At 46.2% G+C, this 72,089-nt stretch overlaps 1 long non-coding RNA gene across 1 annotated transcript; it reads right to left on the bottom strand.

Annotated features, from left to right (window-relative positions):
- Nucleotides 1–51,177: 51,177 nt before the first annotated feature.
- Nucleotides 51,178–54,309, bottom strand: LOC142817281 (uncharacterized). The gene is made up of 3 exons (XR_012895145.1): nucleotides 53,998–54,309; nucleotides 52,599–52,684; nucleotides 51,178–52,234 (listed from the first exon to the last, which is right to left on the bottom strand). It is a non-coding gene; the product is annotated as an uncharacterized LOC142817281 (long non-coding RNA).
- Between the last annotated feature and the right edge of the window lie 17,780 nt (nucleotides 54,310–72,089).

The following is a 72,089-nucleotide window of genomic DNA, read 5'->3' as shown; positions in this document are numbered from 1 at the left end:
CGTGACAAAGGAGGAGAACAAGAGGATTTCCACCTGAGGGGTGAAGACTCGAGTTACAGGCAAGAGTGTGTGTCTACCGCTATCTAGCGAAGACGCGTGGCAACAGCTGCGTGTGGGAAACCGACGTGTTTCCGGCGAAGAAGTTTGAAGCTTAAAGAGCGGCCAATTGAGGACGCGAGGTTTCCTGGAAGAGATACTTCGGGGGCAGCGGAACAACAACAACGCTGGACTTTGAGTGAGTGATTCTCGGAAGAGTATCATTCAGACTTTTGTTCCAAGAACTTTGGACTGAATAAGTTTTCTAACTATTTAGTCTTTAAGTGTCTTGGTTATTCGAGGCAAGAGACTGCATTGTAGTGCGTATTGTTGTCTGTGTCCGTTGTTTCAAGTGTGGCTGATTGTACTGTGTAGTACGTTGTTTGATTGGTATCATATCCCATTCAACTATTGTCGAGTGTGCATATTTGTGTATCGTTTTTATCTGCCATTATTGAGAATATAATTTTGTTTTGTTTATCAACTCTCGGCTCTGACTTGTTCTTTGGGCCACAGCCGGCGTCCGCTGGCGCGCCAAATAGGACCACTTCTAAATTGTCCACGCTTTCGTGGGGCGGTTCGGGGGGCCGATACTTCGGCCCTTGGAATTAGCCCGGCGATTTCCTCTCGAATTAACGGAACCTGTGACAGCATGTCATGATTTACATGTTATGGTCTGCCGTTCGTGTTCGCCATGCAGTTATGGTATACCATATCAGTTTTGCAACATGTAATGTGAACGAAACCACCGCAAGAGTAATGAGATTCATGACATACATTTCATAATTTTCATACTACTACTAGTCACTTATGCTCGTCATACAGTCATGTAAGGCCATACCAATTTTCGCATCGATAGCATTATCAAAACTGCTAAGAGAGCTAAAAGTCACAGGTGGCTAGATAGATAGATAGATAGATAGATAGATAGATAGATAGATAGATAGATAGATAGATAGATAGATAGATAGATAAATAGATAGATAGATAGATAGATAGATAGATAGATAGATAGATAGATAGATAGATAGATAGATAGATAGATAGATAGATAGATAGATAGATAGATAGATAGATAGATAGATAGATACATACGCTAAGGGTCGCCGAAGTTCACCTAGAAATGCTTCTTATTTGAAACTTTCCGGCACGCCATTAGAGCTAAGCCATACCCATTCTATGTGCATATACCGATGGCATGCGCAGATGACTTGGCATGCGCAGATGAGGCGCATGCCAAGCCTATACGATCATTATGGTCAGCGTTGCTAAAAACCGTAAACACAAAATAACAGCCGTCCTATATTATGGAATGCAGTACACGAATGTGAAATGCTTGGGTGTAGGCTTACCAAACAGCATAGTGTAATCTTACTAATATTCACTGCTGCGCACCCGCAACCAACACATGGACTTCCACCCTACCAGATCGAGATATATGGTCGGGAGAGGTGGCTGTCACGTCCATGCTATGAGCAACAGCACTGAGGCGCACGTATAGAAAATATAGGAGGCAGGAGTTCTGCCATTTCGTTTTGTTTTGTCTTACTGCGCGACTGGCCATGTAGACCGAAACGGTGGAGAAATAGAAGAACTCAATGGAGGAAAAAAAAAAGAGTCGTATCTCTATGGCGTCGATGGCGCGTGGACTGATGCCTCAGGCGATCAATGGTTGCAGGATAGTCAACGAGGGCGAGGGCGAGTAATAGTAGTTGGCCCTTGCCCGCAGGTGTTGGCGACAGTGCCACCATCATTATCGATTACCTCATCGGCCTGAGACCTCCTGGGAGGGCTCTGATGACGTGCACCACTGGCTGTATTAAGTGAGAGCTAGAAGGAAGTTGATGATGATGGAAGTGAATGGGCCGAAAGGGGGAAAATGCGGCGATCGGAAGCCAAATATTTTGGATTCCTGTCTTGTTGTTTTAGGGTGTTCATGGCTGAAAGTGGGGGCAGGGCCGATTGGGGCAACTTCAATACGTTGACTGCTTCAATTTTTCGCTACTGGTTTGATGTCTCTTCTTTCACGGTGCATACTTTTGCATTGGCAAGAACATGTAGAAAGTGCAAGAAATAAGTAACGCTAATAATCGGATGCACATTCCAACGATTGGAAAAAAATTGCAGCATATCCACGGAGTTAATGACGGAGAGTGGGGCGAAGCATCCGTCCGTCCATTTGTTCTTGCTTCCGTCCATGCATGCGTCCGTCTATGTGACCATCCGTGCGTCCATTCGCCCGTCCGTGCGTGCGTCTGTTCGTGCGTCCGTCCCTGCGTTCGTCCATGCATCCACCCCTGCGTCCGTCCATGCGTCCATCCGTCGGTGCAGCCATCCGTGAGTCCGTCCATGCATCTGTCTGTGTGTCCGTTCGTCCATATATTCAGCACTCCAAGTACCACCATGTCGCATCTTTTCATCATATATTCCCCATATAGAAGCACCGCCATCCAGCGAACATTCCAAGGTCTAAATGAGAGGTGGCACACGCACACTTTCTTACAGCTTGCGCTTCGTACCTACTTCCCACCTTCAACCACCTTGAGTTCGTGGCATATACTATACTTCACTGTATTCATGGCACTGCGGCTCAACGCTCGCTAAACCTTTCTAAAACCAAGGAGGTTACGCCCAGTGATTCATCATCATCATCAGCCTGACTACGTCCACTGCAGGACAAAGGCCTCTTCCATGTTCCGCCAGTTAATCTGGTCCGGTGCTTGATGCTGCCAATTTATACCCACAAACGTCTTAATCCCATCTGCCCATCTAACCTTCTGTCTCGCCCTAACCCGCCTGCCTTCTCTGGTAATCCAGTTAGTTAACCTTAATGACTAGGGGTTATCCTGTCTACGCACTACATGCCCAGCCCATGTCCATTTCCTCTTCTTGATTTCAATTATGATATCCTTAACCCTCGTTTGTTCCCTAATCCACTCTGCTCTCTTCTTGTCTCTCGAGGTTACACTTACCATTTTTCTTTCCATTGCTCGCAGCGTCGTCCTAAATTTAAGCTAAACCCTCTTTTTAAGTCTCCAGGTTTCTGCTCCGTAGCTAAGTACCGGCAAGATACAGCTCTTATATACCTTCCTCTCCTACGTTATACTCGCCCAGCGAGTATAACGCAGCAACCCTTTTTTGTCAGATAGTGCTCAATGTACATGCCAATGGCTGCTAATGGGGAATGAGAAACAGGAGAATTTGGCTTTTAGTTAACGCGCACGCAACGAAATTTTTGTTGTTCAACAACGCACAAGAGAAATTTCCCACTGGCACCACCTTGCAGGTCAAAACGTAAAACTGGTTACACATTACAACTACGACTACGAGGGACGAAAGGGTGCCGCTATAAGGAGCTTCGCCCCTAAAACTAAATGAGGAAGGCTAACGGCATGTATGGATGCACGGATGCTTTCAGTGCCTTATTTATTACGGGAAATCGACCTCTGCGACTTCGAGGGGCTTCACAAAAAGATTTTTATGTTTTGTGATCGCTTGCCATTGCGCAGCGCTGTATTCGGTAGCGACGTCTAATATCACAATTTTTATGTTTTAGTTCAGCCTAGTACCTTTTCTACGTATACTGGAGGCAATTTATGGGGTTTGATGTCATAAAACTATATATGAACTTGGCAGACGCTGTCAGTAAGGGCTTCAGAAATTTGGATCGTCTATGCTTCTTAAACGTACACATAAATCTAAGCACAGAAGCATTCAGCATCAGGTGAACATTGATTGTGGCATAAGCAACCAGGATTCAATAATGCGACCTCCAAGAAAGCAGTCAAGTGCCATATTCACTGACCCTCAGCAATTAATTTTTTTGTTATAAAAAGTTTTGAGACCTACGTTCTCTCTTTTATGGCATAATAACCTTCCTGTTTGCACAATTTATTTTTTTTGTATTTTCTGCCTCTCCCTGGTTCGACACGACTAATTCTTCAAACATCTATTACTTATTACTATTGTGGACGTGTTTGTTTTTCTAGTGCTCTCCCTACGATCAACGAAGTCATGTTAGCTCGTGTTGAAGAAAGCGAGTACTGTTTGCGCACACGTACAATAAAAAAAAAGCCTCGTTGTTTCACCAGCAACAAAAGCGGGTCGCGGCGTCGGTGGCGCATAACTCTTTCTGGGACTACATTTTGTTGAGTAGCAAGTCCTGCATAGCCAAATGCCCGTTATTTAACCGTGATTGTTGCTTCTCTCCTAGAAAATCGCCGTTTATTATTTCCAGTATCATTATATCTTGGGCGCAAGCTGAACAGTAGGGATAATCCGCGGCGTGATCCCCACCAGACAGGCAACATCGCTCATCTTGTGCCATGCAGTCTATATGGGCATCGTCTTCCCCATATTCCAAGCAGAGTCGTCTTTATTTACATCCACCCACACTGTGACAAAATCACCAGCAATCATGACACGAAAGTGAACGCGATCCTAGCTGATCTACTCAAATTGCGAGTCGCCATATCTTAATTGCTGAAGGGCATGTGCGCCCCAAAAGTGGCAATAAGCGACTCAGTAGGCACCCTGGTATTGCGGTAGACTGCAACAACGCCAACTACTGATAACTTCTCTAGTGTATGCTAAGGAGTTAGACTTGCATCGACGCATCTTACAATTCCCTTGTTGCGGTGGGACAACGAAACGTCATCTTTTATTCCCCTGCCTCCTCGAGAAACTTTCATCATCTTCACTACATTTTGTTTCCCTCCGGAAAAGAGCCACCCTGGCGGCTGAGGGGCAGGTGACGACAGAGAGGTCGTTATGAGATTTCATACGATCTATGCGAACAGTCTCACGTCCACGACGTCGTTGATTAGAGTATTGCACAAGCGGCTCCACGGTGTAATCCATAGGTTATGTTTGTTTGACCACATGGTAGGGTCCGTGATGTTTGGATAGAAGCTTAGTTGATAGAACAAGGCTGGTTGAAGGAATCCAAAGCCAGACAAGGTCATTAGGAGCGAAAGTCGTAAAAGGTGTCGAGCAGTCAAGGTAACGCGATAGTGTTTTTACCGTTCCTGATCAGCGCTAGTAAGGGTGAAAGCCAGATGGCGACACTCTTCCGCGTATTTAGCAGGTTGCGACACTGTCGTCGACACTGTAACATCAGGGTGGTACGGAAGGATGGTGTCTAGTATGCAATAGGGTTGGCGTCTGTAAAGGAGGAAATATGACCAGAATGCAGTTGTCCGTACAGTGGTATTGTGCGCTTACGTCACAAAAGTGAGAAGACGCATCCCAACTGGAGTGGTTGGAAGTGACGTGTTCTCACAGCATATCCCCTGAAGTTGTGTTCAATCTTTCTGTAATGCTGTTTGTTTAGGGTGGTACGCGGTGGTGGTCCGAAGAGCAACTTCGCATTCCTTGAAAAGCGATTCGATTGCGTCCGAAAGAAACACACTCCCTCGGTCGCTGAGCAGCTCACGCGAAGCCCCATGACGTAGGATGATGCGATGTAATATGAAATAACCAACGTCACTAGCTGATGCCGATGGTAATGGCGAAGTTTTGGGATAGTGCGTAAGATATGATCGATGGTGACGTTGCATAAGGGAAACAGACCGTCGCTCACGTGAAGGCGACCGGTGTCTGTTGTAGTTATGGCGAGCTGAAAATGTAGCCAGGACGGCAGGTGGGATAGATCAAGCAAGTTCAGGTCTGGGTGCAAAATCGCAAGCGTTAGGGAAGACGTCGTCACGAAGCAGAAACTCACGCCGACACAAAAGTCCACGCTACGTGACGAGCAAAACCACAGACAAAGCATGAAAAAAAAAGGGGGGGGGGGGTGTCTGAAGTTCGCCATGGGTTCTGAGAGTGTCGCGTTGGTCGGGAAAACGGGCGGGCAGTCTGATGCACAGCTTCAGGTGGTGCAGCATAGGGGTGCCTGGAGACGTTGTTTGCGACAGGCAAACGTCGTGGTGTGGTCAGTGCTTCGGCATGGGTCAGCGGAGCAGTCACAGCTGGTGCATTGGCTGCGGGTAAAACCTCGTACACTTGCTCCCGGACGACTCGCTGTATTGGTGTTGGCAAAGTAGACAGTGCACCGTCAATGGTATACGGCAGAAGACACGGCTGGCGTGCGACCTCATCGCGTACAAACTTCTGGATATCAAAAAGCAAGGTATTATGGTCTTCAGATGTTAAACTTGAAATCGTAGCGCACGACACGCGGGCGCAACGAGTAGACTCACGCTGCTTCCAGAGCTCATCGTAACTATGACGAAATTGATTGACGTTTGAAACCGTTTGCGGCTTCTTTGCGAAGAACGTCGGAACTGCGTCGTCAGCGACACTTTTCACGATGTACTTCAACTCTCGGCTTTTGCCATGGCCGGGTTGACGCGCCGGCAAACGTCGATCACATCTTCGATTTAGGTGGCATATTTCTCGCCACATGGCTGGGCGCGAGGGCGCAAGCGTGTTTCAGCACATAGTTTGCGAAGCGCTGGACTACCGAACAAATCTGCAAACGACGTTCTGAATGCTGACCAGGTGAGAAGATCCCTCTGGTGATAGTGATACCACAGACTGTTGATATCGGTTCAATAACCTCGCCCTGGTGGTCTAGTGACTAAGGTACTCGGCTGCTGACCCGCAGGTCGCGAGATTGAGTCCTCGCAGCGGCAGCTGCATTACCGATGGAGGCGGAAATGTTGTAGGCCCGTGTGCTCAGATTTGGGCGCACGTTAAAGAACCCCAGGTGGTCAAAATTTCCGGAGCCCTCCACTACGGCGTCTCTCATAATCATGTGGAGGTTTTGGGACGTAAAACCCCAAATAGCAATCATCAACATAGGTTCAATAAAACTAGCCGTTGTTGAGCTTGTGCGTACATTCCATTTGTTGTGCTTGCTCATCCGATCGTATTCGTAGAGGCAGTCTTCCCCGTCCTTGTCATCAGTGACACTAAGGTAGGGGGTCGCGTAGCCTAACGGGGCCAGGATAAACAGGAGCCGGAGTAGTCGGAGACGAGGCGGCAGCCTGCTGATCTCCATCCATGGGCATCGTAGCAACCGGATGCAACGTACGGTTTCGAAGTTCCCGGATTGTGGAAGACCCAGCACGTCCACCAATTAAAATAAGGTGTTTGGAAGCAGCACCTGTTTAACAAACAGAATAGCAGTCTTGACAACTGGGATCGTAAAGGCAGATCCAGCCTAAGCGCTAATTGTTTATTTGTAACCTGAAAACCATGGTACTTACCCACTCTGGGAGATTGGCCAAAAAACATATAGTGTCTTAAGGACGGTAACTGCACTACTGCGTACCAAAAAAGCCCCGTCACGTTGGTTTAGTGGCTAAGGTACACGGCTGCTGACCCGCAGGCCGCGGGATCGAATCTCAGCTGCGGCGGCTGCATTTTCGATGGAGGCGAAAATGCTGTAGGCCCGTGTGATCATATTTAGGTGCGCGTTAAGGAACCCCTGGTGGTCGAAATTTCTGGAGCCCTTAACTACGGCTTCTCTCATAATCATATGATGGTTTTGAGAAGTTGATTGATTTGATTGATATGTGGCGTTTAACGTCCCAAAACCACCATATTATTATTATAGGCGCCGTAAAGGAGGGCTCTGGAAATTTCGACCACCTGGGGATCTTTAACGTGCACCCAAATCTGGGCACACGGGCCAACAGCATTGTGGGTGGTGCTTTAAACAATTAGGTAGCCTCAAAGCCGAAGTTGTGGTCGAGAGGACGAAGGTTGACAGGGGTCGGCAGAACTTAGTGGTGCTTCCTAAAGACGAGCTCTTCAACTGGCCGACTACGGCGGGGAAGGTACTCTAGGGAGGAAAAGAAGTGGGAGAACAGGTATGACTGGTAACTAAGGTGGCATCGCTGCAGAAGAAGGAAAACCTTCGTGGTTTCAGGGGCATGGGGATCAGCGTTGCGAAACAGCCTGAATTGCTTGAACACATCCTCGCCTGGATGCTGTATTTGTGTTAGCAGCAACTTGTAGGTTCGGACGAGGCAGTTCATGATGCCAATAACTAGAATTAGTGGGATGAGAATTAGTGGGATGGGTGGAGAAATAGAAGAACTCAACGGAAAAAAAAAAGAGTCGAATCTCTATGGCGTCGATGGCGCATGGTCTGATGGCTCAGGTGATGCCTCAGGTGCTGTATTTGTGTTAGCAGCAACTTGTAGGTTCGGACGAGGCAGTTCATGATGCCAATAACTAGAATTAGTGGGATGGGTGGAGAAATAGAAGAACTCAACGGAGAAAAAAAAGAGTCGAATCTCTATGGCGTCGATGGCGCATGGTCTGATGCCTCAGGTGATCAATGGTTGCAGGATAGTCAATGAGAACGAGGGCGAGGGCGAGCAATAGTAGTTGGCTCTTGCCCGTAGGTGTTGGCGACAGTGCCACCATCATGGGATGGGACAGTGCCACCATCATGGGATGGGTGGAGAAATAGAAGAACTCAACGGAGAAAAAAAGAGTCGAATCTCTATGGCGTCGATGGCGCATGGTCTGATGCCTCAGGTGATGCCTCAGGTGCTGTATTTGTGTTAGCAGCAACTTGTAGGTTCGGACGAGGCAGTTCGTGATGCCAATAACTAGAATTAGTGGGATGAGACGACGACTTGATTCTATGGCAATACGCATGTCCGCTAATCTTTGATCACTTCTGGCGTTTTTTGGGACAAGGCATTTTCGGTGACAGCTATTAGCGGCGAATTTTAGATGCACATTTACTTGGCAGTATAGCACTAGTCCTGCGGTGTATGTTTGATCTTAGTCGCAGTTTTTTCGTGTTGCTTCCCATTATTCGCTGTGTTCGGGCATTCATCTCGTGTGTTATATGGTAATTGTAGTCCACAGGCGAAAACTTCGCTCAAAGCGCCGCCATGAAGGTGTTACAGGACAAGACGGGAAGCTGGACGTGTAGCCGCTGCGCGATGGCGTCTCCCCAGGTGTCGGACAGGACCCACTTGAGCACGACGAGGTTTGAGAAGACGCAAAAAACTGCCGTCGAAATCGGCGTCTCGTTTCCTTGTGTATTGGTAAGAAAATCTTTGAAGGTACAGTGGCGTCTTTAAGGGCAAAGGTTCCATGCACGCGTGGGCTCCACACGTGGGGGTGTGTTAGTAAAGTTGCGGTAACGTACCACCGGTCACACATTACCGGGTCACCTTGGAGGCCAAGACGCAGGGGTATACAATGTCTTCCTCGTTGGCCGCCCGGCAGTTATGGCCTAGAGTCACTAGTCCTCTGGCCCTTGTTTTGGCGTCACTGGCCCTGGGCCCACACCACATAGTGGTAATTACCACTACATTCATTATACTGCTGAAGTACCACAACAAGCTATTGCCACACGAGCGGATGGCTTCGGCTTCGAGTTGCGTCATAAGTATTGTCCGACCCTGCATTCTTTTTGTTAGAGTGCTTGCTCAATACAAGCTTTTGCCCAACGAGCTGATGGCTTCGGCTTCGAGTTACGTCATAACTATTGTCCGACCCTGCATTCTTTCTGTTGGGCTGCTTGCTCAACATCGGTACCCCATCTATCTTTGTTGCTCTTTTGTATCCCAGTGTCCTGGTACTTAGTGTTAAAGCAGGGTGCACGTGTCCTCGTAGCATATTAAAAAAAATGCGACTGTTGTGATACGAGTTTCAACAAGTGCAGTATTTTATCATCAATAACCTTTGAAGCCATCATAATGTCCGTCTGTTTTTCCTAAAATTGTTTTTTTGATTCCATCAGTATAGTGTTTTATTCATTTTTTCCCTTTAACTGCAATTCCCCTAAACAAGGAGGCTTGCAAATTCAGAGACATGCGCACGTACTTCATATTACCGGCAGCTCCTGTCTAGCCAGGTTCCAGAAGGGCGCTCAGGCGCGAACGCATAAACTAGGCGATGTGGTCTTGGTGGAAACCGCGTTGAAAAAGCTTGGAAGCAGCGATACTTCAAGGGAAGAAAAGGAAGAGAGCGTGGCGAAGGAGTTCGACGTGGCGATAAGGAAGCCATGACCAAATGCTCGTTCCGGTCGCGTCCCGGCCTATCAGTGAGGACATCGCGGAGCCAGTGCATTTGCCTGAAAAGCCGTGGAGCTTTGAAGAGGTACGTGTCTTTGTACCTCACTATGAAGTAAAAAAAATCAACATCGTTTCGTGGCCTCGGTAGGTGCGGCGATGGCGTCGTCTGGAATGGAAGTGAGATTATTGAGAAAGCTGAATGTAGTGGCAATGGCGGCTATTGAAAAAAGCGGGGCGACTGCCACGTTTTTGAGACAAGGGAAGTGCCTTTACTTCTCGGCGTTCTCGCGCTATTTGTTGGTTCTTTTTTTCATGTGTATTTTTCTCATTTCTTCTTTTCTTTCTTTTTTCATACATCTCTCATTATGAAGGAGCTGCTGTGAATTCAAAAGAATTAGTTATACAGCTCTTTTTATATCGCTCTGCTCTCGTTTCGTCTCACGTCCACTCGACGTTTTATATTTTTCTTGTCTTTAATGAATGCCGTGCCAGGGAAGCTGCTGTAGGAGTAAGTGCGAAAGACCCGCGCGTTGACAGTGAACTGTCATGGTTTCTAGCTTTAAGTATAGTGCACCATGCAGCAATATGGGTGCGAGAGCGGCGATGAGCTTCGATGTAGCCTGCCAAAGGAAGTTTGATAACACTGGAGTCGTCATAACTGTTATTTTCAGGACAACTTTTGTAGAAGCAGAAGAGGAAAAAAAATAGATGTGTAGGTTCCCTTGTCTGCAGACAGCAATACCCACGGAGATAATAAAGGAGACCACCCTGACACGTCCATTATGTTGGGCTATAATATTGGTCTTTCTATGTGTAACTTGTGGGAGACAACAATCTGTGTGTAGCGACACTCCGAAAAGCGAGACGTGACAAAAGTATATAGATGAAGTGTTGCCAACGATAGCGGTAACAACCGCGTACGCTCATTCAATTTATCACGAACGTTGAATGCGGTTCCGTAGAGATAACGTCGTAGAGATCGCCTCACGTGGCAGCAGGTTAAAAGGGTACTACACAAATGGATATTTATAATCAGCACAAGGCACAGCACGCGCGGCGTGCTGTATGCAGTATAACAGCATAAAACTTGCCTTTACTTCAAAGCAATCTTACTTCATAGCGTGGAAGCTTTATCGGCGCGAAAAAAGCACAGATAACACACACACACACACACACACACACACACACACGCACACGCACGCACACACATGCACACAGGCGCGCGCGTGCACGCACACATACCATTTACGAAAGTTAATGCTGCTGCTGCCTAATGCGAATTCCGAGCGCGCATCTTCGTGTCGGGGCAATGCCATCCTCGTTTCAAGTTTTGGCTATTTGCAGTGGTATCAATGTGACCTTCGTTACACATCACTACAAAAACTGTCGGCATTCGAGTGCTACACACGCCAATCTGTGCATGGTCGCTAACCAAGCGAAACGCCGACCACCTCGGGCGTAGGCTTAATTTTTTTTTTCAGGAGGGGGTGCACTTTTTGGGGGGAGTCAGGTAGTTGTGTTTGAGTATCGTTCTGTGCTCTGCATGCCATGGCGAAAAATTGAGGAGGGGGGGGGAGGGCGGAGGGAGCATGGGCTACTATGCCACCTCCCAACTCCGCCTTTGACGAAAGCGCTCGAGTGTCACGCAAACCCTTCTGGGTACTGCAGGCGTCGTGAACAAAGCAAAACACCGACAGCTCTATTACGTCAAGCGAGGCCAGCCGCAGTGCATGTGCCATCTCTGTATGAGCATGAGCTCCGACAGAGAGGCCACTGTGCGTGACTGCGTGCTGAGGCGGCGAGCTGGCGCGCACGTGAAGGCTCCGTGTACACAGATGAAGCAAACGGTCTTAGAGGCCAGTGGCTCACGGTACAGACAGACTCCACGTCCGCTCTCTTTCGCACTCAATCACTCTATCGACAAAGCCACTCCGACAATGGCAGTTCCAACGGTGACCCCTTCCAAAGCAGGGATGGGCGCCTAAAAGATGCGCTTCAGAAACAGAAATGATAATATCTAGGACATTTTGCTAAGTTATGAACCAGTACCAACCCGCTCAAACGGGAATTCTTTTAGTGGAACTCCCTCTGAAGAGAAGTTGCTTATGCATTGCTTTCTAAGTAATAAATGAATATAGAAGGAACGCGCCACTAAGGACAAATAACTGGCCATGACGGAAAAAACCGGGTATTTTCCAGCTTGAGCAAGCTTATAAGGAGGTGCCAGAATGGCGCTTTAGTCACCCAGCTTGCTTCCCTTCAAAGAATTTCTTATAAAAGTATGCTGCTGGGTGTACACCTACTTTTCGTTGCATTTCGTTTTGTGTCTTGCGCATGCCTTATTTCGAAATGAGCACGTATTGTGAACAGGTGACTCCTCTTTGTAAACAAAGACACTTACTTCGGTATCGCAACCAATAATGCTTCTGCTTGGTGTTAACCTACGTTTATCGAAAATTGATAATACGCTCCACCACTGGCGTAGGCAGAAAATTTTCTTTTTCAGGGTTGGTGCCTGCTCGATCTGAAATGGGGGCCATGCAGGCACTTTGAGAAATGACGCTTTGTATGCCATGGCAAAAAAAAATCTGAGGAGAGGGGGGGGGGGGCGCACGAGTCTGCTGAGACACCTCCTGGTGATGGCACTGCAAAACACTAAATTTAGTACTTTTTAACACGATTTTTATATCTTTTTGGTATGAGACTGCTACGACGAATGGGAAATATTCTTGAGTGACTTATTGAAAATGAGCACAAAAATGCACAGTCGTCCTTCGAACTCTGCAATAATCTTACCCCTTCTGTGCAGCCAGACTCGTGCCTTGGTAAACTCACACCACCGTAAATCTCTCGAGGCGTCAATCACGCATTCATTGATTGGTGAAAACAGAGCCCTCGAAGCTCTGCACTTTCCAGCAAGTTGAAGAGTTCAAGGTTGAGCTATGGTGGTACATTCACTTTTAGTGTTTTTTAAAATAATACTTCACCATTGCTCTCGCTCATATTCGTGATTGTTTTGCTGGCATGCATTATCTTCGAAACAGCAGCTACGTTACGGCTCAGAACGGACCATATTGGTGTTTGGATGCGAAAGGGTGCGCGTCCGAATACGACAAAGTGGTGTAGTCTAGAACTAGTGCTTACAATAAACCTTACGAGTAAGGTAACAAAAATAAATTGTCACGGATTTTTTTAATGAAAAAAAATAAGAGTGACGAGTGCAATGGTAGCATACAGTGCAAAGGTTTGTCATTGTAAGTGATCCGGGAAAGAAAATGCGTATGGGTGGCATCACTTCAAAGACGACTTTTTGGAACCGATCGCGCTCAAAGCATGACTTTACAAAATGGTCACTGCAAAATCTGCTTTCTGGAGACGGTGTTTTCGTTACGAAGAAGAGGAAAGACCTAGCTCTGTCATCAGGCGACTGTTCATAGTGGTGGCTTCTGGGACACCAACGGCGGCTTTCGGTGGCTTCAACCACGCGCTCTCGATGCGCCATCTAGCCTCCCCTAGTAAAAACCAGTGCGCTGGACGACCCACAGTTGAGCTATCAGGTTCGAACTGAGCAGTTCAGTCTTCCAGTGCGAGTGGAGGCTCGAAAAAATTCCTGCAGATTTTGCAGAAATACTTGAGATTCACTCTGTGGGCCCTCACGCAGTCAAAAGGAGCCCAGTCCTTGGACTAAACGCATTGAATCTAGACAGAGCGCGGTGTTGTGTTGCTTTGAAACTCGTTGCAGAACAGACACTACCAGTATTTCTTTGTGTTATAGTGTTGTCTTTTGGGGAACGCTTGCACCTCATTGGATTATTCTATAATTGAATGCTAGAAATATTTTGACGTATATTCTTCACATTTTTTTGCTGTTTTGATGCAGCACTGCTCAGGCGATTCATGGCTTTGAACTTCGTCCACCGGCATTTGTTGAGCAATGAATTTAAAACTGAGCTAGATTCAAATTTTCTAGCGCTTGTTTTTCTTTAATTAGGGTATTGGAGAAGCGCTGTTACAACTCCATTCCAAACATGTTTGTGAACGACTTGACTTGAAGAATCCGCTTTTTTTTATGCGTCTGTTGAGAGCATCCTTGCGAACAGGGGAAACTCTTGATGCACCGCGAATGAACGGAGTCATGTCTTGAACGGCAATCAGTGCTTTTTCATGTTGTTTTCCTTCCAGAAAGCTCTATATGATATTCCTTGTATGCCGGAGCCCTCATAAGCAAAGAAATATAATACATAATGATTGTAAGTTCCTGATTACAACAAAAAGACACTCTCTTAGGCAATACGATGCCTTGTTTTTGCGTTTTCCCCTATCACATGCCAGAATTCAAAAAAAAAAAATCAGCATTGTCCTAGGGTACCAAATGAAGTAAACCTTTGGTGTGGCATTGCTTGTAGTCTAAAGTAACAAAGTAATATTTACATTGCTCTACTGACGCAGGAGTAGCTTCCTGCACTGATTCAAAAATTTGGCTGAACAGAATTACGGTCCTTTATGACCGTTCATGAACACACTGACACAAGCCGCGTAATTTTTCTCGCGTGAACGCCATGAGAGATCACCAACTTTTGCACGTGAAATGTACAGAAGCACCAGCGCTTATCGCTGGAGAAAAGAAACAAAAAAGTAGTTTTATAATTAGCTACAGAAATCCGCAAAGATAAGATGTGTTTTCCCCCGTGTCTCTTATTACTCCACCCTACCGTACAATGAAAAAACAGTCTTGCTGCAACGGGTGAAGTAGTGGATGCGATAGCAACATGTTGGAATTTCATAAAAAGTAAGGCTAGCATCTATATATGTTTGGATCCAATCAAGCATAACGTTATATTTAATCTGACGTGATGTTAGAAATGGCTCGCGCGAGGGTTTAGGGTCACTCCAGGGAGCGAAGTGGTTTTTGGCCTGTCCATCGCCTCGATGGTAAGTTGTCGTCTGAATGATAACACCGGTATTCACGAACGCTCCTCAGTTCGAATTTAGTCCTTCACTCGACATAATTTAGCATTACGCCGCTGCTCAACTGAAAGTAACGCCGCGCTTCCAAGGATCGCTGCAGATGATCTCTGACATGCGGTGACTTGCTCTGCTAAGAGACAGCGCTCCTATCGGCTTTTTCAAGTCAAGGTGAAACGTTGAGCGAAGGGAGGAGGAACGATTAAGCGGAGGGACAGGGAGGTTTTCAGCGAAGGTACCTTGTATAGTCGGTTACAGTCTTAGAATAAATGCAAGCTCTATCTACAGCGGTCACCGTCCTACCCAGGAAAATCTTGCATATAAGTCTTACTGAATGGCAGTTGGTTATTTACATGTCAGGCAGATTACAGATATTTCAGGAATCTCACTTGCCCATAAAAAAGCATGTTAACTTGCAAATTTTATGTCAAAATGTTATTTATTGCACAATTTTATTAAAATTTTGTCTTGACTGCTCCGCAAAACGTAACGTTTTAACAAGCAACGATCAACTTTCAATTTATATTATGCGTATTATCTGCATTACCAGCACAAATGTACTTGTGAATAGAACATAAATCGTCATTGTTCTCTTTCACAGATGAATGACAGGCGTTCTGCAGTACTGGCGGTGGAACATCTATTTAGTCCCAGCTTGTAAGGACCCTTTCGTTGTTTACACGCACAAGCCTTTGATGACATCTGGTTTCATCCACCGATGTGCCCTAATAGCATCGGTGAGCTTGTAAGAAAAGCTTTAGAAAATAGCCCGCTCATTTCCTATCCTTTGCTTTCATTATTCGGCAAAATAGATTGAAATAAGTCTACTTGTGAGCTGCATAAAAACTATGACAGGGATTTTCCTCGAACTTTGCGCACGTTTCTTTCACCTGAAAAGCCAAAGAGAGTCTTTACTTACCGCCCCCCCCCCCAAAAAAAAACGCTTAAAAATTTTCTTTCAGTTTCGACATTAGGAGCTGGTAAGTGAGGTGACCAGAAGCTTTTCGGGGTCGAACGCTTGCAATCGTGAAACCGTCTAGGCCTGTTTCAGACACGTTCATTGTCAACTATCGCGAGCTTATACTCACGCGTAGATTGTATGATAAGGGTATAACATATGTTCTTATCAATTTTAACTTCGTTTGGAACATGATGGCGATGACTTCACGTTCTCACACTGTTAAATCTCGATGGTGCTCACCAAGACAAGTAGACAGGAATGAATATCACAGAAGTGAAAAAAATTGGGAGATTCCACGTACAGTGGGAGTCGATGATATGCGAAACACGAATGAGAAACGCTGATATGTCACTTTAAAATCAGCACAACGTTACGAGGTGGAGGTAAATGAGGCCGTACATGACTTCCGTGTCATGATTATCAAGTTTGGATGTATCATTAACTTTCGTCATCTATTCACGTCACGTGATACCAAATTTAGCATATGTGGAGCTATCGAAACGGCTGCGAGCACGCTATGAGCGTGGTAAGTTGTCATGTTCTTACATGACACGCATATCAGGATTAACATGTTTGCACCAGTCATATATTTTGTCACCATTGACGCCACTTAACACCAAATTTGGTATATGTGGAGCTAGAAAAACGGCCGCGAGTGCATCATGAAGGGCCCAATATACCCCAATGTAGCGTTGACGCGCGCGCATGCTGGGCACAGCGACGTTACGTTAGCAAAACGCGAGCGCTCATATAGTCTGATGCCAGGCGCGACTGACGGGACCACCGTCCGTCAGCGTGGCCCGACGGCAACTGGCGCGAATTGCGACATGCTGCATTTCACGCCGATGCGTTACCCAGACAACACTGCGTCTCCCTCTTTTCGTCACGGAGGGACGCTGGAAGCGCTGAAACGCGCACGCGTCGAAGCAACGCAGGGCGGGGCGTGCCTGCGAGTATATGGCAGGACCGGCGCCTAGCATGACAACGCCGGCGTGACGCGAAGAAATGAATGCCGGTGACCACGTGCACCACGTCACGTCAAATGTATTGGCACCTTAACTGTGGCGTGTAGTCATGTTCTCACATGACACGCATCTCATGGTTATCATGTTTGCACCAGTCGCATACCTTCTAAGGTGCGAATTTTTTGATATTGTGGTGGACACGTGTTATTTGCCTGCCATGATATATATTTGTTCGCATTTCCTAATAAAGATCAGTTGTAAGTCAGCGCTCTGTCCTGTCTCTTCCTTTCTTCCTGCCGTTGTTTGCGCTGTGTTTTTTAATCACGCATACCTTCGTCATTCATTGGCGTCACGTAATGCCAAAATCGACATATGTTCAGCTATCGAAACGGCCGTGAGCGCATCATGAGGGTAGCATGTAGTCATGTTATTACATGACATCCATCTCATGTTTATCATGTTTGCACGAGTATCGTACCTTCGTCATCAATTCACGTCCCGTAATACCAAATTTGGTATAAGTGAAGCTAGCGAAACGACCGCCAGCGCATCATGAACGTGGCATGTAGTCATGTTCTTTCATGACACGCATCTCATGATTGTCATGTTTGCACCAGTCACATACCTTCGTCATCCATTCACGTACAGTAATACCAAATTGGGTATACGTGACGCTACCGAAACGCCCGCGAGCGCGTCATGAGCATGACATGTAGTCATGTTGTTACATGACTACATGCCACGCTCATGGCATAACATACTTTTTTGTTAGGGTCTGTCACTTGTGTTCGCCATGCAATCATGCCATACCATACCAGTTTTGCAACATGCCATCTGAACGAAACCACCACAAGAGCTGCATGACCATGAAATGTAAATCATGACAATCATGACATATATTTCATAATTTTCATGTTATGACTAGTCGAATATGTTTCTCATACAGTTATTTTATGCCATACCAAGTTTGGTATCGATACGGTTATCGAAATGGCCAGAAGAGCTAAAACTTGTAGGTGGCTAGATAGATAGATAGATATGCTCAAAGTCCCTGAATTTCGCTAACAAATGCTTCGCATTTAAAAAAGTAAATGTATATCTTGACGACCGCTTCAAGTCGTTCTGGGCACTGGATATCCCTTCTAAATGGTCATAAATTCATAAAAAATTGCCCGCAGCTTCCCTCGGGGGAACACTGAGGAGGATGCGGACCATATAATTGGTTAACGGGGTGTTAAAGTGCGACTTACTTGGGTCGATGGCTAAATTGGTTAACGTGGTTGTGAAATGGGGTGTTAAATTGCGACTTACTTGGGTCGATGGCTAAATTGCTTAACGTGGTTGTAGGAGGGGGTGTTAAATGAGTGAACACGTACACACGTATGCGAAAGGGCGGCGCTGGTCGAAGGGACGTCGATCATTGTGTTTGTGGATTCGTTGGAATTCATTTCACCGCGACCTTGTACGTCGACGCGCCGTACAAACCCAACCGACGAGCGGCAACTGAGCGAGCGAGCGCCAACCTTGAGTATATATACAGCGCGACGGCACATGCACTGTCAGCTGTTGAATGTTCTCGAAGCGCGACGCCACATGCGCGTCCACTGGAGAATCAGGAGAATTGTAGATGTCGAACGCGGTGTGTAGAGGAGGAAGGGTGCACAGATGGTGGAGGAGTTAAGCGCGCGCGGTGTGTAGAGGAGGAAGGGATGCACAGATGGTGGAAGAGTGGGCGACGGCGCGACGGCGCATGCGCGCGCGTCAGCTGTCGAATGTTCGAGAAGCGGTGCGGACGGCGTGGACGGCGCGGACGGCGCACTACAAGGCGCGAGTATAAGATGCTCCGCATCTAAAATACAAGGGTAAGCATCTCACTGGCTTAAGAAGACAACTATTAAGGAACTAAAATGTGTATAGAGACATTATGTGTAGAGAGACTTGTCTTAGGAGACATATCATTATGTCAGCCGCATTAATGTGCCGTTATAGTTTACCTAGTCCACTTGCCGAAATCATCTGATTTTCCTCATTGTGTTGTATAATTAAAAAAACTGCCCGTCAATAAAAGTAATAGTGTATATAATGGGAGAGATGTGTTGCTGCTGTTGCAAAGCCACGCGCGTAGTATAGAAGGCTAAATAAACCTCATGAACGCCCAAACCAGGTAGACACGATGCCGCTTAATGCTTGGATGGATCCCTTTAGGCACTTCCGGCAGAGTGAGAGCTGTTTGTTACGAAACTCTATTGCGTTGCACTTGCGAAGGACATGCACGTACTTGGATGCCGAAGATAAAACCAAAGCACCCGGCTTTATTACATCGATTGCAGCCACAAAAAAAAGAAAAAAAAAGAAAACCATCAATGTTGTCCTTTGTGAGATATTTATAAATCGCCTTCCCGACCAGTCTCAGCCTCCCTTTTCTTGACCATCGTGACCATTAGCGTACGGCTACCAAATAGCAGCCTTAGTTTCCAGAAATGCGAGGGTTTTTCAATGTTGAAGGAGAAACGAAGCCATACGCCACACGTTTCACTATTTGCCTCACCCAGCTGGTGCCCACTATCTATATTAACTACGGTTCAGCCTTCCAGCCCACGCATCTATCCGTTCACAAAAAAGCCAACAATAGTGTTGCTCAGTAACTTCTTCTTGATGCTAAAATGATACTCGTGGCTACATTATGACTGAGGTGTAATGAAAACACAACTGCTTCCTTAAAATTTGGGGTGTGATAGAGTTCATCAGTGGTTCAAGTGAAATTAGGAGTTATATTTACGGTGTTAAGATTTGATAGGTAATCATCTTACGTGCAAGATTAAAAAAATTGTACTTGCTGTTTTTCGCCTAACAATGTGCACACTGTAGTTGTCGATACACTAATGATGAGCTGTTTGCGTGATCATCCAGCGAGTCACCATGCTTGATGCTGAACTGATTATAACTAGGCACAAGACATCAGCCCCAAGTGAATCATGCAAAGACTCTCTTTAATTCGGCGGATATGGCGAAATCTGTCCACTCTAGTGTTAAACCACATTCTCGCACTAAACTTCGTCTTAAAACGTCATAATCTAACTACAAAACAATCAACTAGTGGAGTGTTGGCAATAGCTAGCCTGGTTAAGAACAAAGGGTTGATCATGTACCATACACGGACATTGACACCTACAGTATTTGTGCCTAAATCAGGCAATCGATAACAAATGCGTTTATATTCGACTGCTTGACGTATCAAGACGCTATTTCAGAATTGGACTTCCAGGTGACGGACTCTGATCGGTTAATTTACAGCATTCTCTTGTACTTTGATGCGGAAGCAGAAAACACACACGACAAGCAACAGGAAGGCAAACGCAGGAACCAACTTCACGGTCGCATAGAGGCAGAAATGAAGGAGAGAGCTGTTGCTTATACTCGATGCTCTATTAAGGTCTCCTAATGAATGTTTTCTTATGAAGTCAAGCTCCAAGGACATCAAACTGTCGCACTAGGGACCTGCACCACTATCATAATTGATGGAGGGTGCGACGGGGCAACGCTGAAGTTTTACATCTCCTTGCCTCGTCCCGAAGGACAACTGTCGAATCATCGTTCAACATTTTATTTTTCTCCCCTTCGAACGAAATAATTTTCATATGCAAGCCAAGTCCATAATGCATAAAGCGAGCACATTTCTGTTCAAGTATAATATCATCTTAAAAAATAGTAAGACAGAGCAATAAGGTGAATAGCATTAAGTAAGGTGGACCAATTTACAGAGCAGTTAATTGTATCTGGCGGTCATGATACACAAACGCATAAGAAGGGCGCAAGAAACCACTTTTACCTGACAGGGCTGACTACAACTTTTTGTGTGACCAATGAAACCTGTTGAGATAGGTTGTTTACAGACCGTTGTGGTGTATGGTTTAGGTAAAAGCGGATCATACAAGACTAAGCAAGAAGTAAGCAATATTCAAAATTATCTCGTCTGAAACACTTGCGAAGCAGAAAACTAGCAATGGCAACGTGGAATTTGTCAGACAAAGCAAAACAAAATCAAGATGTCTGCTTTGAAAGATCTTTTATTTATTTGGCCCGTATGTACCACGCAGAGTGCTTCCAAATATTGTTCCTCGTTACTAGTGGCGGTGAATCGTATTTTACGCCACTGTTATGCAATGTTCTCGGCTCTTGCATTGATAAACTGTACAATGAGCCAGTCATTTTTACAGTAATACGAAGTTTTAACAAACGGAAAAATGCGCTACACTTACACGTTCCCTCTTGACGCCAACTTCTGTTCAACTCATTTTATTAAGCTTGCTCTATGTTCTAAATCACCGATTTCGGTAGTCCCATGCGAAAAGGAAGCCAACTCCAAGCCATGCATACTCAGAATTTTCCAAGAAATGTGTCTAATGTTCTTTAAAAAGTACAGAAAGAAATATCGACGTGCTACTTTCGGTGTTGCCTTTCTGTGGCAGAAGGCATCTTCAGATGGGTAAAAAAATTACAGCGGTGCATCATTATAGAAATTATTACAATTAACTTTTTAACCAGTGCTAATAGCCAGTATAGACAAATGGGTGAATTCAAGCATTTCCTACGAATAGTCTATAGCCACTTCGAAATTTTGGAAAAGCGGCCACTGGTAATCAATGCGGAGTGATGCATCTGGTAAATTTAGCTGGCAAAACCGAAACTGACGCACCGAACAACGCATCTATCATTTACTTCGACAACACCCTCAATGACGACACTGTTGGGAAAATAAACGAGCGTCGATAAACGGCCTCTAAGCGAAGTGTCTAAATTAACTGTTGATAATGGCGGGGGAAACGGTGTAGTCACTGAGGGCGTTCTCGAAGGGAATAGTAGATGCGCGTTTGGTGCGTCGGTTTTCGTTCCTCCAGTTGAATTAGGCTACCAAGCGTTCTACCACAGCGTCACACCAGGTTTTAAGACCGCTTTTCAGATATACCTTAGTGCTTATGAAACGACAGGTGTGTTTGCAATGCTGGTTACTCAAGTATCTAGAAGTTACATAATCTCCACTATGGTACAGCCATTACGTTGCCTTAACGTCAGTTGCAGCAAAACATTACCTCCTGAAGTTTATTTATGTAGCAGTGTCCAGGGCTGCCATTCATGCAAGCAAAAAAATTGGCAGCATATCCACGAAGTGAACGATGGAGAGTGGGGCGAGGCATTCGTCCGTCCATTCGTTCTTGCTTCCGTCTGTCCATGCGTCTGTCTGTGTGACCGTCCATGCGTCCATCCGCCCGTCCGTGCGTGCATCTGTTCGTGCGTCAGTCCCTGCGTTCGTCCATGCATCCGCCCCTGCGTCCGTTCATGCGTCCATCCATGCATCTGTCTGTGTGTCCGTTCTTCCATCTACTCAACACTCCAAGTACCACCATCTCACATATTTTCATCATATATTCCCCATATAGAAGCACCGCCATCCAGCGAACATTCTAAGGACGAAACGTGAGGTAATGGCACACGCACACTTTCTTACGGCTTGCGCTTCGGGTCTACTTCCCATCTTTAACCACCTCGAGTTCTAGGTATATACTAGTTCACTGTATTCATGGCACTGCGGCCCAACGCTTGCTGAACCTTTCTAAAAGCAAGGTGGTTACGCCCGGCAAGTATAACGTAGCAACCTTTTCCTGTCAGATAGTGCTCAATGTACATGCCAATGGCTGCTAATGGGAAATGAGAGACAGGAGAATTCGGCTTTGACTTTTTTACGGCTTGCGCTTCGTATCTACTTCCCACCTTTAACCCCCTCGAGTTCATTTATGGTATATACTGGTTTGTTGTATTCATGGCACTGCGGCTCAGCGCTTGCTGAAACTTTCTAAAACTAAGGAGGTTACACACAACGAGTATAACGTAGCAACCCTTATAGTGCTTAATGTACATGCCAATGGCTGCTAATGGGGCTCGCAGCGTGCGCGTTAACTAAAAGACGAATGCTCCTGTCTTTCATTCCCCATTAGCAGCCAATGACATGTAAATTGAGCATTATTTTTTATTGTTCAACAACGCGCGGAAGAAATATCTCACCGGCACCACCTTGGAGGTCAGATTGTTGTACTTGTTACACACTACAATGGCTACAAGGGACGAACGGGTGCCGTTGTAAGGAGCTTCCCCCTAAAACGCTGTTACCAGCTTATCCCTTTTGGTGTTGCTAATACCCATGTTGCTGTTGTCACAGTTCCGCAGCTGTGATCAAGTTGTTATATAAAACATGTGCGGTTGCTCAATATATTGGTTTACGTATAATATTTGTACGAAGCTTCAACGTCTTTTCGTAATGTTTTGATGAACAAACCTACAACACCGTCACCATCCCTCCACACGCTTCGCATAACATGGATTCCCAAGGCACGTGAGATCTTTTTATTTCTCGTTCAAGTGACGTCCGCAGATTTAATTTAACAAGGCCCACTACACATAAGCTATAAAATCAACATCAGCCTATATTGGTCGAGCGACCTAAAGAAACAACCAAAGTTAAAATAAAACAAAAATAATAATAAAGAGAGGAAAGCACGTTTGGCCTATACTACGTTATCAATAAATGTACAGCGTTATCAATAAACTGAGTTCATGCCACGAAAAATAACGTGTATCTACAGTACAATACAGAATATATACGTGTTACTTCTCGCATTACTTCTCGCCCACTTTCCAATTTCTTGACCGGAAGCGTGGGATTGCGCAATCACCCGCAGGTGTCACTCACTGGCAAGTGCGACAATGCAGGCCTACAGCGTCTACTTCTGAGGAATGGTCGATGATAAATGTCTCGACGCCGAGGCTGGGTGACTGCGCCCATTCTTCACGCACACTTTGGGCGACGGGGGCATCGGCGACTCGGTCACGATGCAAACGCTCGGCGATGGCGGCCTCGACTAAGGCGATGGGTGGTCGTGTTTGTTACCCGTGCACACGCTGGGCGACGAGGGCATCGATGACTCGGTCACGATGCAAACGCTCGGCGATGGTGGCCTCGACGCCAAAGCTGGCCGCCTGCGCCTCTCCCCATGCACACGCTGGGCGACGGAGGCATCGATGACTCGGTCCCGATGCAAACGCTCGGCGATGGCGGCCTCGACGTCAAAGCTGTCCGACTGCGCCTCTTTCCCATGCACACATTGGGCGATGGGGGCATCGATTACTCGGTCACGATGCAAACGCTCGGCGATGGCGGCCTCGACTAAGGCGATGGGTGGTCGTGTCTGTTACCCGTGCACACGCTGGGCGACGAGGGCATCGATGACTCGGTCACGATGCAAACGCTCGGCGATGGTGGCCTCGACGCCAAAGCTGGCCGACTGCGCCTCTTCCCCATGCACACGCTGGGCGATGGGGGCATCGATGACTCGGTCACGATGCGAACGCTCGGCGATTGTGGCCTCGACGCCAAAGCTGGCCACCTGCGCCTCTTGACCATGCACACGCTGGGCGATGGGGGCATCGATGACTCGGTCACGATGCAAACGCTCGGCGATGGCGGCCTCGACTAAGGCGATGGGTGGTCGTGTCTGTTACCCGTGCACACGCTGGGCGACGAGGGCATCGATGACTCGGTCACGATGCAAACGCTCGGCGATGGTGGCCTCGACGCCAAAGCTGGCCGACTGCGCCTCTTTCCCATGCACACACTGGGCGATGGGGGCATCGATTACTCGGTCACGATGCAAACGCTCGGCGATGGCGGCCTCGACGTCAAAGCTGGCCGACTGCGCCTCTTGACCATGCACACGCTGGGCGATGGGGGCATCGATGACTCGGTCACGATGCGAACGCTCGGCGATTGTGGCCTCGACGTCGAAGCTGACCGACTGCGCCTCTTGACCATGCACACGCTGGGCGATGGGGGCATCGATGACTCGGTCACAATGCGAACGCTCGGCCATTGTGGCCTCGACGCCAAAGCTGGCCGACTGCGCCTTTTCCCCATGCACACGCTGGGCGATGGGGGCATCGAAGACTCGGTGACGATGCAAACGCTCGGCGATGGCGGCCTCGACGTCAAAGCTGGCCGACTGCGCCTCTTGACCATGCACACGCTGGGCGATGGGGGCATCGTTGACTCGGCGATTGTGGCCTCGACGCCAAAGCTGGCCGACTGCGCCTCTTCACCATGCACACGCTGGGCGATGGGGGCATCGATTACTCGGTCACGATGCAAACGCTCGGCGATGGCGGCCTCGACGTCAAAGCTGGCCGACTGCGCCTCTTGACCATGCACACGCTGGGTGATGGGGGCATCGATGACTCGGTCACGATGCAAACGCTCGGCGATGGCAGCCTCAACGTCAAGGCTGTCCGACTGCGCCTCTTGACCATGCACACGCTGGGCGATGGAGGCATCGATTACTCGGTCACGATGCAAACGCTCGGCGATGGCGGCCTCGACGTCAAAGCTGGCCGATTGCGCCTCTTGACCATGCACACGCTGGGCGATAGGGGCATCGATGACTCGATCACGATGCGAACGCTCGGCGATTGTGGCCTCGACGTCAAAGCTGACCGACTGCGCCTTTTGACCATGCACACGCTGGGCGATGGGGGCATCGATTACTCGGTCACGATGCAAACGCTCGGCGATGGCGGCCTCGACGTCAAAGCTGGCCGACTGCGCCTCTTCCCCATGCACACGCTGGGCGATGGGGGCATCGATGACTCGGTCACGATGCGAACGCTCGGCGATTGTGGCCTCGACGCCAAAGCTGGCCGACTGCGCCTCTTCCCCAAACACACGCTGGGTGACGGGGGCATCGATGACTCGGTCACGATGCAAACGCTCGGCGATGGCGGCCTCGACGTCAAAGCTGGCCGACTGCGCCTGTTGACCATGCACACGCTGGGCGATGGGGGCATCGATGACTCCGTCGCGATGCGAACGCTCGGCGATTGTGGCCTCGACGTCAAAGCTGGCCGACTGGGCTTCTTCCCCAAACACACGCTGGGTGACGGGGGCATCGATGACTCGGTCACGATGCAAATGCTCGGGGACAGTGGCCTCGACGCCAAGACTAGGCGACTGCGCCTCTTCCCCATGCTAGGCGACTGCGCCTCGGCGATGGCGGCCTCGACGTCAAAGCTGGCCGACTGCGCCTCTTCCCCAAACACACGCTGGGTGACGGGGGCATCGATGACTCGGTCACAATGCGAACGCTCGGCGATTGTGGCCTCGACGCCAAAGTTGGCCGACTGCGCCTCTTCCCCCAAACACACGCTGGGTGACGGGGGCATCGATGACTCGGTCACGATGCAAACGCTCGGCGATGGCGGCCTCGACGCAAAAGCTGGCCGACTGTGCCTCTTCCCCATGCACACGCTGGGCGATGGGGGCATCGATGACTCGGTCACGATGCGAACGCTCGGCGATTGTGGCCTCGACGTCAAAGCTGGCCGACTGGGCTTCTTCCCCAAACACACGCTGGGTGACGGGGGCATCGATGACTCGGTCACGATGCAAACGCTCGGCGATGGCGGCCTCGACGTCAAGGCTGTCCGACTGCGCCTCTTGACCATGCACACGCTGGGCGATGGGGGCATCGATGACTCGGTCACGATGCGAACGCTCGGCGATTGTGGCCTCGACGCCAAAGCTGGCCGACTGCGCCTCTTCACCATGCACACGCTGGGCGATGGGGGCATCGATTACTCGGTCACGATGCAAACGCTCGGCGATGGCGGCCTCGACGTCAAAGCTGGCCGACTGCGCCTCTTGACCATGCACACGCTGGGTGATGGGGGCATCGATGACTCGGTCACGATGCAAACGCTCGGCGATTGTGGCCTCGACGTCAAAGCTGGCCGACTGCGCTTCTTCCCCAAACACACGCTGGGCGATGGGGGCATCGACGACTCGGTCGCGATGCAAATGCTCGGGGACAGTGGCCTCGACGCCAAGACTAGGCGACTGCGCCTCTTCCCCATGCACAGGCTATGCGACGGGAGCATCGACGACTTGGTCACGATGCAAATGCTCGGCGATGGTGGCCTCGACGAACACGCTGAGCAGTCGTGCTTATTCCCCACGCACACGCTGGGCGACGGGGGCATCGACGACTCGGTCATGGTGCAAGTGCTCGGCGACGGCGGTCTCGATGCCGGGGCTGGGCGACCATGCCTGTTCCTCATGCATACGCTTTGCGACGGGGTATCGACGACTCGGTCGCGATACGCACGCTAGGTGACAGCTGCCTCAACGGCTCGCTCATGATCCACAGTCTCGGCGACCACGACGGTAGCGAGCCGCCACCCTCGCAGACCTCCACAGGTGTGGACGGGTTACCGCGAAACATCCTGATGATTTCTTTGACTATGGCAGCAAACTCGTGCTCTATGGCTGTAGTGGCCGCAGGTGGCTGCGGAGAGCACTGGCGTTGAGCAGCAGGAACGTGAAACCTCTGGCGAGCGTGTAAGCTGATGAACGGTTTTCGAATGGAATGGCGCGAGTTGTGCGTGGGAGCGAGCTCACTTCTTCGTCTCCCACTGTGCACACGCACATAGTCCCAAGCATTGTCAATATTCATATTAAATTATGCTAAAGGTAACTTGTTCAAATAACTTCCTTACGACTACGGGAAATACGTTCTTTAAATCTATACTGCACATCCAAATTCTTTCTTCGTAAATTATTTCATCTGCTGTAGTGCTCAAAGCAACAGGGCAGAAAAATAACAAATCGAGTGTTTCTAGTGTGATACGTGCAGTCAATGTACAAAAAAATTTGCATAAGCGTCCACTCGAGTCAATAGTCTCGAGCTGATCGTTGTTTGGCGGGGCAGTATTTGCTCCACTGAAGCGTCCTCTAAGCGTTCCAGTAATAGTCTTTCAAGAAGTTTGGGAAATAGGGTAGGGAAATTAAGTACGTAATTACTGCACCACTCATCCTTTCGCGCTCGTCGTGCTAGTGCACCTTATAATTCCAGCGCAAATACCCAGAAAGCCCAAATGATTTTTTTTCTAAAGCTACTGTGCTGTTACGCCTTGCTGTTGCCTCTAGGTCTGCGCATTGTTGACGATGAACCTGTCGTTGGGAGAATGCTTTTTCACGGAAACTGCGAGCGGCTAAAGCGAAACGAGCGAGAAAACCACAGCAGTTCGGTAATAGCGTACCATGTTTATGTAATTAGCAAAGGGCTCTAATTACAATGCTGCTCGAAAAAGGAAATGCTGCCGTAAGCATGACCACTCCTAGAAACATTGTTTCCTGTCGTCCAGTGCCTCACTGTCGTCTGTGCACTGGATCGTTCAGAGAAACACTGCCTATCACTGACGTGCTGCATGTTGCCTTCAAACCACTTGGCCCAGCTGCGCCAGGTTTCTCCTGTTTTTCCATCTTCTCAAGTCTTCATTTTCAGTTCTTTCTCTTTCTTTCACTTTTTTTCTGTATTCGTTCTCTCGCTAACAGGAAAAAATACGACATCTGACGCCGGACAAACGGGCGCACCTGCGGCAGAAGCGATATGTTTAGCTCACCTCAGATAGTAAGGTTATAAACATTTTTATTGGCCCACGACAGAAACGTGTCTAGAAACGTAAGAAAGGCCGACACAGTGCATTTGAGGGGGGGGGGGGATTTACTATAAAATAAAAAAATACTCTAAGAAAACTTCCCAGTCAGCGTCTGATAATGATCAAGAACCACAGAGAAAGCCTCGACTATTTCACAATGATACATATATTTCATTAAAAGCATTATGCCACCACCAAATTCATCACTGCAGTTCAAGAAATAAGTGACATAGCTAGGTATACGAAGAGTTTCCGCTTCATGGCGGTACCACGTTAAGTAACCATGGTGGCATCAAAGGAGAATTCAAACAGTATCTCTATCTCATCTACCTTATTTCTAGTTGATTGTGCAATCGTATAAAGGAAGGAAATGTGGCGCTTTTTATCAGATACCAATAGACTCAATTCGTATGGCATTAAAGAATCTGCAGCCATTCTGTTTATTTATTGATTGATTGATATTTGGGGCTTAACGTCCCAAAACTACCATATAAAAATGGGAGACGCCGTAATGGAGGGCTACGGAGATTTCGCCCACCTGGGGTTCTTTTACCTGCACCCAAATTTGAGCGAACAGGCCTACAGCATTTTAGCCTTCATCAAAAGTGCAGCGGCCGCAGCCGGAGTTTGATCCCGCGACCTGCGGGTTAGCAGCGGAGTACCTTAGCTATATAGACCACCGCGGCGGGGCTTTGTTTTTGTTTGCTGGAAGATGAAACGGAACAACTTAGATGATCTTCTCCAGATCGTTCTCACTTGTTATCTAAGCACCTTGGACTTCTCAGTGCCAGTGAAGTCTTGGTGAACCCCGCGGAAGAACTCGTTATTGTAAAAGAAGAGAAAAAAAAACAAGGCTGGCCGCCAAGGTCTGCACTTTTCTAGTCTTGGCACCACTTGTGTCAAGCTGCCTTTTTTGTTTATTCTGACAGAGCCCGAAACTGCTCATGTCTATCTCAGTATTATTGGGAGTGTTTGGAGAATACAGCAGACCCACCTGAAGGTCACTGCGAGAGAAAATAAATATCCCTTAGTACAGTAGACCTGCAATACTGTTCAATCAGTAGAAATGCACCAAATACCGTATTAACATATGTAAGATAGGAAGGCTGATAACAATAAGGAAAGATACTAGAAGTGGGCGCTTAAACACGTCTATCAGCTCTAAAATTCATCTCAACACGTCATGATTGGTCCTCTCTGAAAACATCTGCAAGAAAAATGATGCCTGAAATCCGTGAAAGCCGACAGGACGGCTTTATGCTTTGCCATAGTAGAGTACCCTGTATTCTAAATCGTTACCCACTTTTTCTAACCCTGCCCCTCAAAAAAAAAACGAGGCAGAAAACTAATCACATCAAATACCCTAAAGGGAACCATGAGTAGCATGCGAAGCAGCGCATGGGTTGACTTAAAAGTTCCGTCCATCAAGGACACCTTGCCCGATGTTCACGCGTCCTTGCAAGTGGAGCACATCATGAATTCACGCTAATTTCTGTTGCTGTTACTTGAACCGAACTCTTGCTAGAGTACGCCACGCAGGTTCATCGCCGCGCGACGCGGGAGCACGTGCGTTCAACACGTGAGTGCAGAATCTCGTTGCCCAACGCCTTAACGTGATTGCTGAGAGAGTTAGAGGAGGAGGCCACAGCCTCAGCCACTTGCGCAGGCCCGAACCCGCTAGTGCGTGAGAGAGTTCTGGCTGTGCTTGGGCCAGCTGTTGCACATGCGCAGTAAGGGTGATCACACAGACCCACTGGATTGAACTCGGTCATAAGGTGCTTCGCATCTAAAAATATTTCGCAGACGTACGGTACGCCGGCAGCGACCTGCTTCGATTGTGTGGCGAGATTTTTAATGCGGAAGACCTAATGGAAGAAAACGAAAAGAAAAATGAATGAAGAGGAATAATAGGGAAGCGGATTGTGTCGTGGGAGAGGCGGATATGACATCCTTGCAGACACGTTGGGGTACCCGTCAACGAACTTGGTCAGAGAAAGCGAACAATAGCGTCAATATCCTGCCTATTATGTAAGCGGCCCGAGATGTGCGGAGCGAGCGCTTTTATTGAAGAAGTGTATTCTTGATAGTTCACGATTGCAGCGTTGGCGAAGGCGAGCGCTCATTGAAATGCGAGGAGAACCCCCCACCAAAAACAATACTGCCAGCTTCCTCCCTCGAGGCTTGGAAGTCCTTCCTGTCGTCAGCTGACTACCGTCTTCAGGCAGAATTGGTTAACTGGACCGAAACGGTCGTGCCAAGCTTTTGGCCACCAGCCTTCGAACCACCGGCAAGTTGAATTCACCGACCTTGCTATGCCGTCAATAAAGTTATCTCGCTCTCTCTCTCTGTTGGGGCACGCCAGACTGGTTCATCGCCACGTGACGCGGGAGCAGGTGGGTTCATCATGCGTCTGCAGAATCCGGTTCCCCGACTCCATCACGTGGTTTCTGCGAAAGTGTAAGGGGGAGAGGCCACAGCCTCTTACACAGTCGCTTACACACTGGGCGCTGCGCCGTGCTCCCTACTGGGCTGCAGAAATGAGGTGCCTTGTTCTTCTTCTAACCACCACTAGCACCCTTACACAGGCTAGAACGCGGTAGCACGTGATCGCGTTATGGCAGTGCATGGGCGAGTTTTTGCACATGCTCAGTTAGGGTGGTCATGCCGCACACCACCAAATTCAACTCCACCATGAGCTGCTTTGCATCTAAAAACTGAATCACAGCTTTACCGCAAAGGTGAAGCAATGAATGCGATAGTAACAAATTAGAATCTCGCGCACAGAATGGCAAGCAGATCGAAACGTGCCACGCGTTCCTCACGCAGGAATGACGCACGAAACGTATTCGCAGCTACGGATGCACGCGAATAAGCGCCTCATTTCTTCGCTGAGTCTGAAAAGCCCGCGCTCTTCGCGAACGGAGACTGCAATGATTGCAATGACCTTTGTGCGCCCGGTAACTGCAGCAGAATCATTCCACGTAAAGCCCGAGGCCTGCCAAGGCGTACGATCTTCCCCTCCTCGCCACCGTGGGATATGGGCGTGCGAGGGAGCGTCGCTCCCCTTCTCTAAGCCGGGCAATGTACGCATAGGAGATTAGAGCGGGCGCCGCTGCGCGATGTGGCGACGTGCGCTCATTCCTCCATCTTTCTGGTAATGCCAAAAACACAGCAGCGGTGAAACGTAGATATGAATAGCTTGCGTTTAACCGGTGAAGAGCGTTCTCCTAGGTGGCTCAGTGGTTAATGCCTCGCTTTCACAACGCAGAGGTCCCATGTTCGATTTCGCTCGCTGGAGTGTTTTTTTTTCTGGATTTTTTTCTTTCTTGCGTTTTTATATATATAGATACGTATACATATATGGAGCATAACATCAACATCGACGCTGACGCCGGCGGCAAAATCCAGCCGATAGAGTCCATATAATTGAATAAAATGTAGGTCACTTCAAAGAACTCCACGTGGTCGAAATTTCCGAAGCCCATTATTGATAATCGTAATGGGCTTTAGTGAGCTGAATGCTAGAAATAATACTATTGCTTGTGTTGATATTATGGAAAAGGAACCGGTAAGTATTCAGTACATTTTAGCCAATGGGGTCAGACGGAAAGGATGAAATTTATCAAACTATCTTAATGCAAATAGTTTGCTACGCAGTAATATTAACAATAATATATTATTATTATTATTATTATTATTATTATTGTTATTATTAATATTATTATTATTATTATTATTATATTATGTTTATTATTATTATTATTATTATTATTATTATTATTATTATTATTATTATTATTATTATTATTATTATTATTATTATTATTATTATTATTATTATTATTATTATTATTATTATTATTATTATTATTATTATTATTATTATTATTATTATTATTATAGTAACAGTATTAGTAGTGGTAGTATAATGATCAGGGTTTCTATGTTTCAAAACCGCGATATGATTATGGGAGACGCCGCAGTCGAGGACTCCAGAAACTTTCACCATCTGCATGGTGTTCTTTATTGTGCACTGAAATCGCACAGCACATGGCTATCTAGCATTTTGCCTCCACCTAACCGCTGCTGGTATCAAGCCTGCGAACCTTGGGGTGAATAATCGAACATCGTACTCGCTACATTACCACGGCGTACGTTTAGTATTCAAAACGAGGCGGATGCTGATTACTGAAGACGTCGATCGGCTCAAATACTATATGATCGACGGTTAGCTGTGGACGAATGGTGGGCTTGCGGAAGACGCTTCTTGTGTACAAGTGTTTTTGACACATACTGGTTTTCAGCCGTCAGTGGTTTTTTCCGTTGATGGTCGTACCAAGCAATGATAATGTTCGAGCTAACTTTTGAACGTAATAAGTCCTTCACTCATTGTACAGCGTTGGCGTTTCGCGGGGTGCTCCAATATTTAAAGAAAAACGATAACTTAACAGTTCTAGTGCAGCTTAAAGTTGACATAGATAGGTCCCTTTATTATGTGGGAAATTCTCTAGGTAAACGCGAGGAAATTATTTAGCGATGCTGTTGATATTGATAGATAAATGAGGTTTAACGTCCCAAAACAACCTTATGATTTTGAGAGACGCCGTAGTAAAAAGCATTTCACGATGCTGTCGTAAAAGGTGCCTGGAAATAGTAAGTGAATATCTACCGATGTGTGTGTCGTGGCAAGCAGCAGGTCAGCTGCATAATTGTGTCTGCGACATTACCATGGGAGCTGCCCGCAACACCGTGAACTGTGTCTTGGAGGACCAAATATTAGCTTATGCAATCCGATTCCATTACCATGGGAATTCACGCACTACGCAGGAACGCAAAAGCTTGCGAAACACATAACTGGGACCAGCTTTCCATTCACTCACTCTGACTGTCCAGTCGGTACGCGAGAACAAAAGGTGACCGCGAAATACCGTAAGGCACACAATAAGCGTCTCTCGCTGTTCCACTTCTGTAGAAATCCGTGCCAGTCACTGCTTACTCATTCGGGAGACCGGATGCAGAAGGCTCGAAATTCGCGCGGGCAAAGTGCTGTGAGCTTTTCAGAATATGCCCACATAGCGACAACCACGGAAAGCCCTCAACAACGCATTTTCTATTTTATTTGAATGAGTGCGGCGGCAACCAACAGGTGCCGAATCGTTCGCGTTTTGAAGCCTGCTTCAAAGAGAGTGTTGTCTGTTGGCGCAAATTATTTTATACCAGAAGCCACTTACACCCTGTGCTTGGCTTTCCAACTCCAGGTGCGGTGACTTCAACACGCTTGCGATTTGGCTACACTTGTTTAAAAGAATTTTATTTCTGAAAAAAAAATGATGCATACACAGAAGACATTTATGTCTTACTTTGTTTGTTTTCAAGACATTGCGAACACATCTTAATATACATTCAAATGCACAACAGGAATTGTTTGTACCTGTAAACAGAAATTCTAACGTGCATAAAGAAACCTATGCTTAGAGGTACGTAGAAATCATGAAAAGAAAAAAAAACATTCTAAAAAAATGCGTATAAGAATAAATAAATACTTATACAATACTAAATGCAGGTTCAGTGAAATCACATCACTAACATACCTTCTCACTAATGAAGGCAAGGCATAAGCACTTTGTTCTTTCTGAGAAAAATAAATGGTGTTGACCACCTCAGGAGGAAAGCCTCCTCCACCAGAATGAATAACTGTTCATTCAGACGTGTTACCATTATGGTTCTTAAGCGATGTAGCAGAGGAAACATGGCCCTTTCAGCGTGTTCCCGCAGGCATGCCAGTCCCCTCCGCTTCCACAATACGAAAGCACCAATACACATTATCAACTCAACAAAAATTTAGAACTTCCGTTTGGGGCTGTGCTTTTTCACAGAAGCCACGCAGCAGCGCCTACAACTTCTTGTTCGCCTCAGACCTGAACTACGTCTCGACTGTGGGCGCGTGCCAAGCGCCACATATAACTTCATTTCTCTCGGCACTTTCTCTATCCATCTCGTCTTTAACACTGTTCACACTCGAACCCACATGACTCTGTATGGCGGCTGTAGTTTTAAAGAGCTGGCGAAAGCGTCATAGAAAACATTCCTGAATTGCATTTTTGTTTGTATGTTGATCTCGATTTTGTGTATAGCTTAACATTTCGACAAAAAAGAGCTTAATTCTGCTACCACGCTGTTGCTCATGGAGGAGGGGGGGGGGGTTAAAATTTCAACGTGCATAGGCAACGGACGTTTGTATGCGCGAAAGACTATCATCTAAATAGCGTGTGTGCGCTTTCTCTGAAATGTGTGACCCAGTGTCGAGAATTAAGAACAAGCGTTGAAAATAGTTATTGCTTACAATGCAATATGACATTAACTTCTAGATGACCGTATTGATCATATTATAAGTCGTCTGATTATCAACATCTACCAAAGCAGCCATAATGACAAAAAAATTGGCCCCGTATCTACATGTTTCACTGAAAATGTCGTCGAAAGACGATAGCCTTGCGTGTGGAGAGAGACAACAAAACGTTTATTTGATGTTTTGTGTGTATGTAGAAAACGTTGTTAACAATTTACAGTACGATGTACTCTACCATGGGAGAGCAGAAAGCCGTCCCGTATATCCTCCCGAAACATGTGTTTAGAAAAAAAGTGGTGAACGATTTAGAGTACTCGGTACTCTACTATGGGAGAGCACTAGGCTGTCCCGTAGGCTTCTAATACTGAAACATCTGTTTATAAAAAATGTTTAACGATTTTGAGTACTCAGCTATGGGAGGGCATGAAGCCGTCCCTTGGGAATACTGCAAAAGATCGTCACGGTTGTGTATAGAGATCTGCGTGAGAAAATTGGAGAATTGTATTCTGGAAACGCTGCCTTAGAGAGTTTCGATCCGTGCAGCGAAAGCGAACGACCGCATAGAGGCACGTTAAGGTCCCTAGATGAAACAAGTTCCCAATATAGCGACACCTTTCTTTTTGCTCCTCGCCTATGTTTCTAAAGCGCTCCCTAGAAAGTTCAAAACTTTTATCAAAAAGCGAGTGTTTGGGTTCAGTTGCTACGGTGAATAGATGTGAATGAAACAAAATGGAACGAAATGAACGGTTACTTTTATGAATGTTGTACCGGTGCACAACGGCGCTAGCTCTGTGCCATGCAGTGAGGGAAAAGACGACGTTCGTGTGTCGCGCTCTCGGCCTCCTGTTTTCTGTGCTGCAGCTGTCTTGCTTGCCCTGGCGAGTTTCTTGGTGAAACTCCCCCGAAGAACACGCTTGGCACAATGTAAACAGTACAACACAAAAACAAAGGGGATATGCGTTACTCAACTGGTAACATAGTTCAATTCTATATTCTACACACTAGCCATGGCGTCTCGCGTCGGTCTCATACTATAGTGCCTAAAGTAAGCATAATCTAGGCACTATACTCCTACAACGCAGTTCGTCCAGTTATAACTACACTCTAAATATGGTAACCTATGCAAAAGTGAACTTTTTCACACTTCTGTGCACCTATAACCTAAAAGTTACATTAGTGTAGCCTTTACATTTGTAACCTTTCTAAAGGTTACAAAATTAAAGGTTAAATCTTGTTTATATAGGTCACACCCTTTTCATTCGGCATGTAATCTTTGCAAATGTATACAGCAATCGAAAAGACATAGGTTACTTTAAAAACGTTCTTTATTAAAATGTCCATCGCGCTTTCTCAAGGACTCAAAAGGCAACTCTCATATATGCTGCAATGTGACCTGTATACAATATAATATACAACCAGCAAAACGGCGCACAAAACCAAGACGAACAAAAATATCAGTGGAGTACAAGGCTACACATTCTACTTTATCAAAAGCAAAAGAAGATGTACAAGGAGCGAGATGCGCAGAGATTTCGAGAAATCATGTCAAATAAACTCCGGTGCCGTAAAACGAAGCGTGCGCATTCGTGAACATGCGAAAGCATAGAGAAACAAGCCATGGGACGAGGGAGAAGCAGCGAAATAAGAACTTTTTTGTTGGACAAACAAACATTCTAATGATCATCATATCTGGGGTTTTACGTCCCAAAACCAAATGTGATTATTAGGGGCACCGCAGTGGAGGGCTACGGAAATTTCGACCACCTAGTGTTTTCTAACATGCACTGTTGCGACGCGCACCTCCGACGAGGTTACGAAGGGCGCTTCGAAATCTCACTGCTGCAACCACTGTTTCGAAAGACGGCGACGCCAACACGGTCCCGAAGGCGCCACTGCTTCGAATTTCACCGGGAAGGTCACCAGCTGTTTGGTAGCGTAGATTTCTCAACTCGCGACTGCTTCTGCGCAGAGCTGATAGACCAGCGGACGAGACGACGGTGAGTTAAACAAGGTTTATGTACAGCATATATACAGAGGCGTTACAAATTCGGCACTGGGGCCGACAGAGACGCGAAGAGCCGAGCTCTCCTCTCTAACACATAGGTCTGCTCTTAAATAGGTCTGCTGTAAAAAGGGGTCTCTCTCGACGCGCCGCAGGGCTTCTTTTATATGCCCCGGGTCCAACCCAAAGGTCCAACCCGAAGCGCCGCTGGTCGCGAGGTCAGAATCCTCCAACGAGGGCGCCGCTGGGCCGCGTCCTTCTTTCTTATCGAATCTGGAGAGGCTGCGCTGCAGGTGGCTGCACCCAAGGACGAGTGACGTCGCCGCGCATTGCGTCACCCCCCCCCCAGACAGGAAGACGCCGGTTGTTTACTCGACGTGCTCGCTGGCTGCGCTGACTCACTGCACGTTGGCGACAGAAAGGCGCTGCACGTGTTTACGCCGTTGAGTTGTTCGCGTCAGGTGGGCTGGCCTTGACACAGATTGCCTTTTTCAGAGGCACGGACGTCCGCTGTGGACTCGCAGGAATAACAGCACTGACAACGTATACGGGCTTCCACCATTTCGCTTTCACCGAAATGCGACCGCCGGGGTCGTACCCGCGACCTGCGGTATGGCAGCCGAGCACCGTACCCACAGAACCACTGTGGCCGACAGAAAAAAAAATTCCAAGTGTGCTGCACCCACTAACCTTTCGAGTGCTCAGGCTGCGCGCTCTGCGTAGGCACTTCAACAAATGCACTGCCTTGTTCTGTACCACCTACGTAGAATACACAATGAAATAACAGACAGAATCGTGTCGTAACAAAACCTAAAATTGTGTCACGCTATCGATGCCGTCTGCACAATATGGTGCGCTGAACCCTCAGACAACCAGTTTCGTTTATGTGTTGCATAAAGCACAATTCTGTGGCACCACACAATAAGTATATTCACTCGTGCCCCAAGCGTATCGCCAGAAGCTTACTGCGCATAACTCACTCCACATGTACAGAAAACTCGCACAGAGTTCTAGAACTCTGGTTTAAAATGTTGAAGCCGCAGCCATGCACTGGAAGCTTGCGAATTTATGACTACACGAAAACCTGTAATCACCGCTGCGCACGAGCACATGAGAAGGCGATATTTATTTGGAGAAGGATAATCACCCTACTGTTCAAAGATAGCACATGACAACATGACGCAGCTGCGCTGGTACTCTGCTATAAAAAGGAGCACAGATAGCAGATAAATCGACAAAAATATCTCTCTACACTGTGTCGCGAGCAGTAGGTCAGTCATGCGCAGTTACAAACTGACTGATATATATATATATATATATATATATATATATATATATATATATATATATATATATATATATATATATATATATATATATATATTAGCTAAGACAAGCACTCTAACAACAAAATCCACAAACGAGGCCGCTCTTACCAGCTGAGAAAGGTCCGATTTGACAAGTATTGAAATAAGGAAGACCTCACATGCCGTCAAAGTGTATCTGAAACAAAAGCCACTTACCCAAGTCAGTTATTCGGCCATGAGCCGCTGGGCAGTGGTTGCAGTAGTCGCAACGAATGGCGTTTGCTGTGGAGTCGTCCGGCGAACAAAAAACGACGTAACGCCGACAATCACAAGAAGTTTCGTTGCAGCTGCCACGCAGCACACCCCACATGTCTTTGCTGCTCAGCGGCATCACCCGTTTCACGCAACGCACACAATCTCACGGAAGCGAATTGGAAACGAAGTTTGCAAGCGCCACCAGAAAATGGCGTGCCTCACGCGTGCTGCCCGGGCGATTCGGCGCTGCACGCTGCACGCGGTGCATATGCGCTGCGCCTGTCGTGGCGGCGCCTTCCCGCGGTCTAGACTTTATGGCGCCGAATGAAGCCGACCGCCATGCGGAGGATACCACGGGTGCGGTATACTTTAACCATGCTTTTACCCTTTCTTTCTTTTTTGGCGAGGGACGCGGTGAGGCTGTGTACACATCAGTTACAGCGTTGTTCATAGGTAACTACCGACAAGTTACACTGCGCTTTTCGCGCTGGTAACGAATGCATTGCTCGAAATGTGGATTTTGTAACTTTTAGGCACCGCAAAATAACGAGACCATGAAAATAAACTCCTTTGTAACCTTTATTCCGAAAGTTACTCACGCCCAAAAGTTACAGTTAGGGAACCGTATTTAGAGTGTAGTCGAGTTCTCCGAATGTGTTTTGTTCGTGCCGTGACACAGTGAAAGCACTTCTTGCTGGGTCCTGTCAGTGACCACAGCGCGTGACGCTGTGACGAGTGATGACAGTCGGCTTTTGCACACGCAAGGAAAAACCATGGCCAGACTGGTACGAACGCTTGACTAGCAGCACTGCGATGACGTTATTTAGGGGCGAAGCTCCTTGAAGCGGCACGCGTTCGTCTCTCGTCGTAGTGCGTAACCAGTCTTACGTTTTGACCTGCAATGTGGTGCCGGTGGGAGATTTCTCCTGTGCGTTCTTTAACAACAAAAAATTCGCAGTGTGCGCGTTGACTAAAAGCCGAGTCCTCCTGTGTCTCCCCATTAGCAGCCTTTGGTATGTACATTGAGCACTATCTGACAAGAAAGGCTTGCTATGTTATACTAGCTGGAGTAACCTCCTTGGTTTTAGAAAGGTTTAGCAAGCATTGGGCCGCAGTGCCATGAATACAGTGAACTAGTATATACCATGAACTCGGGGTAGTTAAAGGTGGGAAGTAGACACGAAGGAAAAACGGAATTCTCCCGTCTCTCATTCCCCATTAGCAGCCATTGGTATTTACATTGAGCACTACTAACATTGAGTACATCTGACAAGAAAGGGTTGCTACGTTTTCCTCGCTGGGCGTAACCTCCTTGGTTTTAGAAAGGTTTAGCGAGCGTTGGGCTGCAGTGCCATGAATACAGCGAAGTAGTATTACTATGAACTCGAGGTGGTTAAAGGGGGGAAGTAGACATGAACCGCAAGCCGTGAGAAAGTGTGCGTGTGCCACCTCTCGTTTAGTCCTTGGAATGTCTGCTGGATGGCGGTGCTTCTATATACGGAATATATGATGAAAAGATGCGAGATGGTGGTACCTAAAGTGTTGACTAGATGGAAGAACGAACACATAGACAGATGCATGGACAGATGAACGGATGGCTGCACGGCCGGATGGACGCATGGACGGACGCAGGGGTGGACGCATGAACGAACGCAGGGACGGTAGCACAGATGGACGTGCGGACGCACGACCAGACGCTCGCACGGACGGGCGGATGGATCCACGGATGGTCACACAGACGGACGCATGGACGGACGGAAGCAAGAACGAATGAACGGACGGATGCTTCGCCCCACTCTCCATCATTCACCCCGTGGATATGCTGCCATTTCTTTTTAATGTGCCCATTTTGGCAATCGTGATGCCCAATGATTCAGGTGTGGTGCGCGGATGTTGCTGAAAAGTGAGAGTTCTACTGGTGTGGTGTCCCGAAACAGCGCGTTTCGGCTCCTTTATGACGCGTTCTGTTCAAGCGTGAAATGTTTCTGAAAGTGCGTTGATAACACGCTCCAGCTGCTCGGTATACGTGCATACGAACAAGTATTTGTGATGACTGGAATTGACTAGACGCGCATAAGACGCGCTCCTGGCATTTCAATAAAAAGCAACAAATATGACCTTTTTTTAGGCTCGTCAATCTAAATTGACTGCCCAAAGTTCATTACAATCCATCATTTTATCCGAGATAGAAGCCGAAACGCAGTTATACGTAAAGCCAGGAGAGCGTTGCAACCTGCTTGCACGCAGATCAGGCAACTGTGTTATAAACTCGCTTCGCAGATCCAGGTTGACGTACATCGACGGAGTAGCACGAAAGCGTTCGCGTCAAATGTTTCATAGCTACACTTCGCGGCGTGCTTCATTTCGGATAGCACAAGTAATTTGAAGAGAGCGAAACCGTTTTCTGTTGTTTTAAAGCAATTCAGCCTTATAGAAAAACTTGAATATTGCATTGAACGAGAACTGCGAAACAGTCTTGGCCGACTTGGCGCCGCAACTGAAACGCCCCTCCTCTTCAGTTTGTGTCCTGGCTACGATTTCGTCTTTCGTCCCGGCTAGGATCCGGCTGCAGCCGTATGCGCATGCGTAGTCGTTTTGAACCTTTTGCATAATAATACATAACACCACCAGTCAGTTGCAAGATCACGTGCAAGGAAGGCAGCAATTACAGACGCGGATAGCAGAAAAAAGGGGGGGGGGGTAAACAAGAGAGTGAGGAGGACGCTCGAGAACAATGAGTAACGCTACCTTGCAAGCTTGTTTCTTCTAGGGATCTTAAGGCACGTTAGACACGAGCGCCATCTGGCAGTTATCTTCGAAAACGAAGGAAGACACGAGCACCCGCGGAGATAGATGCGCGCCAATCTCGGAGGCAATAAGGTGTAGAACGCAAAGCGACGGGCAGGTGCCATCAGCTTGTTGTCTAAGCAAAGCGCTGGAAACACTTGCATTTTTGAGCATCGCCTTGCACTGTCAGCGCAACGTGATAAACACTACGGTCCTTAGAAATACTCATGTGTGCCTTCTCTAGTACAAAGACATATACAAAATATTGACGAGTTGTCATGGTGCCTTAGATATGCGCAATAGTTGCTTTTTAGTTGACAACCGCACAAGTATAAACTTGAGCAGTATTGGTGGGCGCTGAGGATGGGGTTGGCCGTTTGAGGTATCGTTACCGCAGACAAACAGACAAGTTTACAGACAGATAGATACAAGATATCTGATAGATATGTCGGGTTTAACATCCCAAAACCACCATATGATTATGAAAGACGCAGTAGTGGACGGCTCGGGAAATTTCGACCACCTGGGGTTCTTAACGTGCACCGAAATCTGAGCACACGGGCCTACAACATTTCCACCTCCATCGGAAATGCAGCCGCCGCAGCCGGGATTCGAACCCGCGACCTGCGGGTCAGCAGCCGAGTACGTTAGCCACTAGACCATCGCGGCTGGGCAGACAGGTAGAAAAACCAAAATTTTGGCTTCGAAGGTCCACAAGAAAGACTATCGTCTTTAAAAGCTGCACATCCTGCAAATGAGTTCTGCGGAGACCCGCAAGATGGCGGAATGCGTTAAGAAAGGCAAAATAGACAACCCCTCGTTTGTGGCTTGAAGCCAGAGCCACAAACTGGTGGTTGTCTATTTTCGCTTTCTTATATCTTTCCGCCACGTTCTCCGCAGAACTCATTTGCATTATTTGTGTCCTTGTTGTTCGAGTTGTCGATGAATTCACCCTTGCGCTGCCAATTTATAGCTTCCTTGGTAGCTCGATTGGTAGAGTGACCACCGCGGCAAAGCGTTGGCCTTGGGTTCGATCCCCGTATCAGCACGAATTTTCTCAACTAAAAGGCTTTTAGGGTTGAAGCACCTGATGATCTAAGATAGTCCATCCCTGCAGCGTACCCACCACAGCATATCCACAGAAAGACTGACGGATGGACGCTTCCTCCAACTCATCATCATTCACTCTGTGGACATCCTGTTATTATGTTTTTGAGAAATCTGTATGGGTTTTCTTGTGGCTTGGAGCCACAAAAAGGTGCGTGGTTGTGTGTTTTCCCTTTCGTATAGAAGTCCTACCAACGCTAGAGAGCTATACCTTGATGTAACCAACTTTATTATTTTAAAATGGTTGATATAAGAAAATATTTGGCTTTAGAGAACTTTATGTCCATGAAATGCTTTGCATTCGAAACACCAATATAAAAACCTCTTATCCATGATTTCAGTCTAACAACGCTGCAAGGATATCACAGAGGAAGGCTGACATATTAAATTCAACATTCTGCTTGGGCTTTGGACCGTAGCTGCTGTGGTGTTATGCTGAGAAATGGTTTTAAAGTTAGCACGTTTGTCGAATATAGTAAAAAGAGAAATCAATGCTTTGGTTCAGCGAACTTGACAGCTTCGGTATTGAACTATATTTCTGGCAACACCTGAGGCTCTAATGACAAGTCGCGGAGGCAGCAAAAGCGTGATGGCCTCGCTTATTTCACATTGGTGCAATGTGTTGACTTCCATTTTCCTTCTGGTTAAGGTGTGATATTCACTGGCGTCACGAGGTAAGTTCCACGCTGAATCGTGTCGTGGTCACTCGATAGTAGGATCAACAAAGTGAATCTTCTGTTATTAAAACAATTCTTTTCGCGATCCTATTTTCAGACACATATACGCTTCTCGTGGTAATAAGCCCTTGGCTACTACTGTCCATCAAAGCTCGAACTTTAATTTCACAGTGTCTTGACCCAAGGATGTAAATTGTATAGCTGGAGGATGTAAAAGGTTTGCTGAAGCAATTTGACCAGCGTTGTGACGATGCGCGATGTACGTGGAACGTATCACGTGATCAGCGCATTGATGCCTTGGAGAAACAGTGGTACGTACTTGTTGGTGTGAACTTGGCACCATCTCGCGGGCAATGTGTAACCAATTCCTGTGACGCTGACGGAGCCTAAAGCCCCTGAATGAAAAGAGGAGACTTTAGGCTAGCGTCATCTGGGCTAAACCTGAATATGATGGTGTCATTCAGGTTTTGGAGCACTTTCAGTAATACTTCGGAGCACTTCCGGTAATACTTGCTGCTCCATGTGAAGCAAGTCTCTTCCATTGGCTGATTGAGAGTGCTCTGTGTACGTTTCATTGGCAGATCTGGAGCATCTCTGTCCCCAGATCCACTCCACGGAGTAACTTTTTTTACTTCGCGAAAAATCCGCGGATTCGAATGGAAGTCGCAAGCGCCCCGTTTCTTAAAACCTCCAGAAACAGTGCCGACTTTGAGCGCGCCAACGGACGCCAGTCGCGTCAGTTGCGCCTCACGTCAGAGCTCACGTTCCGCTAGCGTAGCGCCGCTGAGCCCAGCGTCCCCACCCAAGGAGCTGCCCGCAACACAGTTATCTGTGTTCTGGAAGACAAAATAAGAGTTCATCTAATCCGATTCAAGCAAGAAGAGAGACGCACGCATCGGGTTTCATTCTGACACTGCCATTTGCTCCAGGGGGAGCCTATGTGTTCCATTGGCAGATTCTCTTCTGTTGCTCTCCGCCAGAGTGGAGTGCTCCAGCGCAGAGTTCGTGGGTCACTTCAAATCAGCCAATGGATGATGGCATGAGCTTCACGGAACGAGGATTTTCTAGGTTGATACCTAAAAGAGTACATATATCCTTCTAAAAATTGTTACCAACTGGAATCGCAGTGTCGAATGGAGAAGGGAGACAGGCTGCATGCTGGAATATAGCAAGCTGCGCGCGAACAACCATTTTGATCAGCCCTTCAACAACCTTGTGAATGCTTGGATTTGTGGAATAAAAAAAATTAATGGCTTACCTGCGTGCTTCTATGGCAAAGGTTGTCGAAAGCCGACAGTCTATTGCCTTGTAAAACAAAACATAAAACGTTAGTTGGACGAACAGCGCGAGAAAATTAAATCGGCGAAGAGGCGCTGCGTGAGATACGCAGCGCCATCAAGCAGTTTTTTTTTTTTTGAAGAAACGAAGTTTTTTTTTTCTAGAAACGCAAAGCCACTAATAGGTGGCAGCACAATGTAGTTTTAGTTAAGGTCCCTAGATGAAACAAGTTTCCAAGGTAGCGACACCCTCCCTTTTCCTCCTCACTTATTTGCCTGAAGCGCCCCCTAGAAGGTTTAAAACTTTCATCCAAAAGCGAATGTTTGGGTTCTGTTGCTACGGTGAATAGATGTAAATGAAACAAAATGGAACGAAATAAGACGTAAATAAACAGTTACCTTTATGAACATAAACGGCACAACACAAGAGCAAGCGGGATGTGCGTTACTCCATTAACCGGCAACGTTGTGCAGTTCTATATTTTACACCACTAACCATGGCGTCTCGCGTAGTACATTTTAGTTCCATGGCCGCGGTATTTCGTCCAGTTCTAACTAGTCCACTTCTCCGATTGTGTTTTGTTCGTGCTGTGACACAGTGAACGTGCTTCTTGCTGGATCCTGTAAGTGGCCACAGGGCGTGACGTTGTGACGATTGATTACAACCGGCTTGTGCACACGCAATAAAAAAAAACTACGACCAGACTGGTACGAACACTCGTCCAGCAGCACTGCGATGACGTTTTTTTTAAATGTGCCCATTTGGACAATCGTGATGCCAAGTGATTCTGATGCGGTGCTGGGAACTTCCTGAAAAGTGAGAGTTCTACTGGTGAGGTGTCTCGAAGCAGCGCGTTTCGGCTCAAGCAGGAACTGGTCAAGAGTGAAATGTTTGTGAAGGTGCGTTGATTACAACCTACAGCAGCTCTGTATACGTACATACCCATATGTATTTGTACCAACTGGCATGCACTAGACACGCATTAGACGCGCGCCTGGCGTTTCAATAAAAACCGACAAGTGAACTCGCTTCGCAGATCTGCGTCGACATACGTTGACGGAGTTGCACGAAAGCATTCGTGTGAAATGGTTCATAGTTGCACTTCATGGTGCGCTTCATCTCGGAAAGCACGAGGTAAGTTGAAAGAGAGCGAAACCATTTTCTGTTGTTTACGGCAACACAGCATTGCTGAAAAACGCTGATGTTGCATTGAACGAGCATGGCGAAACAATCTTGGTCGACTTAGCACACACCGAAACGCTCCTCCTCTTCAGTTTATGTTCTGGCTACGATTTTGTCTTTGGTCACGGCGAGAATCCAGCTGGAGCCATATGCGCATGCGTACTCGTTTTGAACCTTTTGCACAATAATAAATAACACCACCTGCCATTTGAAAGATCACGTGCAAGTAATGCATCAATTACAGACGCGGATGGCAGAGAAAAAGAGGAGTAATCGAGAGAGTGAGGAGGACGGCTCGAGAACAATGAGTGAGGCTACCTTGTTCATCTAGAGACCTTAGTTTTAGTGAAGCATAGAAAACACCCATTTTCGAGTCATAGCGTCACGTTGCCAGCGCCAAGTAATAAGCCCTGCGATCTTTATAATTGCGTATCTACGCTCTTTACAAATAAAGCAACACACTGCCTAATGACACCGTAATTATGTTGTGTGAAAATATGGGTAATAGTTGTTTTTTTATTTACAATGTCAGCCAGTATGAACACAGAAACCAGATCAATATGGCTGGTCACTTAGGAAGGAGTGAATTTTCGACATTCTACTGATCGGGTCACAGTTAGTCTCACTCTGGATTTCATCGGTCACTGGAAGTCTAGCCACAGGGATAACTTCGTCGTACTTTTAATGGCTATCGGAGCCTTCGTCTTATGGAAACGAAGGGGACTGGTCCGCCTGAGGGGACGCCCCCAGAGAGCCATGTTTCCCCTACTACATCGGCTAAGAAACATAATGCTTATGCATCTTAACGCAGAGCTAGTCATGCTGGGAGAAAAGGCTTTCCTCCGATGCTGGTCTACACGATTTATTATCGTAAAAAACAACAGAGTGCCCAAGCCTTTCCTCCCCTATTGAGGAGGTGTGCTAGAGCTTGTACTACTGTGACATTACAGTGTGTATTTTTCTTTTCTTCTTTAGAAACATGTCCTTTTTGTGCAATATTGTTCTTGAGCGCGAGAGCAAATTGTCCTCACAGGTGAATGCAAAACATCACCCTAAACTGTGAATGACCTACCCTTGTTTGTTCCTATAGCGTTACTGTTTATTTAAGTTTAATCATCTCGATGTCATGAATGTCCTGCCTTTGTTGAACAATTTTTGCATTGTACGTCACTGCATACGCTGTAAGTTATTTCGCTGTATATAACAGCTTGCATTGTACATACGTATTGATCACCATTATCCTTTTTTCCGTGTGCACATAAGCTGTGTAAGATATATCCGGAAATAAAAAAGTCTCTAAAATTGGATGCCCCGCCGTGGTAGTCTAGTAGCTAAAGTACTAGGCTGCTGACCCGTAGGTTGCAGGATGAAATCCCAGTTTCCGATCGCGGCGAAAGTGTTGTAGGCCCGTGTGCTCAGATTTGGGTGTACTTTAAGGAACCCCAGGTGGTCGAAATTTCCGATGCTCTCCAATACGCCGTCTCTCATGATCATATGGTGGTTTTGGACGTTAAGCCCACGTATCATAAATATGGTTTCACTTTAAAAGTCTCCTTTGGCGGCCTCATCAAGTGTGAGGTCCACGGGAAGGCTTTATGCTTTCCCATAGTAGTGTACGAAATACTCTAAATCGTTAACCACTTTTTCTAAGCACAAAGTCTCTCATTTATTTCGCGTGATATAACTGCTTACACGTTGGCAAGATCAGCTCGGCGACTTTTCGTTTCACTTGATCGAGAAAAGGCGTCCGATTGCTTCGAACATACCCACATACTTAGGGTAATGGCAGCGTTTGACTTCTCGCAAAAATTTACTGAGCTTCTCAGAAATGCACACATAAATATACACAGCACGTTGTTTTTTTTATAGTTTAGAGAGTGCTCCATTTTCTTTTATCCGTCGTGTACGCCAGGGTTGTCTTCTATCCCCTGTACCTTTTGTACTCAGCCTGGAAACATTCGTGCACTCGCTGCTCACCGATCCATATGTTTTGAGCCTTTCACTACCAGGTAGTGGTACCGTGAAGGTTATAGCATTCACTGATGAGATCACGCTATATTTGAAGAAAGAAGCCAGTTTATCTCGTAGTATACGAATTCTTGCTGAGTATGAGACTATTTCAGGTGCGGCATTGAATTTTTCAAGATGTAGATATTTGTTCATTGGTTTCCCAGACGTTTGCCAGCATCCCTTTTTCGGTCTTCGAAAAAGCGACTCCATTCCCATTCTGTGTCTTGATTACAACTGCTATAGCGTATCAACCTCCGTGTGATTTTCAGTACTCGAGGCCGCAAAACGCCACACTCGGAGTACAACTTATCGATATTGGAAAGAAGGGACTTAGCACAGACTCTGTTTTGCCGCCGTGCACGGTACATATCTCATGTTGTACAGCCCCCATTCCGAATAACTACGTCAATGCCGTCCTTCCTTGACTCCCCCCCCCTTTTTTTTGATCAGGTGGAACGTAGCTAGTTTGCCGAGCAGCACTTGGAGAACCTCGCAAATGCGGTGGATTCGCATTCCCATCCGTGTCTGTTCGCTGCCTGCTGCTTTCCCTGCGATTCTTTCTTTACTTGCTACACGGTGATAAGTGCCGTGCGCGTGATATTGCCTGCTAGTTCTTAGACACCAAGATACGCTTCTTGCTTCCGGATGCAAGGCTTAACTCTGCACCGCAAGCACTTAACGTTCCTGCATTTTCCTCCACAGAAGTAGCATTTTATCGGCACGGGCAGTAGGTTTGTGTCAATATGGGCCATCTAGAAAGCCGTGTTGTAGAAACAATGGCGGCCCTTCTGCGTCCTCTGGTTACTCCATCCCCTGTAGCACAATCGAGACGTCTCTCATGGGGCACTATAACGGCATCCTTTTTTCCTGGCCATCTCCGTGACTTTCTGAGGCGTGTAGGATGAAAAGAACTCTCAAGACGGGGCACAATGAGAGGCGGGACATGATAACATTTTTCCATTTGTCCTAATAGGAGTCTAACCAGCACGTACACAGTAAAAATTTTTACACCCAGAAGGGTGTAAATGAGCTTGTCCCGTGGACGACACCCTAAGGGTGTTAATTCAGCACCTTCCAAAAAGGGTGCTTCTTCATGCACCCTTAGAATAGGGTGTACATGTAAAAAAACTGTAGGGTGTTACAAAAACACCCTTAAGGAAGGGTGCCTTCGATGTCCATCACTTTTTTAGCACCCTCTGAGGAGGGTGCGAGAAGGGTGCACAAGGGTGTTGAGTGCCCGCCATGGCAGGGGTGCCAGTATTCTTTTAGACTGCACTAATAGATATCAGCATGCACTGATTACACACTACTTGAAGAAAGTGGTCCTGATTATCAATGGTGCACCACCTGTCGAGCTCCATTCATTGCGTCTGGGCAAAAATATAAACGCGTACTATCGTGTATGAACTTCTGCTGGATCTATATATACTTCAAAGTATATGCATAATGCGCGTTACAAAAAATGAAGCCTTGCTGCCCTTGCATATTGCGTTTATTTAATAGGCAAATAAAACATAAACTTTTCTTCTGCCACACAACTTTTTCACCAGATATACGTTCACGTATACGTACACTACACATGCAACACCTCAAATGTTTATTATATTTATTCAGTTTCACTTCATTGACAATTCTTTGCAACATACAATTACACTGGTTTCAGTTTAGTATACTGCTTCAAGTACATAGAGACTACAAATGAAATATACGCTAATATATCCCTATAATTCTTTCAAGTATCTACAATCCCAGTGGTTTCCAGTTTAATACTCCTTCATGTACACAATCGGTTAATAGGAATGAAATACAGGCAAATATATACTTATGATTCTTTCAAATATATACAATCACCATGATTTCACTATATACGCCTTCATGTACACAATCGTTCCCAAGAAGTGATGCACACAAAAATATATATGGATAGTGTTTTCAAATGTATACAATCACAGTGGATTAAGCTTTGTATTCCTGGATGTATAACAATTGGTTATGAGAAATGATGTACATGCAAACATATACGAGTTTTCGCACATATATCTTTAGCGAATACTTAAGAAACCAATACAATGATCAGAAACACAATAAGCTAAAAACGAACACAAAACTGAGTCAAAACACACAAAAAACAAAAGAGGTATTGCATAATTATGGCTAATGACACCGCTGGGTCACTTTATGCCAAATGTCCCAGCCATTTTGGCAACCATCTCAAATGTATTCGGAAAACTCCTGCTGCATTGAAAATAGTGAACTTCTGGAATATTTAGGAGAGAAAAAATATTTGGTCACGTGGCTGCCCTCTGAACTTCCTGGAATGCCGTCTAGGTGTTGTATGTGAAAAATTTTATTTTAAAAGCACCGCTCCTTCTTTCCATACGAAACTCGGTCTACGTGTTACGTAACAAGAGCTTAATTTGGGAGAGTTGGTTCATCGTGGTTGTGTGCTAGTCACAGCGCGACAAATTTAGGAAGAGACAGAAAGGACAGGAAAGAGCACCGACTGTCAACTGAATTTAATGAATGTGCTACGAGCGCTTTTATACGGAGTACAAGAACCGTATTGATGCGCGACGACACGTGTGAGCACTACAAAATAATCTTAACTGTGAAAAGAATACTCCCTCTCGGAAAGGATAAGTGAACGTGTAGTGATGCACTGATCATTGGTTTACCTGATAAAAAATACTTCTACAAACGTTAAATTGGCATTAAGTAAACCTATTCTCGTGACGAATGGGGCAAGATTGACTATTCCTGTTGCTGTTCAGTACACACACTTTTGAAAGCTTGCAAGGGGTGGAAAACAACACGCTAATATCATATCTGCTGGCTATTTTTTTAATTGTGAGACACATGATGTGGTATAACATGCAAAGGTTTTGGTCATTGTTTTTTGTTGGTCCTGTCTTCTTTAACTTTACTTTCTGCAGGAGGGTTTCGCAAATGGGTGTGATGATTCTGGTGGGATACCCAGCATCTTTTAGTCTTTTAATCTGGTTTTTAAACCTGACCTCACCCTTGTGCTAACATGACTTCTGAAGGGTGGCCTGAGTACATGTGGTATCAATTCCTCTTTCTACTAATTTTGAATGCCCACTATGAAAAGGCAGAACATTCTTAGCACTCCTGGGCTGATAGCACCAGCCAATACCCCAACAGCATCATCACACTTGTTTGCGAAACCCTCCTGCAGAAACTAAAGTTAAAGGAAACAGGACCAAAAGAAAAAGAGAATGACCAATCACCTTTGCATGTCACACGGTACTATGTACATAAGGTGTCTCACAATTTTAGGAAAAGAGCCAGGAGATATGACATTGTTGTTTTCTACCCCTTGCAAGCTTTCAAAAGTGCATGTACTTACAGCAACAGGAATAGTCAATCTTGCACCATTCGTCGCTAGAATAGGTTTACTGAATGCCAATCTAATGTGTATGAGATACCGCTAACACGTGGAAAAGTAAACATAGGACAAACTGGGCAATGCTTCAATGATCAAGCAAGACAGCATGCTTTAAATGTTAAGAAGGGCTATAATAGTCTCATGGCCGGGCACCGTAAAGAATGTAAGTGTAGTCCTAGGTTTCATAAAACACGGTTTTTGAAAAAAAAAAGCAAGCAGGAAAATGAGAGATTTTAGAACTCTTTATTAGGAAGGCCAAGGATCAATGCATCAGTACACCTTCACTTATCTTTTCCGAAAAAGAGTATTCTTTTATCGGTTAAAATTATTTTGTCATGGTCACACATGTGTTGTTGCAGATGAGCCCTGGTCTTGTGCTCAGTATGAAAACGCTCGTAGCACCTTCAATAAAATTCAGTTGACAGCGCTCTTTCCTGTCCTTTTTGCGATACGATTTTTATTACAGAAAAAATTTCATTTTCTTACAATTTAGGTATAATGATGAGTTTTCATTGTATCACAACATGGAGCAAATTGCATCTCAATACGGACCAAAATCACAATTTTGTGAAATTCGTGATATTTTCTTGTATATTTCAGCAGCTTGAGAAGTCTAAAGATATTTTTTCCTCATAATATACCTTCTGTGGAGTAAGTATTCACTGCTCAGATATTCATACAAAGTGCAATATTGCAATAAAAAATGCAAACATAACACATTTTGGCTTTATTCTTGGAAGCGAATGTGGCACAAAAATTGCACTATTATTATTCAGCTTCAAATACCTTACAGAAGCACATTTGCTTAACAGGTAGACCGAATTTGCTTTAGAAAAAATAAGCGGTAGTTTTAAAACGAAATTTTCCACAAACAGCACACAGACGGCATTGTGCCAGGAAGTTATAAGCCAGCCACATGAACAAAACTTTTTTTCTCGCTGAAATATTCTAGCAGTTCACTGTTTTCAACGCAGTAAGTCAGCACTTTTTTTTTCAAATACAATTCAGATGGTCGCCAAAGTGGCTGGGACGTTTGGCATGGAATGGTCCAGCTATATTTAAGCAAAATAACTTACACAAATAACAATGTTTGTTCATCTACCATGACCACACTAGAAAAAGTTGTTCAGGCATTGTGACACTAAAATTTTCAGCGTCGTACTGCCTGAACAACTTCTTTGATAAACTCCAAACTCACGCCGAGAAAAATCCGCTCAATCACAGTGGATGTTAAAGGCCTTGCGGCCGTAGACAATGTTGAAAATAAAAAAAAATCAACTCATCAGTGCTGTCACTCCTTCTTCGTCATTACTGACACGGAAGATTTTTCGGTTATCCATGTGGAGGTTCAGGAAGTAGGCTTGCTCTAGGCTGGGGCCGGGGGGTAGACTACGCAGGACGTCAGCGGCACCCTCCCATCCTGTAATAAGAGCAAATATGACTTCTCATAAAAGGATGTTCGTGCTGTTCTGGCAGCACCATATATAAAGAATGTGTAGTGTGTATCCTTCGAAATGGCGTGCAATTGACATTACACTGAACTCGAAGCATACAACCCATACATTCCAATAATTTCGTATGATAAAGATAAAAGTTTTCGAGCATACAGCAAATTCCCGAAATGAGATGAAGTTTAAGACTACAGCTCAAAAATGGCACTTACGAAAGCCTGAACTCACCTAAGAGTCAAATTCCTTCTAGAGTAGTGAGCCAGTGTGAAAAACAATTCCTAAAGTACAACGTTCAGAACATGTAACATTAATCAAAATGCACAAGAAACTTACCTTTTCCTGTACAAACAGTGAAGACATCTCTGCTTTCTCTTTTACATGAGAACAAATGATCTTGGGCGTGGCACTAGCGAAGAGGTCTGCAAAAAAAAGTAAAAGATTTACTGACTTTAATCACGCCTCTAACAATCTGAGGAATTGTTACAAGTCACCAATCAGTGCAATTCCGAGTGCCTCTATAAGGGCATCAAAAATGAACAATTTTCTCGTTCTTTCTACTCCCACAAGACGCTCCGTCAATGGAATCTAAACCAAATTTGACGCTGTGCTTCCTATTTGCCTGCTTTCTAGACGTAGGGCTGCGAACATGTGTTTTGTGCACCTAACCTAGCACAGAAATTCGTCATCTATAACTCAATCATCTTAATTCATTGTAATTTGATAAAAGATGTGATAGCTCGTCCAGTTTTTAAAGAGTTGCGGGCCTGCAATAGGCACTGCCTTGCACGTATGAAAGTACTTCTTAAAAAAAAAATTCAAAGCTTGCTTTCAGAAAAAGCGTCTGGCATATTTCGACAACCAAGCCCATCCTCTGATGGCAGTCAGGGGCACGCTATTAGCGATTATTCACTACGGGATTTACAAACGTAACCCGTGCCTAAATACTCAGTTAAACACAATCACGCAAGTAAGAGCGCTCGAACGACACCAACGCGTGCGGACGCCGACTACGTTGCAGCAGCCATGGCTTATGCTAGAGCTACCGCACATGGCTCCAACAGTCACGTATACTCTCTCGATTCTGTTATAACGCCGAACATTATCGCAGATGAAAGCGAAGCACAAAAACAGCAAACAGAAACGAGGGAAAACAACGCACGGCGAAGGCCACAACAACGCGCCTTTGAAAGTCTGCTAGATCTTTCCCTGTTGCTGATGGCACTTGTCCTAAATAGCTTAAAAGACCGAGGCGCACGTGCTGGGAGCATCGCGGCATATCAGCACCTCCAACTATACCGTCTTTAAGCAAAAAAAAAGCCATTTCGTACAGTGTGCCTCTGTACATAATTTTTGCTTTTTCTTTCTTTATTACGCTTACACCTACAGAAGCATGTTGCACATTTGAGTATTAATAGAAATGTTATTACGATGTAGCCCAAAGCACATCTTAAAACAATATCAATCACTTTGTGCAGTGTAGAGACAATGTGCGATCAGCAACTAATCCCACCCTTGTTAAGTGATCACGTCACTCACTGTATGAGTGATGCAGGCACTTACACAACATCGCGCATAGCAGTGTGAACTCGTTAAGTCACACGTTTAATCGGGCATCTGCAACAGGCCCGCGAACGCATGCTGTTGTAAATGGTTGGCAGCCTACTTCGGCAGAGCTGCTGCAGGCGCCCAGCTAGCGCTGTATGATTACTACCTACGAAAACAGTACACTCACCGTTAACAGGCCCACGTTGTCCGTGTCCGCCACTCCATGAATATTCCTTAATCCGAGCGTCACTTCGAACACGGTGTCATGCGTGACCACCATTGAATATGCGCCTGTTCGCTAGCACACACACAGCGGCCAAGACCCCAGACCAACGCAACGCATTTGAAAGACGATGAGACAGAGAGAGCGACGTTGAGATAGAGAAGGAGGAGGCACTGGCGGCGCCGCAGCTGTCGACGCTGGTGTTCGGTGACGCAACTATTCGCTTATCTACGCCGCCGTTGTGGGAGCAACGCTGGCCGTGGTGAGCGGGGTGGAAGGGGGGGAGGAGCTTGAAACCCGACAGGACGGCGCCGAAAGGCAAACGCTATAGCGCATACGGCGGACGGCCGTTCGTCCCGGAATGACTCCTTGTAAATGGCAACTCTCCTTCCAGCCAGTCGCACAGCGACGCAGGCTATTTACCAGCCTCGGGTTCTTTGAGTATTTTGACGGAATGCGATTGCAGTGGGCGAGAAATAGTGAAGCAAAACTTGCGGAAAACAAAGTGCACCATGGAATGACCAGAAACAATAATTATTTCGTCCTCGGTGGCATTAGCGGGAGAGCATCGCTACACCTTTTTCCAGAGGAATTTCTTTTTGCATTGTCTGTGTCTGGCACTTCCGCGTATGGTGCCGCAAACTCTGAATGCGTAGTCGAAGCTGGAACAAATTAATCCACAGTCGCGGATGTTTAGAAGGCTTGCACGCACCACGAAACGTGCCGAGGTTGTTATAACAAACTTTTTGCTGACCACATGATCAGCACATAATTCCATATGGTTGCCCGAAGAGCTAGCTAAGCACCTGTAGCAAAGGCAGGGCGCGTTCTTGTTAAACGTTGTTAATATAAACGATGGTTGTGCATAAGTGCAGTGACAGCTTTCCGTGGGAATTGTTCATAACCCACGTTTTCGAGCGTAGAAGCACCTCAGCGTAGCTAATCAGCTACCACAGCAAGTTCGTAAGCAACGATCAGGTACGAAATAGTGCAGCTGTTTTCCATGTACTGAATAGTCCGTGTACAGTGCGTTGACCACCGCCATTCCTTAAGCCACCTCCCATATAGACTCCCAGTCTGAACAGGTGTGGGACCTTAAACAATAAGAAGCAGTGCCTCCCCCCCCCGCACACACACACACACACACACACACACACACACGCGAAATTCGAGGGTGCTCGGGCTGATACACACGCATACTTATTCACAGGCGCACACACATACCGTATACACACATACGGCCACACACACACGCGACCGTAAACGCACGCATGCATGGGCGTACACATGTGCACAGGCACGCTTAACACAAGCACGGACTCGCACATACGCGCGCACGCACACATGCACGGGTGTACACACAATCGCGCTTACACGCACACACACCCACCCATACTCGGGCGAACATTATTTGTGTGTATATAATCCATAGCAAACATGCAGCTTATAACCAACGCTAAGGAAAGCTTTCGTAACATGGATTGCAGTTAATTGCCATTATAGATGAAACGCGATTTGCTTCTGCTGACATTCTGCTGTATTCGGAGAGCACCTTCACACATTCTAAGTCAATTAGGCCGTCATTTAACGCAACGTCCACATATTCGTGCAGTAGCTGCGCTGCTCGGCCGCCAATCCGAAGATCGCGGGTTCGATGCCGGCCGTGGCAGTCGAATTAAGGCGGAGGCGAAAAGGTAGAAGCCTTTGCACTGTGAAAATCTCTGCAGCCTTCCACTACGACGACCCTCATAATCATATCGAGGTTTTTGAGACGTAAAATCCCAAATATTATAATTATGTGTTCTTCTTATGCTGCATATTCCATCTGATGAATCGGCACCTACACCCTTCTCAGGCACAAAAGCACCCTTAGAGCCTATTTTAGGGTGCTATTGAGGCAAGCACCCTAACAAAGGGGTACTTTTTTTTTCAATCGACCATTTATGGGTGTTAAAGGGTGTTGCAAAGGGTCTTTCTCGTAAAAGCACCTTTTTTACACCCTTTTGGGTGCAAATATTTTTACTGTGTACTCTAGCAATGTGTCATTTCAAATGTGCTTTGCAAAGGCGTTAACACTGGTTTCCGTGGCGTAGGTGTTAATCGCTTTGTCATATCTGGTCGCTGCTCATGTAGTCGCTTTGCGCGCCTCCTAATAGCAGCGAGATTTTTTGTTTGTGGCGTGGTAGGTGCAAAGCTGTGTCAGCAGGTCATCGTCGTCGAGCTCTCTTTCCGATTCTGGAAAGCTCATACTTCGACCCTCTATCGTTTCTGTCAGAGAAATTGTTCTTTGGGGAGTAGGAATTTCTACGACAGTGGTTATACCGCTTCCAGTTGGTAGTTCGTAGGCGTGTACGGCTAGTATTACATCTGGCCTGGTTCCTATAGCCAGGTAATCTCACTGTAACCGATTGGTGCATTTACTTTAATATTTTCATGTGTTTATCTATGCCACGTATACATGTGGGTTTGTGTATACATGCGCCCTATTCTGAGACGGTAAGCTATTAAAATTCCACACATGACATCCCTTGTACATATTTGATGACATTTTCACGTCTTGCATGTTTTGTATATACTATGTCGCCATGTGATGCGGTTTTGGACACTCTTTGGCCTTGGAAATTTTTCTTCAAAGGCAATAATTATAATGTGCTTATTAATTTATTTACGTTATTGTGCTTGTTGCATAGAAACTGCTCACATGTGTCTGTAGCGTCCCACGATGGAATAATTTTTTTCTAAAGAGATATACATACCAAAGTCTCCCTAGCAAGACTATAGTCTTTAAAAAAGAAAACGTGTGCAGTTGCACGCAGTGTTGAGACTGTAGGAAGTGCGCTGAAAACGTTTGCCTGCCTTCTAGTTGCGCTCGCGTTCGCGGCAATGCGCCTACGGTCATTCCAAAATTAGGTCGTGCAGCCTGTTCGGCATCGAGAGTGCTACAGGACATCTTTATTAATGCGACATCATTGACGAGCTCATTTCGCAGATATTCTGGTACATTTTATCCGGTTCTACAACTGCGACTCGTAATTCTGCCCCTCTCAAAATCCACTCTTTGGCTGCTAGAACTCTTGAATTATCTCCTCCGCCTGATCGCCTCATCGCCCTCCTCTGGGTCCCTGCGCACTGTAGACACCCAGGGCAACACGGCCACTCAAACCCAAGCCCGAGCACTCGCTAACCGGGCTCAAAGTGACTTGTGGTGCCAGGAATCAGCTGTACCACGAGGTCACACACTTTTACCGAAATTACCACCTAACGTACCCCTCACCGCAAAAAATACCTTTCTAGAAGTGACCAGGTTTTGTGACGTAGACTTAAAATGGCTACAGTCCCGACTGCTTTCCTTCTCTTGTTTTTTATGCACGGCGAGACTTCTCGTTATTGTGACTTGTTTCCTAGCACCAGATCTACCTTCAATCCCGTATTTCTGAATCGCCCGAACAAAACCAAGCCCCCATGGCAGAGGTCAGAACACGAGGAGCGACGGGAGGCTGCCGTCTATAACGATTTCATTTTCCCTTTCACTTATCCAACTTTTTAAGCACATGCCTGGGGGAACAGTCTGCCGGCGTCTCATAAATATTCTGTTTACGATCACACGTAAGTATACGATGCCTTCGCGCAGAACTAGGAACACCGACGCACAGCAGTATATGGTTCTTCTTCTTGTTCTCGAGCCCAGCTACAAGTGTACATCGAGAGGGACAGGTGTACAGCACAGCGCCTCTCGTGACGTAAGACCTTTCAAACACTCCAGTGCTCTTCTACTAAATGACCCCATTCATAACCCTGCCTTGCGAAGATAAGCGGGAGCACGTATGTTGCTTACCAATCACATGTTCAGTCAGCGCATCTCCTTGGCACGGTTGCTCACTGAGACCGTTGAAGGCAGCTCACGTTCGGCCAACTCGCAGTGTCCCGGAGGAGCGCACACAAGACACACATGGTGATCGAGGCAGGCTTATTGCCTTAATTCTGAGTGATCGCAATTACCATAGCGTATACTTAATTAGCATCAGGCTACGAATTAGTAGCATGGAACAGGCAGTCACCATCCACCATATTATCAACTTTTTCACCCACGGCATAAGAGAGAGAGAGATGAAGATGCAATGAAAGGCAGGTAGGTTAACCAGATGCACATCCGGTTTGCTACCCTGCACTGCGAAAGGGATGAAGGGAAGAAAAGAGGTTGCAGAGAAATAAGAAGGTACACACAATCATGAGCACACTCGTGAGCACAATCATGAGCACAATCATGAGCACACAATCATAAGCATGAGCCAGCAAGTGGCATATACGTCCCCGACCGACCAAAGTTGTTACTTCAGAAGTTACAAAAGATTCAACTGCTGCGCCAGCGAGAAGTGCACAGCACTTCGAATCCAAAGCAAGCCCTACGTGCAGTGCGTCACGCAGACTTGAACTCACCAACTTACGACGTGCCCAAAAATACTGTCCATCTTCATTTAGCGAATCACTAACGCCTACCAGGGCAAAATTAAAGCAGCGAAAAACAAAGACGCGTTCAGTAAATTTGGTGCAGCACAGACACCGTTCAGCGACCACTTAGTATGATACTGTAAACAATAATAGCGCGAAAAACATTGTCGACGTTTACCTTCCGATGTAGACCCGCCCACAAAAGTTTGCAGAACGTGGGATTCCCCGCTAATGTGAAGTTTTGCATCGTTAATGCACTGTGCTTCGGACCCAGCTACTAGCTGCGTAGGTCACAATAGCTACTACATGCTTGAACATCTGCTTTCGGGCTATGTTCTTTGAAAAAGGGGGAACTAAGCTTTATCGAAAATTCAGCATTCCGAAAGCTGTCTTTGAAGCGAGGGGGGAGCTTTTAATTCAATTTTTTTGAAAGCTCGACAAGAAATAGGAAACACAAATGTCGGAAAGGGATTTTTTGTCAAGGTAAACATAGTGGGAATGGAGAAAGACAGGGAGGTTAAATTCAAAGCACTTTTGGGTTTACTATCGGCCAGTTCAGTAGACGAAAATGGCCCGAAGGTACAATGTATATCCAAAAGGAAACCAAGTGAAAGACAACACGCAGCGCTAGGCATGTTTTGCTTTGCGCCGTCTTGAATGTGCTACACCTCGGGAACTAAGAAATACCAACAATGCCGCCGTGAAATCTTAATGGGCAATAAATGTTTTGAAAGAGGACAAAAAGTAATACGGAGAATGGGGAATTCCACAGCGATTAGAACACTTCGTAATGTGAAAGAAGACATCGACTGTTTAAGTATTTTGCGGGTTTTGTTGACGCGTTCGTAATATGCCAACTGCAAGGAGCATTCGGCGGTGGCATGCCCATGTTGATGCTGGGGTAAGCTGCTCTGAGCCTTCACTCGTGCAGCTTGTTTAGCAGCAGCAGCAGCAGCAAACAAGGCAGTATCAACTGTGTCTCTGATCGCTAGAAGTATATTGTAAACGTGTGTATGCCTCACTGCCACCCATATTTAGGGGCGAAGCTTGTTAATGCGGCACCCGTTCGTTCTTCATAGTTTTAGTCGAAGTGTGTAACAAGTGTAACATTTGGCCTGCAAGGTGGTGCCGGTGGGAGATTTCTCCAGTGCGTTGTTGAACAATAAAAAGTTCGCGGCGTGCGCGTTAACTAAAATCCGAATGCTCCTGTCCCTCATTTCCTATTAGCAGCCAATGTCATGTTCCAGTAGGAAACGTTAGTAGAAATAGAAGTGTTAAAAGCTGACTTCTGCTGTTTTTCATTCCCAGTAGCAGCCATTGTTTACCTCCAAGGTAGTGCCTGGTGAGATTTCTCCTGTGCGTGATTACATACAATAAAAAATGTTTTGTTCAAAACGCCGTTGATTGATGAAATAAACCAACGGAAGATGCCAGATGATTTTGAAAATCAAAACGAAAAGACGCCAGATCTTTTTAAAACAAAACAAAAAGAAGACGCCAGCTGCTTAACGAAAGACGCCAGGTGTTTTCTAAAGCAATGGTTTTATAATAAAAAACATATCGATACAGACTTGTAGTTGCCGATGCTCGTTGCCGTCGGTGTGTGCTCGTATGGATAAGGATGCCGATGCAGTTTACGTAAAGCAAGCCTAAGAAGCTCGAGTTGTGGAACTAGCACTCTGCACACAGAGCAACGATGAAGAAAGTGCTGCAGTCGACTTTGGTGGCATCACCCTCTTGATACTGTACCTGGGACCAAATCTTCCCATTCAAGACATCAAACTGTTCAACGACAGAGACATGTGTATATACGACAAGTCGAAACCTTTCATGCTCGTCGGGCACTTCAACGTTGACATTACAAACCCCAACAAACATTGGTTGATGCATCACATGTCAGAAAAGTTCGGACTCAAATGCATCTCCTTTGAAAACCCCAACCCAACCACCATTAGAGGCCCCTGCATCGACATCGTGTTTGCCAACTTTCATCTGCAACCAGTGCAAGAACCCCTTAGCTTATATTTCACCGACCACAAAGCGGTCATATTGAAAGGAAAACGGAAACCAACAATAAAACTTTGATAAAACATTTAATCAATCGTTTCAGGTCTTTTTTTTTTATCGGGCGAATTAACGAAAGAAAATTTCACGGTATTACTTCAGAGAGCTTCGCCCAGTCTTATCATCATTCACCTCGTGCATCTGCCGTCAATTTTTTTTTTTTGCGTTAGTGAACACGCTGCGCGCTGATTCCCACATCCTTGTGACCAAAAGGAAGAAAGGGAATGAATATTAAGTCAGTTCTTTTTGTTAGATGCAACCAGATGAATAAAATAATGGCAAAATATCCACGGAGTGAATGATGGAGAGTGGGGCGAAGCATTCGTCCGTCCATTCGTTCTTGCTTCCGTTCGTCCATGCGTCCGTCTGTGTGACCGTCCATGCGTCCGTCCGCCCGTCCGTGCGTGCGTATGTTCGTGCGTCCGTCCCTGCGTTCGTCCATGCATCTGCCCCTGCATCCTTTCATGCGTCCATCCATGCATCTGGCTGTGTGTCCATTCGTCCATATATTCAACACTCGAAGTACCACCATCTCGCATCTTTTCATGATATATTCCCCATATTGAAGCACCGCTTACCAGTGGACATTCCAAGGACTAAACGAGAGGTGGCACACGCACGCACACTTTCTTACGGCTAGTGCTTGGGGTGTACTTCCCACCTTTAACAACCTCGAATTCATGGTATATACTAGTTCATTGTATTCATGGCACTGCGGCTCAACGCTCACTAAACCTTTCTAAAACTAAGGAGGTTACACCCAGCGAGTATAACGTAGCAACCCTTTCTTGTCAGATAGTGCTCAATGTACATGCCAATGACTGCTGAGGGGGATCGCAGCGTGCGCGTAAACTAAAAGCCGAATGCTCTTGTCTCTCATTCCCCATTATCAGCCATTGGCATGTACATTGAGCACTATTTTTTATTGTTCAAGAACGCACAGAAGAAATCTCTCACTAACACCACCTTGGAGGTCAAAATGTTATAGTTGTTACATACTACAACGGCTACGAAGGACGAACGCGTGTTGCTGTAAAAAGTTTCGCCCCTAAAACGCGAGCAGTTTCCCCATGCAAGGTAAAAAAGAAGAGGAAGAAGGCAGACTTACATGTTCTGCAGCGATATAATTTAGCGTAATTTAGCTACGGTAAATCGAACAAAAAAGAAATTTGGCAGATGCCACGTATCATGCGAATCGATGTCTTGCGGATCATTCGGAGGGAAGGTATATAGCTGAGGTGTAATTTTTTTTTGTTGAGTGAAGCGTTACAAAATGAGGCTAGTTATATGTGCAGATGCTATACGCACAGGCACCTGTGTTGAATAGTCGCATATCTTTTATATGACCATATGTTTATAGTTGTGTTAGAAAGTCAAGAGCAAAATAAGTATTGCCAACCCAAGCTGAAAGGTTGTGCTTGCGAGCATAGTACTACCCGCGATAGTGCTATGTAGACCAACTTCAGTGGATGGCGATTACTTACAAGTGACGCTTTGCCAATGTCATGCCTGTCTCATTGGAATACATATGTAATGTTTATAAAGTTAGAATGGCAGCACTGCAACCACAATTCACGTTTCACCTTCATATGGTGTTTTCTAAAGGAGTTCTGAGATCTAGGTATCGAATTCCGCGCCCTCCGCGAATGGGTAAGGCCTTACACATAGAGTGCGCCGCATCCAACCGAGAAATGGAAGACCAGTTGGTAAATCTGAGGGTTTCCACACGGTCAAACTTCGATTATTTCCACTAGCTCCCAACGTCGTATCAGCAGTTGTTGGGACGACGAGAGACAATACCCTTGACGAAAATTTCACAACGACTGGCAAGCCAAATTAAAGGAAATGAATTCGTAAACTTGGCTTCATTATTGGATTCAAGTTCACAGAAGGCGATTATATTAATATGAAGGTGACACTCATTATTATCCGATCGTAGCCGAAATTGGGCACCTTTCCAACCATTTCGAGATGTAGTAAGAATGGGCAACAGACTAGTAAATAATACCTCACTAACACCATTTTAAACAACGTTAAGTGTGACTGAGCCAAAGTTAGCTAGCATTATAAATTACGTATGCCAACCATAATGAAGACTATACTACATTTGACATCATAAATAAAAACCACAATGAAAACTTGGCTAGTTAGTGAATATTTGTCGTAGCTTACAGTGTGAAAGACCCGGACATAAAGTCGACATTGTGAGTGCCACTCCCTTATTGAACGAAAAATTGCTCCTCAAGCACCCAGACAAGCTATCGAGACAAATTATGGAGGCGGTTTTTTTATAAATAAGAAGGAATAAATTTTTCATCCAGCCATCCAATGCATCAATGAATAATGAAATTAAAAAGTGGACCCGTATCGGCATGTTTTCACTGCAAATGTCGTCGAAAGACGATAGTCTTGCGTGTGAAGAGAGCGAACAGAACGTTTATTTGATGTTCTGCGCGAAAAAATAGGTGAATTGTATTTTGAAAGCGCTGCTTTAGAGAACCTCGATCCATGCAGTGAAGGCGAACGAGCGCATCAGGGCACGTTATTCACGAGCGCTATCTGGCAGGTATCTTCGAGAACAAAGGAAGGCGTGCGCGCCCATGGAGAAAGATACGCGCCTGTCTCGGAGGCGATAAGGTGTAGAACGCAAAGCGATGAACAGGTGGCACCACCGTGTCGTCTTAGCAAAGCGTTGGAAACACTTGCCTTTTTGAGCATCACGTTGCAATGTCAGCGCCGTGCGATAAACGCTACGGTCCTTAGAATCACTTATGTGTACCTTCTTTAGTGTAAAGACACCCATAAAAATATTGATGTATTGTTGTGGTGCCTCTGATATGCCCAATAATTGTTTTTAATTGACAATCGCACAAGTATGAACGCTGAAACTTGAGCAATAGTGGTGGGCACTGCAGATGGGGTTGGCCGTTAGGGGTTATTGCTTAGTGCTGTTTGGAGTATCGTTGCAGCGAACAAAGAGAGAAATGTAGAGGCAGACAGACATGTAGACAGACCAAAATTTTTGCTTCGAAGTGTCCCCAAAAAGACTATCGTCTCTAAAAGAACAACGCTCTATCGTGACGTTTTCTCTAGTCTATGTCCGTGTGTTTCACGCTGTAAGCCATAATAAATAATGACCACACCAGCCGACGGTAGCCAACACTAAACAGCCTTGTCAGTAAGCGGGTAAACACGATAAGCAAATTACAAAACAGTGTGGGTGGGGGGGGGGCAGAAATTTGCGCTCTGATACGTGAAATATAAAAATTATCGGACCCCGTTCAACGTTACTTAGCTCGATAGTTGAACATTTGTGTAGGCATTCCCTAGAGAGGCAGTGAGCTCATATGTTCTTTTTTAGACAGTCTGCATTTACAGTAATAATAACCCCCGTTTAGAGAAAGAGAGAGAGAGAGAGAGAGAGAGAGAGAGAGAGAGAGAGGGGGAAGAAATGTAGGAAAAGTAGGGAGGTTAACTAGACTGTGCGTCCAGTTTGCTACCATACACAAGGGGAGGGGGAGAGGGGAGTAAAAGAAAAGAGAGAGAAGGATGGACATGTCACATCACACATACAATGCCGAGTTTGACAGGCGGTCCCTCAATGAAGTTGCTGTCAAGTATCTCAGGAGGGCTCGTGTGGCTTTCTGTGCTGATGGGCTGCGCGACCAGGCTCCTAACATCTTTTCTTCATTAAATGGCCGGTTATCGAGTCTGTGCACACTGGAGAGTCCGGTGATCTTCATCAAATTGGGCACAGTGGCACAAGAGATGTTCAATAGTCTGTATACAGTTGCAGCTTTCACACATGGATGAAACTGCCATGCCAATGCGATGGCTGAATGACTTAGTAAACACTACCCCAGTGCAAAGCCGGCACAACATTGTAGCGTCACGTCGAGAAATCTTGGATGGCAGTTGTTTCTGACGTAATGACTTAAGGTTCCTAGGGCGATAAATGGAGTTAAGTGGAGAATTCCAGTGCGCAAGCGTGGCATTATGCGCGATGTGACGAAGTTCTCTAGCTGCGTCTACTCTTGACAGGGGTATTAACAGTGTGGGTGCTCCATCGTGAGCACATCGGGCAGCGTCGTCGGCGAGGTGGTTACCACTGATGCCACAGTGGTCCGGCAACCATTGTAAAACAATGTCGTGTCCTTGATCAGCGGCGCGATGACAAATTTCATTTATACGATACACCATCTGGTGGTAGTTACCACGTCGTAGACTTCGCACGCATTGAAGGGCTGCCTTGGAGTCGACCGCCGTTTAACTGTGCAGTTACACTTCGGAATACCCATTTCTCAGCCATGCTTATGCTATAGGCAAAACACCATATAACCTGCCATATGGCTGTAAAAGTGCCTGTCGCCAGAGACCGACTGAAAAGAACGGTGGTGAAGCTACGAGGGTTTACCGTGAAAAAAGAACTTAAAAAATGGCTGCCGCGAAAATGATTGCAGCTACAGAAGAAAAGTGAAAAACAAGCATAAAATACCAATAGGTGACCAAAATATTGGGTCGGTAAGGTTTAGGTGTACAAAATACGCAACACCAAAAGGAGAAAGTGGCAAGCAACATTGTGCACATGCGCACATAAGTGAGAGTGATCTGCCAGACATTGAGGCAGCGGCTACGTTTTTCTATTTTCGCTGCTAGATGAATAGTTTGTTCCAAAAAAGCACATGCCTATCTCTTCACTTCTGCAGCTCTTCTCCGATCGACTGGCCGTTTCTGCGTGTGACGTGGCCATAAAACACCGCTCAGAGGCTGCTTCTTCAAGGATGCCGTCTCTCGTGGACGTTCCGCTTCTCTTTGAGCCGAGTGACCTGCGCTTGTTGATGTCTTAACGCCTGCAGCACCCGGAATCGGGCCACCCACAATTGTTTGTGTGTAAAGTTTGGTGTCACGTTTTTCTTTGAGTGCGTTCCTGAAAGCTCGTTTTCGGAAGTATTGGTGCAGAGCACCACCACTTTCGTCGCTTTTTGTGTTTGTGTTTTTGCGTGTGTATGTGCGTGCATCGTTCATAGCCACGAGTTTGCTCCTCAGTCGAAAAATAGCCAAGTATACACTCTCACGATCGAGCACACCTCTTTTTCTTTAATATTTTGTTTTACTAAGACGTCCTATGTAAACCAAGGAGGGTTCACTGCTCCACCTCTGCCACAGATCAGCTGGCTCAGTAGTCAGCAGGTTATTTCAAAGTATGGGCCAGCATTTTCTACTGTATCGATTGCCTAAATCCAAGAAAACTACAAAAAAAAACTCTATACGAAAAATCCTGTAAGCCTGACAAAACGACAGCCTTCGCTGAAGTGAGCTTGCATGCGTACGCAAGGGTGAGTGGTTCTTTGTTCACCAAGTGCGCTGAGTGCGCAGAATAAAAGAGGAGACCATGGGAAGTCGCATTTCACAACTTCCTAAAAACGGATCATTCCCAGAGAAAAGCATCGGCTGCTTTTGGCACTCCCTTGCGTTCGGGCAGTGCAGAGAGTGGACAGGTTTCTTTTGGGAACTGTTTCTTGGGTTTTGAAGCTATACTATCATTCGCACTTCACTGCTTTTGGGTTCCTCCCCGCTGCGGTGGTCTAGTGGCTAAGGTACTCATCTGCTGACCCGCAGGTCGCGGGATCGAATTCCGGCTGCGGCGGCTGCATTTTCAATAGAGGCGGGAGTGTTGTAGTTCCATAGGATCAGATTTGGGCGCACGTTAAGGAACCACAGGTGGACGAAATTTCCAGAGCTCTCCACTACAGCGGCTCTCATAATCATATGGTGGTTTTGGCACGTGGAATCTCACATATCAATCGATGCTTTTAGGAGAGCGTGCCGCGCCTCTGTTTTGGAAGCGCGGATTCAGCAACAGCGGAAAAAACTTGCGATCGATGGACTTGATATAGCTCCTCAATAAATACCAACTTGCTAAAAATGCGAAAAGTGGCCGCTAAATTTGTTGTCGCCTTTGCTTAAGCTTGATTTGCTAAGGTAGTTTAAATTACCACACTGGGCAGTAACATTGAGTCATCCTGCAATATTTATTACCTAAAACAAATGTAATTGCTTTGAAGCAACGACTTCAAATACATAGAACCTTGTCTTGAGGGTGGCCATTAATGACTACTTTGCACTAAATTGGTTACATTCTCACTCTTTCTGGCTCACTAAAATTTCAGGTTAGCGCGATGGCTACTTTCTGGCTACGATGACCGTATATTTTGGCACACTTGCCGGTGACTTCTGCGTAATATTCAAAATAGAGCTACGAAGAAGTGTAAAACCTATCGGTGTGTCACACGACTTAGCCACTCGGTGAAAGTTCAGGTACTTTCTGAACGCCCAGCCATCTATAACTGGTAGCTGCGTTCATACTTGTAAACATTTTGATCAAAAAGCAAATATTCGGCATACCTGGAACGCAACATAAATACGTAAGTATGGGTAGTGTGCTCGTTAATTATAAGCAATACCTAGATACCTAATTTATTGATCCTAATCATTATAAGGCAGCGCTGAAAATGCGACGCCATGCACGAAAAAATCTTCCGTCGACGATATGGAGCTGCCTATACTTCGGCGTACGATTGTACAGCCACCAGCAAGCTTAACACGAACGCTCCACAGCGTTCTCTAAAGCAGTTTGCTTGACGCTAGCATCCCGTAGCTTTGGAATCTGTTTCCGAGATGTTCCCCGTGCATGCCGACATACTATCCAAGCATACCGAGCATCCAAGCTATCCGAGCATACCTCGGCAACAGGGCCCAGTCCTTCACGGCTATCAGTCGAAGTAATCTAGGTGAGACCTTGCTGATGACTGTTGATGATGACTGTACATGCATACAGTCATTGACCCGTTCACGTCATAAAATATATTCATGTTTGACAAATTGTTATTCTCTACAAACTATCATGCTATGCAGTACCACTCGCAACCAAAACATTGTTGACATGTCGTGGAGGCATGAACACATGACATGCCAACAGTACTAGTGTGGTAAAATGAAATCTGTTCAAACTATCCTCCATTACGTTTATCGTGCCAGGACGGAAATGGTACGCAACAGCACAGCGGGGAGCCCGCAGATGACACCAGAACAAATTATTAGTAATTAATGGCCATAGAAAAACTTGCTGTACATAGAACAGAAACAGGGTTGGGATCCTTAAACTTCCCTTTTAAGAGTTAAATGCGATAGTGATATTCTGTTACTAGTGCGTACTTCAACCATTTAGTGCATACTTTTTCACGGTATGATGCCACTCGAGAAGTTTAAATTGTGGATTACTACAGTCTAATCAATAAATTTGAAAGTGGCTTGTGTCGCTCAAGCCTTCGTATATAGCCGTATTCGGTGTTATGTGTAGCATGCTTTAAACCACGGGCAAAATGCAATTGAAATGTTTTCGAACTTGCAATGCACTCACTATGTGGTTTTTACGGATATGCTCAGTAACATGTGGCCCCTGCCTGGTGGTCTAGTGGCTAATGCGCAGGAGCTGCTGACCCTGCAGCCCCTGCAACCCGTAAGGGCTGCTGCGGCTGCTGACCCGCAGGTAGCGGGACCGAATCCCGGCTGTGGCGGCTGCATTTCCGGTGGAGGCGGAAATGTTGTATGCCCGTGTGCTCAGATTTGGGTGCGTGTTAAAGAGCCCCAGGTGGTCGGAATCTCCGGAGTCCTCCACTAAGGGGTCTTTCATATTCATATGGTGGTTTTGGAACGTTAAACCCCATGTATCAATGAATCAGTCAATCAATCAATCTATCTATCGATCAGTAATGTGTGTGGCTTTTGTAATGGGTGGCTGGTTCTAACCCATGAAATCGTTAGGATTGTCACATGTACTGACATCTGATGACAATGTATGCTTGCACCACGCAATATTACTGCGACATTATGCAACATGTTCTATTGTTAAGCCTGTATAAAGGACGCGTGTATTTGCGAAGCATGAAAGCCTTTTGACTGCATCTCTAAGCTAACAAAGCCACGCATACGGCCTTGGTCCGATCCTCACTTGAACGCAAAAAAAAATTGTATATTCATTTTATTTGATTCTTTCTTGATTTGGAGTCCCGGACAAGATGGTGATTTTTGGCTCTCAACCAACGATGCTCACGCCGACTGCGAAACCAGCGCCAGTATTTCTCCGAAACGAGCTGTCTAGCCATATCGCGTTGAAATAACCAGGACACTTGATAAATTGATCAACGGGCAGATCAGCGAGCTCCCAGAAGTTTGCTTTGTACCAAAAGAACCTTCTTTCATGGCACGGGATCTTTACACAGGCCTCTGAGAAAATGAGTGGTGTGACAAGGAGGGCCGTATTGATACTGCATTTTCCCGTTTACACCGTGCATATGAACAGCAGCATTATGTACAAATCAGACAAAAAACAAGAAATAAAAGCAGCATCCCTTCTTTTAATGTTGCCTCTTTTTGCAGTAGATATTGTTAGCAGCACAATAAAGCCAAGTTTCGCATGAAAATTGGCACCGTAAATGCGATAAATTTTTTAACTCCTTCACATCAAAGTATACGACACATCCAACTAATTTCCGCTTTCGATGATAATATGTGGGGTTGATTGTCCCAAAACTTCGATATGATTATGAGAGACGCCGTATAGTGGAGGGCTCCGGAAATTTCGTCTGCCTGTGGTCCTTTACCTTGCCCCGAAATCTGAGCATACGGGCCTACAGAAGTTTGACCCCTGTAGAAATCGCAGCCACCGCAACCGGGATTCAATCCCGTGACTTGCGGGTCAGCAGTCGAGTACCTTTGCCACTAGACCATTGTGGCGGTGATTCCCACTTTTTAGCGAGCTGCGGATATACATGGGTTCGACTGTACGGTCACTTCCTCCATCTTCCTTAAAACACTAGTTGGAGTGTAAAACGCATCTACATCCTACGTTTCTTAAGTTGCAACTCTTTTCCAGCTCTTTTCCAGAATACGGCTCCTAGGCATGATTTTATTTCCTTTACTATAACACTGATGGTATTTATTCTTTTTTTATCACTACACACATTCCCCCAAAATATGAAATACATATAAATTGGTAACATACTGGCAGTGATCAAAATACAGGTAGTATTTAAAATGATGATGCATTTCCTTGAAAGGCCACACTTTTTGATCGTATAATTTGCGAAGCATTTCATGGTTTCGATATTTACTCGAACTCTTCGAAGCTTATTTGTGCTCAACCTTACTTGCACAGCACCTTGACCTGCGTGATTCGAAAGTTAACAGCAAATGATTTCTTTTAAACTTGCAACGATCTCTTTAGTTCCGTAAATCTAGGGAAAATATTTGTCAAAGTCGGCATAATGAATGAATTAATTAAACTTTGTCGCATTGTGCCCGCAGAACTATTGAGGCTGTGTACTTAAGTGAGTTTCTTGTGTAGGGCTGTCTGAACGATGGTGCAGTATAAATTCCTCCAGACTACTAATGTTCTTCCATGGCCGAGGTCTCACACACATGACCCGCTTATAACCGCGTTCATTACATATTGTTTTTGGCTTCGTAAGTGTTTGTGACACTGCTAAATATTCATCGCATTATATATTCACCTATCCTAATTAATTAGTCTTCGCGAGGGTGAGCCACACATACGAGACTGGTGCTCTGGTGAGTTTGCCTCAACTTAAGATACGGTGCACGGTACGATGTGCGTCAGGCTTCGCGTTTATTGAATAAAACTGCAGGGACGTTGAAGAGCGACGTCTGTTTCGTCTTTTAGAGACGGAGGTCCTTAAAGGGCCACTCACCAGGCCCCATACCGAATTTCAGTTAGGCAGTGGAAGTTGTGGGTGTCCGATGTGGAACGTTTTGGCACAAAAATTTTTCGAATCGGTTCATTACGAGCGGAGAAAACAGGTTTTTTGAAGTGGCGCGAAACGAGGGTGAGAGGATGCGATCTCGAAACCCTTGCCGCTCCTCCGCGTAGCCTTCGCAAGCCAAATCTTTTCCCCAAACTTTCTGGCATACGACCAAGAGGTGACGTGCGCATGATGTGCCCGAACAAACCCAGCCCCCGTGCACGCGAGCAGCGTTCCTTTGTTGACCAGCGTTATTTTGTGGTCTTCTGCCTGTTTCTGCGGGATTGTTTGGAAACGCTGGCTTAGACGCGATAGAAACGGGAGACCCACGCCGAGGGAGGCGCTGCGGAGCGGGGCGCTGTCAGTCAATGCGGGGAGAAAACTGGTTACTCGAGTCTTCGCCCCTCCGCTGTCCCATTCAACCTGCCTTGAAAACGCGTTTCTTTGCTCGCGCGCTGCACGCGTTCTGCACGTGTTTTTGAGAGTTTCGCGTCGCGTGCGGTGCGCTCTGTCCGCATTTATTAGGATGCCGCAATTGAGGATTTTTTTTTTTTCGTGGCAGCAATTTAGTAAAAGGGCAGCGAAGCAAGTTGTAGCAGACGACGCCGTCCTCGTCAGAGCGAAGTGCGTTTCGCAAGTGAAAGACGACGCTGTTTACGACGTTAGAGGTGAATAAACCTTTCTGTACGTTCATAATTATATACTTGCTTTATTTGGTTTACTCTGTGTACTATGCACTATGTTTGTTCCTGGATGGATGGGTAAGGCCGCTTCTCGTGCTTTAGGTTAAGCGGTTCTTGCGCTGTGACTGCTATTAGTTGGGATACCTTAATTTACTAGCACCTACCCAAGTTATCGTGCGGTGTATACACAACACTTCAAAAATGAATGGTCTATTTGGGGCTTCTTTCTGACCCACAACAATAATTGACATCTATCTCGCGTGTCTTTCCATGCATTATCACCGTTCTCATCGCGGGTACTTTGAGTTCACGAACAGTGTGCGTACCATCATGATGAGCGCTCAGCTTTCAGAGAAACTTTTGTGTCTGTGTGTCTAATCTGCAGGGAAAGAGCGCATTGATATAAAGGCATTTTATCTTGGTCACGTATCAAAAATGCACCGTGTTGTTCGGGCTGCCCCTGCACACTCAGTAACAACTAGTTCACTGTGTCTGCCAATGGACGTGCAGCAACAGCTAATGCATTTTTTTCTTTTTTTCATAGTTGTCCAAGCTTTTGGCAACCACACACTTCCGTCGGCGCTGCGTAGATTTAAAAACATATAACAACACGTTACAAATACCACATGTGCACTGTTATGCCTGCGAGTCGACAGCGAACGTCCGTGCCTCTGAAAAAGGCAATCTGTGTCAAGGCCAGCCCGCAAGTCCGCCTGACGCGAACAACTCAACGGCGTCAACAGGCGACGGCGCCTTTCTGTCGCCCACGTGCAGTGAGTCACCTCGGCAAGCGAGCCCGTCGAGTAAACAACTGGCGTCTTCCTGTCTGGGGGTCTGACGCAATGCGCGACGATGTCACTCGTCCTTGGGTGCAGCCACCTGCAGCGTAGCCTCTCCAGATTCGATGAGAAAGAATGACGCGGCCCAGCGGCGACCCCATTGGAGGAGTCTGGCCTCACGACCAGCGGCGCTTCTGGTTGGACATTTGGGTTGGACCCGGGGCATATAAAAGAAGCCCTGCGGCGCGTCGAGAGAGACC

This window comes from Rhipicephalus microplus, chromosome 5 (assembly GCF_043290135.1).
Source record: "Rhipicephalus microplus isolate Deutch F79 chromosome 5, USDA_Rmic, whole genome shotgun sequence".
Classification (NCBI taxonomy): domain Eukaryota; kingdom Metazoa; phylum Arthropoda; class Arachnida; order Ixodida; family Ixodidae; genus Rhipicephalus; species Rhipicephalus microplus.
The sequence above is the reverse complement of the archived record's forward strand: the minus strand, read 5'-3'. Positions and strand labels throughout refer to the sequence as shown.